A 72,089-nucleotide genomic window follows, 5' to 3' on the forward strand; every position below is an offset into this window, starting at 1 on the left:
TAAAGCACCGAAAAGAACCAATCAACCCTAAACAGCTGGGAGAAGTAAAGGGGCCTGTGGCCCCTCTCTCCACTAACGTCCCGCTTACCTAGGGTCAAAGAGTTGGTGAAAGGGAGGTAGAGGCCTAAACACCCCAAATAAAATAAAGTTTAAAAACGAGCGCAACATTCACTTATATGAACATGGCTAAATTACTCTTTCACAATTGTTCTTCTGCCATTCAAGTTCTTCACTTTTATCAGTGTTGAATGTAACAAAGGCTTTGATTTTACCGAATTAAGAAAGTGAAAACTCCTTTTTTGTTGTTGTTGTTATTGTTTTATCTCTTTATGTGTTTAGGGATGTGTTTATGTGTTTTGCCAAATTTGTCAGTTGTTCATATTTTAGTGAATTGTTTATCCTTGTTTATTTCTCTATTTCAGTTTTTTTAAAGATTTTTTTTTTCAAACATTCGTTTATTGGGTGTAGATGGATGTGTTTCTGTCGGTGAACCCATACTATGGCTCACATGTGGAGGTCAGAAGACAACCTGAAGAAGTCAATTCTCTGTCCATGTGGGCTCTGGGCATCAACTAAGGTTGCCAGGCTTGGAAGCAAGCACTTTTTCCCACTGAGCATCATGAGAGCATTAATTTTTCTATTTCTTTAGAAAGTGCATGCATACATATTTTTAACAATTCAAGGAGTAAAAATCCAGTATAAAATGAAAAATGTGTTTCACCTGTATTCTAACATTCATCAATTTCTTATGTTTTTAAGATGCAAAGTGTAAGTACATTCAGATATATATGTTTATGTATAGTTTAAAGAAATGATGGAATATAAAAACTGTTTTGTGCCAAGTATATAATGTCAGATATCTGTAATCACAGAGTTTGGAGGTGGGGGTGGGGTTGAAGTAGAAGGATCACAAATTTGAGGCTGAGAACCATGAAAAAGAAAAAAAAAGATCAATAAATGACATTTTATACCACATTTCTCCTAATATGTTGGATATCATTCCATATCAGTGCTTTCTATTATATAGTTTATAATAATCTATCATGTGTAATGTAGCATTTAAATAACTTCACACTGATGAACAATTAGGTCATAAAACTCAAGCACAGGTACACATACTTAATAGCAAAACAGGTACTTATCCACATACTAGATTGGGTTTCTTTCTATTTTAGGAAATTAGTTTCTTCGGTGCTTGGTATGGTGGTCATTTCTGCAGTGTATGTGTTTCCTGTTAGTAAAATACTAGAAAACACAATGGTGCTAAGAGTTTTTATTCAAGTGGGGTTTCAAAGCAGTTTAACCTAAATGTGTTGATATATGAATATCCAAAGCTGGGCAGACTGTCAAGAATTTGTGTCTCTCTTATTTTGCTGTGAAGAAACACCATGACCAAGGCAACTTATAAAAAGAAGCATTTAATTGAGGGCTTGCTTACAGTTTCATAGGGTAACTCCATTGTTGTAGTGGAGAATGTGGCAGCAAGTAGCCAGGCATGGCAGTGGTGCAGTGGAGCAGCTCAGATATGATTCTAAAGTCATGGGCCAAGAGATGGGCTTCATGTAGGCTTTTGAAATCTCTGAGTCAACTCACAGTGGCATGCCTCCTAGCCCTTCCCAAACAATGCCACCAACTGGAAACCAAAGATTCAAACATACAAGTCTACGGGGACCATTCTCATTCAAACCAACACAGTTTCTGAAAAGTAAAATAATTGTGGTGTGTGTGATGTGCTAATTTTAACAAAATTATAGGGCGAGTTGTTTTTTTCTGTTTGTTTGTTCTGCAGGGAAGAAGGAAAAGTGGAAGAAGCTGATATCAGGTGCCTTGTTCACTGTCATTCTCAGCCACCAACACCACAAAGTCAAATCTGGCTTATAAACAATAGCCATCGGAAAAACTGATTTTCCCACTCCCAGCAGGTATAAATGATAGTTCAGCTGTTAAGCTTTACCCTAGTGGCTAGGTTTTCATTCATTCATTGATATATATATATGTGTGTGTGTGTGTGTGTGTGTGTGTGTATATGTGTGTGTGTGTATATGTGTGTGTGTGTGTGTGTATATATATATATATGATAAAACAAAAATTAACACATCGAAGTTGGACAAGATAAACCAACAGGAAAGCCCAGAAGACACAAGAATCACAGACTCATTGAGGAATCCCATAAAAACACTAAATCAGAAGCCATAATATAAACTAAAAGGACTGTTACAGACTCATGCAGGTCCTGTGCATGCTGCTTCAGTCTGTGAGTTAACAGGAGCTTCCTCTTGTAGAGTTAGAGGGCTTTCTTGATATCCCCCAACCCCTTGTGGCTCCTACACTATTTCCTCCTTGAGTTCCCCAGGGTTCTCTGAGCTCTGAGGGAAGGGATTTGATGGAGAACTTCATTTCTAGCTGAGTGTTTCAAGATCTCTCACTCTCTTCTCTGTGTGTGTGTAATTTCTGGCTGTGGGTCTCTGTATTTATTTCTATCTGCCACTGGAGGAAACATCTCCGATGATGGCTGAATAAGGCACTGACCTATGAGTATACACAATGTCATTAGATGTCATTTTATCACTCCATTTTGTTTTGTTTTTGTTTCTTTGTGTAGCCTTGACTGTTCTGAAACTCAGTCTGTAGACTAGGCTGGCCTCAGAGATCCATCTACCCCTGCCTCCTGAGAACTGGGATTAAAGGCATTCACAACCACTGCAAGGCTGTCCTCTCTCTCTCTCTCTCTTTCTCTCTCTCTCTCTCTCTCTCTTCCTTCCTTCCTTCCTTCCTTCCTTCCTTCCTTCCTTCCTTCCTTTCTTTCTCTCTTTATTTCTTTCCTTCTTTCTTTCTTCCTTTCTTTTTTTCTTTCTTTCTTTCCTTCTTTCCTTTTTACTTTTTCTTTTGAGCAGTATTATTTGGTTTTACTCTAGGTCTCTGAGCTATGTAGTATCCGGTTGTCACGGGTATAGGTTCTATCTTGTGGTGTGGACCTTAAGTCAAATCAGTAATTGATTACTTCCACACATTTACCCCACCATTGCCCTAGCATCTTTGCAGGTAGTGCACCATTTCAGATCAAAGGTTTTGTGGCTGGGTTTGTGTTTATGTTTCTCTTTTGGTAGTGTGCAGGGTACCTTCCTATACCAAAGTCACTGGAACATAGGGGTGATGGCTCTATGCAGGCACACCAGGTCAACATGTTCATGGTCAATGAATTATGTAGGTGTTGTCTTCAATAGCTGGGGCCTGTCAGTTTGTGGAGAGCCAACCTGTAGTCTTGGCAACACCATGGGATTTTGGAATTCCTGTGGGGTCTTTTTGGGCAGCAACTCAATTAGACATAATTCAATCCAGGTAATGCAAGCTTCATTTGGCTAGATGGGACTCTTGTCTCCAAAATTTGTGAAGATTTCATTTAGATGGCCTTGATATATGTCTATATTTTGGGAAATTTCTGCTGTATTAGATTTCTATACTACCCCTTAAATGCCCCATTAGCTGTATCTAGCCTTATTTTAGTTGTCTCTTCCCTTTATTCCCTCCCACAACCCACCCCCAACTTGATCCTCCCATACCAGCCATTCCCACCCATGCATAACTATCTATTCTATTTCCCTTCACTAACAAGAGCTACCTGTTCCTTTTAGTCCCTTACTCTATATAAACCCTTTGAGGTTCAATGGATTATAGCTTGGTTATCAGTGATTTAACAGCCAATATCCACATAAAAGCAAATACCATATTTGTCTTTCTAGGTCTATCTATTTGCCTGCAAATTTCATGATGTGATTTTTTTTAACAGCTGAGTGATGCTCCATTTGTAAAATGTACCACATTTTCTTTTTCCACTCTTCTGTTGAGGGATGCTTCTACTTCTGGCTATTATGAATACAGCAGCAAAGAACATGGTTGAGCATGTGTGAGAGAATGAAGAATTTTTGGTTATATGTGCAGAGTGGTATAGTTAGATATTGAGGAAGATGGGACACCATCATCCTGAGTAACCACTGCACTGATTTTCATCCTGCTGTATACAAGAAACACACATCCAATCTCTTAGTCTGTGTCATTTTATTTGGAGAATTGAGAGTGTTTATGTTGACAGAGAGCAATAACCAATGATTGTTGTTTCCTGTCATTTTGTTGTTGGTGTGGTGTGTGTCTGTGTGTTTCTCTTCTTTTGGTTCTGCTGGTTTGAGATAATATATTTTCTGTGTTTTCTTGGATGTAGTTTACCTCATTATGTTGGAGTTTACATTTACATTATGTTGGAGTTTACCTTATGTACAGCTGTATTTGTAGATAGATGTTGCTTAGATTTAGTTTTATTGCTGAGTGCTTTATTTTCTGTTTTATTTCATCTAAGGTGATGGAATGTTTTGCTGGGTATAGTAGTTGGAGCTGGCATCTGTGGTCTCTTAAAGTCTCCAGCATGTCTTTATAGGCCCTTCTGGGTTTAATAGTCTCCGTTGAGAAGTCAAGTGTAATTCTAATATGTTTGCCTTTGTATGTTTCTTGGTCCTTTTCTCTTGAAACTTTTAGTATTCTTCCTTTGTTCAGTATGTTTAATGTTTTGAGTATTATGTGCTGAGGGGACTTTTTTTTTCTGGTCCAATCTACTTGGTGTTCTGTATGTTTCTTGTACCTTTACAGGCGTCTTTAGATTAGGACAATTTTCTCCTATGATTTTGTTGAAAACATTTTTTGTGCCTTTGATCTGTGTTTGCTCTCTTTGCTCTAGTCTTATTAGGTTTAGATTTGTTCTTTTCATAGTGCCCCAGATTTTCTGGATGTTTTGTGCCAGGAATGTTTTAGATTTGACATTTTCTTTGACTTATATATCCATTTCTTTGTTGTTGTTGTTTTGTTTTTCAAGACAAGGTTTCTCTCTGTAGCCCTGGCTGTCCTAGAACTTGCTCTGTAGACTAGGACAGCCTCAAACTCACAGTGATCCACCTGCCTCTGACTCCCAAGTGCTGGGATTAAAGATGTGTGCCATCACTGACAAGCTTATATATCCATTTCTTCTATCATGTCCAGTGCCTATAAATCTGTCTTCCATCTAGGATTCTGTTGGTCAAGCTTGTCTCTGTGGTTTCTGTTTGGGTTCCTAAATTCTGTATTTCCAGATTTCCCTGTTTGGATTTTATTTATTTATTCTGTTTTCATTTTCAGGTCTTCAATGGTTTTATTCATTTTCTTCCACTGCTTGTTTATGTTTTCATAGATTTCTTTAAGAGATTTATTTATTTCCTCTTTAAGTACCTCTATCATATACACAAAGCCAGTTTTAAGGTCTTTTTATTGTGTTTCAGTTATGTTGGAATATTCAGGGCCTGCTGTGGCAGGTTTGCTGAGCTCTATTGAAAACATTGTCCTGTTATTGATTGTGTTTTTACACTAGTGTCTGGTCATCTGTGATTAGGAAAGTTATAATTTCTAGGTGATATTTGGTCTTGTCTTTGTTGGGTGGGTGTCTTGTTCCTTGTTTTCTCTGTATTCTTTGGTTATTAGGAGACTGTGGTGGCTGTAGGTTGCCTGTAGAAAAACCTGAGGTCCTAATGGGTATGAGCACGGGGGTTTCCAGGTAAAATGTATTTCATGGTATTGTAACCTCAGACTTAGGAATGGAAATGTGCTGGGGGTGTAGGAAGAGCTTCATGTGAGTGAGGAAATAAGGATGCTCCATCAGCACCTGCTTAGTTAGTCCCATGGAATGGGGGCATTGAGTGAGGAGAGGCCACCACAGAAGGTTTGCTACAGAGCTATGTAGGAAACTGGGAACTTGGAGGAATGGAGAAGAGGTGAAGAGCTGCTGCTAATGTACCTGCTTCGTTGGCAGGGGTGGCCTGTTGGTTTCCAGGGAGAACCTGCTGGAACTGAGTGCTGGGACAAACAAGGAGTTTGGTGAAGGATGTTTGGAGGGGAAGATCTGTGTGGTCCACTGGAGATGAGTGCTCAAGGGCAAGGGAGTCTGCAGCAGTGTTCTGCAAGAGGAACTGGGGCATTGAACTTAAAGGAGCAGAGGGAATATGAGGGTTTGCAATTAGCCTACCTAATTCCATGCCCAGCATAAGTATTTTAAAGTTTGTTTCATGGATTTAATATTATTCACTGTACAGATAGCCGCTGCCTTACAATGGCTCAACTTAATGACTTACAATGTTTGTTTGTTTGTTTTGTTTTTTTTTAACCTTGTAGGTATATTGGTTTTATAAATGGTTCAAATACACTTTCATCTTACTTTATTTTGGACTTAATTTCTTACTGGAATCTAACCCATCTTAAATGTCTTTGCAGAATTTCATATCATTTTACTGTTCTTTGTTTATATCAAATAAGCAACCCTGTGGTGCATCTAATATCATATGTTTTCCATCACTAGCTTTTTCTTTTAGTTGTCCAGTTATTTCAGTAAATGTAATGAGATGTTAGATACACATAATGGCTGGTTTCACACATTTTTGTGAGTGCATCAAGAACAGCATACATTGGAAGCAACGTCACTCATCGTTTTGAAGTGTTCATAAGTGTTAAAAATCATAAAGAAGAAGAAGCAGCAGGGGACAACCAACCGATATTCTCTATGAGAGGTTTATTAGAAGGAAGGGTACGGGGGAAGGGGGTAGCGGGACATGGTAGGGAGAGAGAGAGGAAAAGGGGGGATGGGGCGCCGAGAGAGAGAGAGAGAGAGAGAGAGAGAGAGAGAGAGAGAGAATAAGAGAGGGATTACGTGTGGGTATCGGCCCTTTTAAGGGGCACGATAACACGCCTTCCAGGTGTGGCCACCTAGCTGGCGACACATGATGACGACATAGATTGCTGGGTAACCCAGGAGCAGGTTGTGTTCCAAAATACTAACAATAAGAGCACACCAATTCAAGTTGGTGGAAGACCTTTATGTTGGATGTGTTGTGTGATGAATATATTGCCTCAATATTTGTTGTTGCAACACAGTATCTAACAGAACAGTATTCGGAGGTGGAAAGTTTGAGAGGTAATTAGTGCTCCAAGAAGTCATGAATGCAGGGATATCTTTATGGGATTAGGACTCTGACAAAAGACAGTAGACAGCATATATACCAACACACACACACACTTACTTCAAAAAAGTCTTAATTGAATCCTTTTTAAAAATCCCCTGCTAAAGAAAAATAGTATTTATAAGAAAAATAGTATTCAAGAGGTATTTCATAGAAAGTCTGTGTTGGGAAGAGAAAGTACAGTTGATGTGTTCTTGTGTTTAATATGATATGACTCTCAAACTGCTTTAAAACAAAACAAAACAAAACAAAACTTAATATTACCCAGGAATGGTGGTAATTTAATTCAGGCACTTGATTTTACCACTCAGGCCTCTTGTTAGTTTGAGGCTAACCTGGTCTACACAGAGCGTTCCAGGATACCCAGGAGTACATAGTGGGACCCTGTCTCTAACTAACTAACTAACTAACTAACTAACTAACTAACTAACCAACCTTAGTATTTAAACATCAGTGCCAAAATAAGAAAACAGGGGTCAGGAAGATGCTTTGCTGACAAAGTGTTTGTCACACAGCTATGAGGATCTGAGTTTGGGTCCTCAGTATCTACATTAAAAGCTGTGTCCCAGCTGTCCTTGTTTGTGCTGCTAAGATAGCTCAGGGGCTAAAGGCACTTGTTGACAAACCTGACAACCTGCGGGTAATTTGCAGAAGTCACATGGAGGCAGGAGAGAACCAATCCCCATAGTTTGTTCTCTGACCTCCACACTTCCCCAGTGCACATAACTACACACACACACACACACACACACATACACACACACATGGATCTTGTTGAGTTCGATGCCAGCCTGGTCCAGACAGTGAGTTCCAGGACAGCCAGAGCTACACAGAGAAATTCTGTTTCAGAAAAAAAAAAAAAAAAAAAAATCTGGATTTTTTTTTGAGATTTATTTATCTATTATTTTATGTGTATGGGTGTGTTCCATTCATGTGTATCTGTGCCCAAAAAGGGAGTTGGATCCCCTGGAATTGGAGTTACAGACAATTGTGGGTGCAGAGAATGGCACCCAGATCCTTTGGAAAAACATCCAGTGCTTTTAACTGCTGAGCTCACTCTCCAATCCTGGGTGTGATTATTTTAGATAATACCAGCTATAGGGGGAAAAGGCAGATGAATCTTGGAGCTTACTAATCATTATGCATATTCCCATATCTATCTTTTCTTCTCATCAACTTTGCAGTGCACACCTAATCCGGGAACTGGAAAGTGAAGGCAAGGAGATAGCAGTTCAAGACTAGGTTACATAGCTAGCTTGAAAACAGCCTGGGTTGTGCCAGACTCCATCTCAACCAGAGAGGGGGGGGGGAAGGCCAGACACTGTGGTACATACCTATAATCCCCTCACTTGGGAAGCAGAAGTAACAGAGTCTCAAGTTTGGGGACAGCATGTGCTACATAGAGAGATCCAGGACAACCTGTACCTCATACTAATTAGTGAATCTGTCAAATCATTTGACTCCAAGAAAAACTAGGAGAAAAGGCTTTATTTATTTATTTATTTATTTTTAGGAGAGTCCTGAGGATGCTTTTGTGTCAGCTACCCTATCCCTCATTTTAAATAGTTGAGAATATATCTGTGATAATTCAAAAACAATATGTCCATTGTTTCTGGGAGAGAATGAGATATAGAAAAAGAATAAGGAGAAAGATAGAAACACTGCCAGCTTTCACATAGCCACACTCAAAATGCTGGCCTGTTTGTTGCTGGAGCTTTAAACACATAAAGGGATATAGCAAATAGAATTCTGTATCCTCCATTTCCCACTGAAATGATGTGGTACACATTTCTCCCACTATTAAAATTTCCTTGAAATTTGGACTTATGGAATTACATTTTATTGTTAGAGTTCAGGAATAGCCACACACTGACTACTCAGACCCCAGACTCAGATTGAAAGAAGTTTATTGAACACTAAACACAAAACTAACCAGCCAGGGACACAATCTGATCTCGGGAGCCACACTGTAATGCTGAGCCATTTTCAAAGTGAGTTTTTAAAGGGCAAATCCACAACCAAGCAGGAAAAAATAATTTTTTTCAGGTACAGTCTGTTCATTCAATTCAACTGAGAATAATTTTTTTTTTCTTATCTGAGTAGCTAGACAAAGCACTTTAATTTGATTGGCTGAGATTTACGAGTTAGGGACAGAGCAGGATGTTTCGGTTATAACTCTAACAGAACATATATTTATCTTTAATTCAAACAGAACATGCATTTATCATCTATTGTTTTATTCTGAGCAGAAAGTACTGAACGATTGAATTGTATCACATTCTCAGGCACACAGGGCCTGGGAACTTGAACTTAATTTCCCTTCATACTCAAGATGGGGACAGGGAGGTAAAATGGCTTCTGATATGCTAAAAGCAACAGCAGGTGTTATCAGAACAGCTACAGCTAAGAACTGAAGTAGGTCTCAATGAGAGGGGCTAAATTATGTAAAACGTTTAATTAAGCTGATTACAACATTATATTCCAGTGTAAGTATTGTATAACAATTACTTCTGTAAAAGCTGCCCAGCAATGAATTTCAGATAATGTCCACAGTGTTTTGTTTGTTTGTTTGTTGAGACAAGGTATCGCTGTAGCTCTGGCTGTTTTGGAACTACCTAGAACTCAGGGATCTGCTTGCCTCTGCCCTCCTGAGTGGCAGGATGAAGGGCGTGGGCCACCATTCCCCATCAAGGTAATGTCCGCCTGTACTCAGCATCTTCTAGCCAACAAATTCTTTCCTATAAGAATATGCACATCTACAAGATAACACTTTAGGAATGTTACTTCCTCTCACAGATTCGCTGTACGGTTTTATCTAAGATGTCTTCCTACAAAGACCCAGGAAGGTCACTTTGACTTTGGACTAAGTAATTAACATCTTTGTGTTAATTTATGACAAAGGGCCAACATCACAAGCGACAGGGACAGGAATCTCGGAGGAGAAACCACCACCAACACCCCAAAATGAGGTCAGTTATCTATGACGATCAAGCTGCTTCCTGGTGCAGGTGTAAACATCTTACAGGAAACATATAAAATTTGTTTTAAATATCCTTTTAGGAGAGATAAATATTCTAAGAGTGAATAAAAGAAAGACCATTACATTCGGACATTTTCGTGGATGTAGAAGAGCTAGGGAATGTAGTTCAGTAGTACAGTCCCTGTCTAGCATGTACAATTAATTGTTCAACCGATGATGATGATGACGATGATGGTACCACTTAGGAGGTAAGAGAATCAGTTATTCAAGGCTATAGTTGTGTACCTAGTAGCCAGCCTGGGCTATAAAAGAACGCCTTTAAAAGCAAAAAAGGGATGTAGAATTCATAACGGCCAAGAGCAACAATTACGGGTCCCTTTTACATCTCACCAGTAAAACTTCTCCCTCTCTCCCTTGTACCCTCTGAGGGTTTGCACACACCCAAGATGGTGATGGATGCAGCCGGTGATGGGTGATGGATGCAGCCAGTGGAACAGATCCGCGCTCCTTCCCAGAATGGGCGCAGGCGCCGCCTGCGCAGGCGCATTCCGGTTCCTCTCGCCGACCTTGGCGGAGCGCGCCTGCGCAGTGGGGAGCAGTTCGCGCTAGGTTTTGGGCTGGCTGTAGTGTCTGAGGGCGGCCAGAGCGGCTGTCTCAATTAAGATGAGGCTTCTGCTGCTTCTCCTGGTGGCGGCGTCGGCGGTGGTCCGCAGCGAGGCCTCTGCCAACCTAGGCGGCGTGCCCAGCAAGAGATTAAAGATGCAGTACGCCACGGGGCCGCTGCTCAAGTTCCAGATTTGGTGAGTAGGTGCGCCGACCCCCGGCCGTCCTGCCCCGGCTGCGCGCTACCCGAGGCCCCGGCTTCGCGGCCTAGCTGCCCGGAGAGCGCGGCGCCGGCGCTCTTCCGCATGGGCGGTCTCGGGTCGGGACACTTCGGGAGGCCGCCGCTGCCCTCGGGGCGCTGGCCCTGGCCCTCGGCTCTCCCCGGAGTGCCGGGGTAGGGCTGCGGGCCTTTCCGAGGCGGTCGCCTGCGAGGGTGGCCGAGCGCAGCGGCTCCGCGTCACTGAACGCCGGGGCCGGGCCGGGCCGGGCCGTGCGGCCGCGCTGCGAGGACGCGAGGTGGAGCCCGCCGCTCCTGGAAACCGCGGCTCGGCTCGGTTGTCTCCCGGGCGTCTCTCCACTTTAAAAGGTCTGGTGCATTCATAGGAAAAAGAAAGAGAGCCTGTCAGTTTTCGACGCCGCTTGGTAATGGACTTTGTTGTTGAATAGATGAGCCTTAGAAGCAGGACAGAGATCCGCTTTACTGAGGCGATAGGGGTTGGGGAAGATTTGAAAGGCTCCGGTTTAAAACAAAAAACAAACAGAATCAAAAGGCCTGAGAAAATGAAACCTCAGAAGATGATGTTCTCTTAGGATGAGATGTCAGATTAGTAATTCTTTTCAGAATCTGGATGCTTTGCAGTGTTGTTTATTGGCCAGAATTCATTTAAAGCCGACTTTTTCACAACATGGACCAGTTAATCTTAAATTTGGATTTTTACTGAATCATTTTGCTTAATTACAGAAGACGGAGCAAAAGTCTAAAAACAAAACAACAACAACAAAACCAGTTTGTGGCATTTAAACCAGAGAATCAGAAAGTAAGCCGGCGAGGCTTTAATTTTTGGTGACTTCTTTCTGGTTACAAATAAAACTCGCTGCGACCTTTACTATCTGCCTGGCATTTAGGACCGCACAGATCGCTGCTGTTCCACTGACCTACACCCACAGCCCTTCAGACATTTTTTTAAAGAAAGCAGTAGCTCTGTTACCAGCTGACAAAAGTAGTTAATGATTTTAAGTGTGATCGTTGGGATTTAACTAGGTTTTAAAAGGCTGGTTTTCAACCCATGTAATATTTCTGTATCTACTGTCCTAGCTGCTTTTTCTAAGTGCCTTTACTTGTGTTGGAATTCTTTAATGTATACATTATGTATACATACATATGTACATACACACACATGTATATACATGTATATGCATACACACACACGTTTTTTGCTTGTGCACCTGTGACAGTGGCCATGGAGAAATCACAGGCCAACTCGTTGGATGGAGTTGGTTCTCCTTCCACCAGTTTCTAGATCTCTTTGATGTGGTATTTGGACTCTTGTTACAGTTTTACTACTTTCATTTTCCTTAAGGTTTCCAAAAGAATAAACATAGCCTGGTGACACCTGTCATCTTAATGGGGTTAGGAGGCCCAAATATTCAAGATCATTCCTGGCTACCTAAGTCAAAGCTAGCCTGAGCTACCTCAGTCTTTGTCTCAAAAGGCAAAACAACAAAAACCACCCCAGACTACAACAACAAATGGAAGGAATGGGAAGCAGTCATTAATATTATTAAGCTTTTAAAAAACTTCATAATTGCTTTAATTGAACTTTTGATGCTCACTATTTCTTTGTACGGTAGGTACAGACTGTTTAAAAAATATCAAGTAAGTGTGTTTTGCAGTTATTCCAAGCCCTTTGCTGTTTTAGAATATATACATCAGAAATAGCTTTATTATAATACCCTGCCAAGTTGTTAAATTTAGCTTGTTGCTGTTCCCCTAGAGGTTAATCTATTCACAGTAAAGTGAACGTTAGGCTTCTGGTTTTGTCAGTTTTAAACGCTTGCAGGTTTGGGAAGGGAGAAGAAATGAATACAATTGAAAATGTGTACACATGAAAAAAACCCGTAAGTTTCATTTGAAATTTCAGTGCCTTAAAACTCAGTTTGTTTTTTTCTTTATCAACTTAACAGTGCTGAGGAAGTTCATTTTAGTTGATTTTGCGTTTTATATTTATTGTAAGTACTTTTTCTTAAATAATTATAGTTTAGTACACTTACCTTTGATGTGTTACCACTTTTGCAGTTACAACACAATGCATAATGGAATGAAATTTAAAAAGAGATGAAGCTTATGACCAAGTTCTGTGTCCTTGTGCCTTTCCAACAACTGTTCATTCAGTATCTGCTATGTCAGTAGCTAGAGATTTCACAGTGCATGAAACAGGGCCACCCAGGAAACTTCCAAAAAAAGTTACCATTTGTTCTCTATCTGAGTCCTTGGTTTATGATGTTAGTTGACTGAGCAGTAGAATTAGATACTTTTGGTGTCATTATTTCATACTGAGTATTTTGGTGATTTGAATGTCCTAAAGTTCTGTCTTGCTTTCCTTCCTCTGACTTAAATAGTCAGTGTATTCTGGGAGCTGCCCATGGGCATGATGGGTTTTATTTTCTCTTACATGTGGTGTAATGTCTACTTAGATCTACAGTTGCTAGAGTTTAAAGAGGTTATTAGCTGTTAACTCTTTTTACTTCCTTGACCATTAGACAATTGAATTATGAAGTTAAGGTTTCAGAACCTTAACTTTGCTGAATTTTGAAATTAGCAATTTAAGTATCCACTGCAGTAATTCTAGGATAGCTAGCCCCTGCCTGCAGTTTTTTGTGATAAATGAAGCATATATTATGAAAATAGATTTTTATTTAAATGTATGCTGTCTCAGCCTTTGCTTTCATAGTATAGTAGAAGGAAACTGAGCAAATACTGAGCTTGCTGCTCAAGTTCACAGCACCCATGTCAGGCAGTTTATACCTCCAGTAACTCCACCTCCAGGGTTGTCTGATGCCTCTTACTTCTACAGGCAACTGCATCTACCCTCTCTTCTCCGCAAATAGACAGAATTTTAAAATCTTTTAAAAAGACCAAAACTGATTTATATGTTTACTGATTAGTAAAATGCAGAATTAGAGGCATTGTGGATCATATTGGCTAATCAACACTTGATATTTGCGCACCTTAAGTATTTATGTACCTACTCTTTGTAGGTATGTTACATAGTGTGCACAATTAAATTCTGTGTTCTTGTGGTTTTAATTTGGCAAGAATAAATTAGCACATAAAATTGCAGTTTTGCTAAGTGCTGTAAGGGAAACTGTTGATGATAGGAGAGTCCCAGTCTGGAATCAGGACAGTTACCTTGAAGAAGTGAACTCGGACTTGAGGGTTTGGGGAGAAGAGGAGGGGCTTGTCGTTTCTCCTCAGGACCTCAGGAGCCCCATCGAATTTTGAGATAGGTATCATACTTGGGATCTGGCACAAACCATCACTCCTGACTTTTTCACTGTTGTTGGTAGCAGGGATTGAACTCAGGTCCTTTTGCTTGCTTGACAAACCCTTTCAAAACTGAGTCATCTCCTCTGCCCTTGAACAGAGATCTAATAATGAGTTTTGTTCTGTAGGGCTTCATAGACAGTGGCCTTATTGAAGGAACTAGACTTCAGTTGAGAAGGCTGAGGCTGTTATACTAAATGATGAGCAGCATAGACCAGTAAGGTTTCAGCATCAGAAAAGCCAGTAGAGTTACTGTAGAAAAGGTATTCCAGAGGACAGAATGGAAGGGAGTATAGGAAGGAAGGGGCGTTTTAGAGTTCAACTGAGAGGTGATAGAACTTGGAACAAAAGGTAGTAATGGAAGTACAAAGAGGTTTGAGGGATCTTTAAGAGGTTGATAATTTAGCTGCTTAAGATGGTGAATTAGAGTTGGCCCTCTGTTTTTGTGAGACCCACATCTATGGATTTAGCCAATCTCAGATTCAAAATATCTGTGATGTGGCAGGTGTGTGTGTTGGCAGTGGTGGAGGTGGTGAGCTGTGTGTGTTGCACTGTACTGGCATTCTCCAAACAGTAGAATACACAGCTAACTATTTCATTGTGTTGAGTGTTAAAAGTAATCTACAGATGCTTTCATGTACATGGGAAGGTATGTGTAGTGCCTATGCAGATGCTGAGGCATTTTTGTATTAGCTCTAGCCAAGCACCTGCCACCAAGCTCCCCAGTGTCCTTCACAGATACAGTGGAGGAAAGACCAGGCATGAGGTGAGAGCTGTCAAGATGCTGAGTTGTGGAATGTTTGGCACTGTCTGTGCTCTGTGAGCTGTCTCCCCAGCCCTGCCAGTCAGCTTTTAGTGTAGACTTATTTTCAGTCTTGTGGTTACTCTGCTTTCATTTTATGACCCCCCCCACTGTAGTCCTTGAGGTCTGTTTTTTTATTTTTTTTATTTTTTATTGTTTTGTTTTTGTTTTTTAAGACGTGGTCTCAGTCTATCCCTGGCTGTCCTGGAACTTAGTATGTAGATCAGACTGGCCTTGACCTCACAGAGACCCACTTGCCTCTGCTTCTGCTTTTGCTCTGAAGTGTTGGAATCAAAGTTACCACATCAGACACATTTTCTTTTCATCCCATTTATCTATCTATCCATCCATCCATCTATCCATCCTTCCATCTTTTTAAAAAGAAACTCTTTTGGCCTTCATTATGAAATCTTACCTGTTAGAAAGCTGTTAAAGTGTTGCTGATAATAGACTTGTCTGTTCAAAATTGAAATGCATGGAGCTTCTTCTGGTCTGCCATAGTTGGTCCTGTGGCTTCTGTCCTCCCCAACCTTTTCCCCAACTCTTTGCATGTAGATGATGGTTTTAGTCTAGAAGGCTAACCTGGCTGGCCTCTGCTTAGCTTAGAAGTGGCTGTATGGGGGTTATGCTGTGTTCTTGGCCTCCATGCCACTGAACCAAGCTTCCAGATTTCACTGGAATGGACTACTATTCTTCCTGTTCCCCTTATGCCTTAATTAAGGCCTGTGCTGCTTAAATCTCAACAGTGTTTCTCTTTTTTAATATCTGGGGCTGGAGAGATGGCTCAGTGGTTAAGAGCACTGGTTGCTCTTCCAGAGGTCCTGAGTTCAATTCCCAGCAGTAATGTGATGGCCCATAGCCATCTTATTTATAATGGCATCTGATGCCCCCTTCTGGCATGCAGACAGGGCACTCATCTATAATTAAGTAATTAATTTGTTTGTTTATTGTTTTTCAAGACAGGGTTTTTCTATAGCTCTTGCTGTCCTGGACTCACTTTGTAGACCAGGCAGGCATTGAACTCACAGAGATCCACCTGCCTCTGCCTCCCGAGTGCTGGGAGTAAAGGTGTGTGCTACTATGCCTGACTTAAATCTTTTAAAAAAATTTTCTGCTGGGATATAGAGACCTGGGGATGGGGCACTTTGTGATGGGTGGTTCTTTTCCCACTTTGCAATGGTGAAGGCTAGCTACTCAGTCTCTCTGAAGTCTTAGCTCTGAATTTTCAAATGAGAATTTTTCAAAAGCAAAGTTTAAGAATTTAGTTTAGTTTTTTTTTTTTTTAAATTTTGGTATTTCCGTTTACTTCAGTTTTCTTCTAGATCTTGCATTTAGTCACAGTCATTGTTAGTCTCCAGAGAGAAAAAGATGGGGTGAAATTACAGCTACATTTTCACTTTAATATGTTTGGTTTATGTACTGTGTTGTGAGCTTGCTTGTGTGTTATCTTATAATTGTTCCCCAGTTTGTTGTGTGTTTCTTTCAAATTAGATTGTGAATTTCTTCGGTAGACTGAAAAATGTAATCATTTAAAGTACTGTTGATATTTTTCTAGTAATGATGTAATTATTTGTACATACCCTGTGTCACTTTTATATGGTTATCTTCAGAACACAGGGAGAGTTGGATAGCACACGTATTCTCATTAGACCAGATTGAGTGCTGTGTCAAAGGAGGCTAATGGACTTGATAGTTGGAGACAGTATTTCCTGATTCCATCCATCGATCCATATTTAGCAACCTTCCCGTAGTACTGCTGCACTAAAACACTTTTCGGTTTTTACTTTATTGATGGGGGAGCATGCATGGGGCTATGATATGTGTATGGAGGGTAAGAGAACAACCTTAGAGGGTTGGTTATCTTCAGCAGGGGCTGTAGGGATTGAACACAGGTCATCAGGCTTTCATGACAAACGTTTTACCTGCTGAGCCATCTCACTGGCCCATGATATTTTTTATGTCCATCAGTCTTCCTATCTGAAAATCCTTGGCTTTATTGTTCTTTGAGGCTCGTGACATTTTTTTAATGTCCATGTTCTATCTGAAAATTCTTTACTTTATTGACCTTTGAGGAAATTGGACTGTGTAATCAGATGGGCTCACATAATTTGTTTTCTTGTCTGGTTCTGACCAATTCTGCCTTGTATATTAGTCTTATGTCCATGAACAAGTCAACCCACACTTTCTGAGACTGCTCAAGTCTTTAGTCACAGGCTTGCCTTGTTTATGGCCTGCTTCTTTGATCGGTTTTCATGGAAAGTCAAAAGAGAAATAAGTGAAAAGTGGTGGCTGCATTTTGTCCCTGCCAACCCCCTCCCCTTTTTTTGTCTTGCTTGTTGTTAATTAAAAAGCCATTTTTGTTACATTCTGCATTTACCCCAATGTGGTTTTATCGTAAAGTTTTTAAAAATCTAATTATTGCTCGTGTGTGTGTGTGTGTGTGTGTGTGTGTGTGTGCATGTGCATGTATGTGTGCGCGCATTTGTTTATGTGTATGTTCGCATGTTTGCGCTTGCATAGGCACCTGTGCCATGTGGGTCAGGTTGACAGCAAACACTTTTGCCTGCTGACTCATCTTGACCAAGTTGTGTTTTGACCCAGTTCAGGTCCTGTACTTTGGAAATAGTCCAATTCAAAAAGTCCTGTATTTACAAAGTAGTGAGTTCATAGGAGCTAATGTAACGATCAGTATAAATGAGATGCTAAGGACAAAGCAAGCATGTGACATCAGGGTCAGCTGCTGCTGTGCTAGCGACTCCTCAACTCCTCCTTGGAGCTGTGTGTGGGGTGGTGAGAAGTAGTGAAGAGGAGACAAGTCAGGCACGCCTCCCTGCTGGCTGTTTTTAGACAGCTTAGACTAGACTTTAACCAACCTGTTGGGAGGCTTAGCTTGCACCAAAGGGAATAACCAGAACATTTAATAGTTGGCATGGGGCTGGGGGTCGGGTGGGAGTGGACCAGCATGGAATTGTGTGAGAAAGGTCTTTTGTGTGTGACAGTTGATGATTTAGGGAACAGAGGTAAGTAAATCAAGGGTTTGTTTCTTGAAAACACGAGACATGACAGGAAATGGAGCATGCGTTGGCTATAGTAGAGTGGTTTTGGGGAAAGAGTGTAGAGTTTAGGATTAGGAAAGAGTTTTATTGGAACTTGAAAAGTTCTCTAACATTTCACAGTTATTTATGTAGACTAAATAGTTTTATTTGCAAAACATTAAAACTGATCATCAAATTCATGGTCCTTAAAGTAAATCGAACCATGCTCATGAAATGTTATGTCAGTGTGCACTAGGCTCTGGGAGCTCCAAAGAGCGGCAAAAGATGGGTCTAGACTTAAGTGATAGTATATTTGGGGAAAATGCATTAACACGATGGAATTGGAAACAGGAATTCTAGAAAAGTCTCTTAACCATGCTATCTCAAAAAGACCCTGGGCTTTTTCAACTCCACCAGTTTAGTTACCTAACCAGGTACCAACCATTTCACTTCTCTTTTCTCTACCATATCTGCTAATTTTAACCAAACATCTACTTATACTAAACTCAGACCTGTTCACAAGTCCTTTCTTTTTCTGTCCTCCAAACGGAAGGTTAAAACTTGGGCAGGATAAGGGGTATGGCTCAGTGGAGTGGTCTGGGGAGGAAAAACAAGAAAGAAAGGGAAGAAAAAGAAGAAGGGAGGGAGGAGAGGGACAGAGAGGTGGTGGATGACAAAATCTCAGATGTTTACAGTTAGGAAAAAATAGTCTAACTTCTCCCACTCTTTTCTACACACTCTGTTCCCGTTTTTATAGTCCACATGGCAGAGAGTTAGGTCTTCCTGGCCATCATTGTATATGTTCCAGAATGCATGCCTACCAGAGGATAGTTTGGCATTTCTTTTGAAATGAATGTGGGTTTTAAAAAATGTTAACTCTCTATTAAATAACATTCAATACCAGAATCTTTGAAAGAGGTACAGCCAAAATCTATCAATAAGACAGGGAAGAGGATTTCCTGTCTTATTGCTCTCACAGGCCCCGCTGCTTATCTGGGTCCAAGTCTCTTTCAGAAATCTTCACATATACTTCCAGGGCTCTGTGTAAGCAGTTTGAAAGGGTTTCTGCCACTTGCATTTCAGTCAATATTTTCTGTACTCTTTACAAAGGATCAATTGATATGAGTGTTTGATATTTGATATTAATGTTTGCTGTTGTCTAAAAGCTATGAAGTGTTGTGTTATAACTGGCTGGTTATTTGCTGGGAACGTAAATATATGAAATTTATAAAATGGAAGAAAAAGAAACCTCTTCCCTATATCTGTTGTCTGGGTTTAGTATTAGTTGTGATGAATTATAAGAAAATATTTTTATCTGATAGTAATTTCTAGACTTTCTTTGACTTTAAGGCTAGATACAGTCAGAACACTTAATGCCAACTTTTTTTTTTTTTTTTTTGGCAGCGTATCCTGAGGGTACAGGCGGGTGTTTGAGGAGTACATGCGGGTTATTAGCCAGCGGTATCCAGACATCCGCATTGAAGGAGAGAATTATCTCCCTCAACCAATTTATAGGTGAGTGAATTTCAGTGATTTGAATACAACCTTTGAACTAATAAGCTTTGTAAATAAGTTCAATCACCTTTGCTGGGTTCTTGTAATTTATTTGCTTATACTAATATACAGAGAATACTATTTTATAAATAACAATGAGATCTGTTTGCTTATGTAATTTATGTTGGGAAATTAGGCTAAGATTGAATGTAAGATTGTAATTTTTAAAAAAAGATTTATTATATATATATATAATATTCTGCCTGTTTGTATGCCTGTACACCAGAAGAGGGCACCAGATCTCATTACAGATGATTGGGAGCCACCATGTGGTTGCCGGGAATTGAACTAAAGACTTCAACAAGAACAGTCAGTTCTTAGCCAGTTACTCTTAACCTCTGAGCTATCTCCCCTGCAAGATTGTAATTTATGTTGGGAAATTAGGCTAAGATTGAATGAAAGATTAATTGAAAGAAGGGTATGACCTGAGTATGCTTTTTTATCATTGAAACACACCTTGTGTCTTCCAAAGTTCCTGGAAAATCACTGACACTAAATTTGATTTTAAAAATGTCTTCCTGGGCTGGAGAGGTGGCTCAGTGGGTGAGAGTACTGTGTGCTCTTCCAGAGATCCAGAGTTCAATTCTCAACAAGCACATGGTGGCTCACACCCATCTATACTAGAATCTGATGCCCTCTTCTGGCATGAGGGTGTATATACAGATAGAGCACTCACATATTAAATAAACAAGCAAACAACATCTTTTTTAAAAGTTCTCATAAACTTTAACAATTAAAATTCAAAATAGATAAGAAATTGTATTTTTGATTAACTTGTTTATTTTCTTTCAATAGACACATAGCATCTTTCCTGTCGATCTTCAAACTAGTATTAATAGGCTTAATAATTGTTGGCAAGGATCCTTTTGCATTTTTCGGCATGCAAGCTCCTAGCATCTGGCAGTGGGGCCAAGAAAATAAGGTATGTGGCTTTGGTGACTATGGGCTTTTAGGTTGTAATAACTGTGACTTTGTGAGAGAGAGAAAGAGAGCCACACACATACACAGAGACAGAGTGTGTGTTGTGTGTGCTTGGGAGAGTATGTGTGTGTGTATCTGTGTGTGTGGTTGTTGAGATTGTTTTGTCACTGTTAGTGATTGACCTTCCCATGTGATCTGTTTCAGCTTGTACCATTTTCTGTCTTTGGGAAAGCCTTTAACTGTTCTTTGCTTCAGTTTGCATAGAGAATACTGAATACCTTTCATACCCTTTTTGTTTAGGGGATTGGTGCTAGTAAATCCTAGGGACACAATAATTTATTAGCTGATTTTGATTATAACTTAGATCAAATCATATCTAGCAGAGCTTTTATATATAATGTCAGGTTTTTATACCAAATAATACAGTATGAGTGAGTATGAGCTGCCGTTAATTTGTTTTATCAAAACTGTTTTCTTAGTACTTATCCTTTGACTTTTCTGTTTGTGGAGGTCTGTTGACAAATTGCAGTCAGTCAAAGAATCATTACAAAGAATTAGGTCGCTGCAGGTGACACTTGAATACCACCTGAGTGAGGGCTGGAGGGAAAAGAGCAGGGAGACACAAGGAGGACACCAAATCAAGACTGATCAAGGTTTTGTTTAATAATCGTAAAATCAGCACTTATATAGCAGAAATTTACAAGCAGTTTCTCATGGTAGCAGTTTACTTGGCAGAGTGTCCGAGGATTCACTCAAGGTTACACAGAATTTGCTATCTGGTTCCCATGGTTGCAAGGAGTTTTATTATCTAGTTCTCAGGGACAAAACTCCTGCTGCAAGTATTGCCAAGGTCAGTCTCTGAGACACTGAGCTTTAGATTAGACCCATGTCTGTCAGGGCCAGGAGGCAAAATTCCACTGCTCAGACTCAGCAACAAACAGCAATATGCACTCCAATTCGGCTACCAACTCCATTTTGACTGCCGCAGAATTAGTATGAATACAGTTGGAAATAGTGCTATTTTTTCATCTATAGAATTTTGTAGTCCACATTTTAGATCATTATATATCTATCTATCTGTCTTTTCTACCTTCCCATCTTCCTTCCTATCTATCCATGTCATTTTAAGCTGGTGTACAAGTCAGATCTATGGTTGGTGAACAGCAATATGGTAAAGGAGTAAGGAAGCCCCAAATGTCCGGGAAGGGGGGATATCCAAAGTGTTAAGGAGAACATGCTTAGGATAGAGTAGGAAGTAAGAGGAGGTCACACCTTTCTCAGTGTTAGTGTTTCTTAGTTCCTCAGCTGGTGGCAGGCTTATTGCCTGCATGGCTGCAGCCTGTAACCTTCTGCTAATTCGTCTTATTTTTATCTTTTTACTTAAAATCTGTCGCCCTCCGTGCCCGAGTTACTTACCGTCATTGGAATGGTTCTAATTTTATTTTTCTCCCGAAAGCAAGTGTTTTAGATGCTTCCTTTATGAAACAAAGTTCCTTGGGGAGCCCTCTAGCTTTGCCCTTTAGTTCTAGTCTCAGTATCTTTAACAGACCCCTATATGGTTCTTCTAGAACAGCGTTGTTAACATGAGCATCCTTAGGTGCTTTTAGGAGAATGTGTGTCTACCTCATTGCTAACTAGGTGCGGGTTTGAAGTTCTGTGCTTACTGTATTCTGTGCTGTGCTTACTTGTATGTATATAGCACACTAGGTCTATTGCATTGGCTTCTATAGGGATAGTTGCCATTTTTGTTGGCATGGAAGAGCCAAGAGAGTTAAAGATAGAGCTTTGTGACAGTGCATTCTGTGTCCCTATAGAAAGCTGTTATATCAAATGCCACCTGGCTCACATAGCTTAGGCAGACAAGCCCTTTCTCTTATGGATGTTTACTTTCTGAAACAATGTGTTAAGAATTTACATCTTCAACATCTTCAACTTTTACTAAATTACAACAGAGTTCTTCTATTCTCTTTTTGAAAAGGGTAGATTTGCCTTTGAAGGGTGAATATATGTGCTGGGGCACTCTAAACCTACAGATGGTTTTAAAATGATTAAAAAAACTTAAGTAAGTTGTATGTAATAGACAAAGTTGCTGGTGATTGCATCACTATTCTCTTAGGAGTGCAGACATTTTACATTATCAGATTGGTAAAGTGAACCATTAAGTTGGCATTTTTACTTCAGTTATTGAGATGCTTTACGAATTCTGTATATAATATGAATGCTATATGTATGTTCTTTCACATGTAAAGAATTGTGAATTTTTCTTGATGTGTAGATGATATTTGAACCTGTGAAATAGGATTTTATATAGACATTTTTAAAGTATATTAAAAGAAAGAACTATCAAATTAAGGTTGAAACTGTATGTCAAAGCAAATGAATATGTGGTATGCTTACGCTTTGTGCTATTTGACTTTTAGGTTTATGCATGTATGATGGTTTTCTTCTTGAGCAACATGATCGAGAACCAGTGTATGTCAACAGGTGCATTTGAGATAACTTTAAATGGTAGGTTCTGAGTAGTGTGCATTTGTGATGGGCTTTTCATGCTTAATAACAAATATTAAGCTTTTTATTTTTATGAGAGAATTTGTTGATGTTCATATAAAAGAGCTTATTTGATAGAAATTGAAATTTCAGAAGAATCTTCACTGCTCCTTGAGATTTCAGTATTCCTGGAGGAGTTGCCCACGTGTTAACTATGTGACTAATACTTTATACTCCAAGACTTTAAAATAAAACCTCTATGATGATTCTTTGGTGTATAGCTTTAGGGTACTCTAGACCCATTCCGATTGCTTTACCTGGGAATCTTAAACAACTTGCTTCAAAATAAGCTCTTAGCTACCTCCTTATGTGCTGCTTTGGTTCTCCTCTGGGATTCTTTGTTCATTTAATTGTTCCATAATTTGTCTACCTAATTTCCCAGAAACCTAGTATAGTTCTCCACTGTATAGTTAAGGGATTATCAGATCCTCTAAATTCTGCTTCCCACATTGCATTACAAATCTGCTTCTACTGATCTTCACTGTTGGCATCCTAGTCTGTGTTACATGATCCTCACTCTTTTTCTGCACAGTAGGTTGGCAAATGGGACTTTAATGATGATTTTTACTTTTTTGTTGTTGTTTTTTTAGGACAGAGTTTCTTTGTATAACAGCCCTGGCTGTCTTGGAAATTGCTTTGTAGATCAGGCTGGCCTCAAACTCACAGAGATCCACCTGTCTCTGCCTTCTGTGTGCTGGGATTAAAGGTGTGCACTATTATGCCTGGCAATTTTTACATTTTTAAATGGAAAAATAATTCATGAAATTCAGACTTCTGTATGTATAACAAAACTTTGGAGTTTTTATCAAGGAGAATTTCAAAGAAATTTGTTCTTTAGTTATATAAATAATACCTTAATACCATCCTTGTTTTTGCCTTTCGGTCCATATAGCCTAAACTATTTGCTGTCTGGCTTCTTAGAGAAAATTTTCCAGTATCTGCTTTATCCCAAAGATAAAGCATTTTTGTTGTTTTCCTGGTGTCTCGAGGCAGGATCTTAGTGTCAAAGCCCTGACTGACCTAAAACTCCCAGTTCTCCTCCCAGTCCTTTTATGTGCTGGGCTTACATGAGAGCCTCCATGCTGGCTGCAGCGACTTGCTTAATGAAGAGTTCCTTGTTTCACTTGACTGCCTACCACTCCTAAAGCAAGTGTTTTTTGTTTTGTTTTTTCAAGATAAATGCCAGTATGTTCAGTGTGAGCAACGGTCCTGCAAAATCTGATTTGGGGTCAGCTGATCATATCCTGTTGCCTGTCTGATAGTTTTATTTGACTATAACTATGCCCAATTAAAAATTGCTTTGCTGCCTTCAGGTGCTGTATGAGTTGTGACGGACACTCTTGTTTACTTCCTGGTTTATTGCAGTTGTTTTACCCCAATCTAAATTTCTGTGCTTCTTTTGTCTCTCTTGTAAAAACTCCCTTGTACCTCTGTGCAGGCCTGCACTCTTTTCCACTCCGCAAGCCTTAACTCTAGTTTAGTGACTTCTCTTATTCTTTCTAGATCTAGTTCAACTGATGTCCTTTCCTGACCAGTCAGCAGGAGAAGCTAGTATTTGTGCTCCTCGTAGCACTGTAGCAGTCTGACTGTAATCCCAAGTGGTGACTTCTGTAATGTCCTTGTTTCTTTGCCACAGCAAAAACCCCTAAGAGGAAGAAGTTGTACCGTTGTGTCCCTACCTATTTATGACACTCGGTAAATATTTGTGAGGTCACTGTCTATTGTGGAATCATCTTTAATGTGTTTTTGGGGTGGGGGTTCTGTCTACTTTTGTAGATGTGCCGGTGTGGTCTAAGCTGGAATCTGGTCATCTTCCATCCATGCAACAACTTGTTCAAATTCTTGACAATGAAATGAAACTCAATGTGCATATGGATTCAATCCCACATCATCGATCATAGCCCTACCTATCAGCACTGAAAACTTTTGTAAGTAGTGTAAAAGTACAGTAGCTGTTTATAGGTTTCTGTTAACTTTTACCACAAATGCTAGTATATGCTACATAAATGAAACAGATGGCTGGCTCTGTCTTTCAAACTTTGAACTCCTAGAAGCCAGACTAATGTGTTTTATTATGGTTTATGGATACACAGCCTCTCCTTACTTTCAAATAATTAGTTCCTAAACATGTGCACCATTTTTAACATACTTAAGATAGAAAATTTATGAGCAAAAATGTATAAATGAAGAGGCTCTGTTAGCTTTTGCTTAGTAGTGGCATTCTCTGTTCCTTTCTTATTTGTGGGTTAGCTTCCCAAGAGTTTGTACAAGAGAGACTACTGAAATACAATATTTTTCCTTTCCATTTGTTTCAGGCACTAAGGGATTTTTGCAAGAGCAGCGTGACTGACAATATGAAGGCCTGTACTGAAGACAGCAAGCTGTTAGTACAGACCGGATGTTCTTGGCAGGCTCGTTGTACCTCTTGGAAAACCTCAGTGCAAGACAGTTTTCCATGCTGGCACATGCTGAATTCTGCACATGAAGGAGTGCAGTGATACTGTGTAGCTTCCCCGAGCCCACTGTTAATAGTTTCTTCTTCTGGACATAGCATTACTACTTGTAACTCTTTTTTTGGTCATGTTTGAGAAAGTACAGAATTGAGTTACAGCATAAGTTTTTTTCAAGATGTGTGTTAAGCCTGTTGTGTTTTATATGAATTTTCATTTTTAAAAGCATCAGTTTTCTTGGGGAAACACCCGAAATTCCAAAATAATTTTTTAAGACTTTATCAGATAGCTCTAATTTGGCCATGTTTAATATATAGTTTCCAAAACACTGCAGGTTGTGAACAGTAAATTATACAGGATTATGGGAGGAAATCCAGTATCCAGAGTACTCAACCACATGTGTGATCTGTGTGTGTGCTTGTATGTGTGGCGTATAGTGTATAGTGTGTGTATGTGTGTGTGTGTGTGTGTGTGTGAAAGAGAGAGAAACAGAGAGAAGAGAGGGATTATTAGGAACAACAAAACCAACTGCTTTTAAAATCTTACTGTGTAGTTCAGATGTCTTGCCTTGACCAATCTAATGAATTTGATTAATGGGCCTTTATACTAAACTAATAAACTGAGCAGATGTAAGTTAATGAAAAAGTTTACTGCTCAGTGTATTTGTTAACATTAATTACCATCTAATTTTTTGTTTTTGACTTACAGGAAATTTTGTAAAGGACATATTTGAGAATCACACACAAGTAATGAGCTAATTTACTGTTTTTAGAACAGTTGAAACCCACCTCACTAAAGGAAAAGTCAGTGAAACCTTTACAAAGTGTGTGTTATGTAAAGGAGCTCACTTGTCTAGTAATCGAATTATCTTAACATATATTAGAAATTTATTGTATTAGATAAAATTTAAAATATTTTAACGTTTTCATACTGTTCCAGAGTTCTAAAAAGAAACTTAGAGTTGGTAAAGACAATAAGAATGATTTAGCAGAAGTAGAACCATAATGTTGAGTAGCGGTTACATAGTAGCTGTGGTAACAGACAGGGATTAAGTGGAAAAGCCAAATGTTACCCTGGATTTATGAGTGGAAGTTAAGAGCTTAAGGCAAGGAATGCCATGGGTGACTCGATGTTGATGCCACCTGACTCTTAGATGTTAAGAGCAGCTTGACTACTAGACGTACATTGAGTGCATTCGGGCAATGCGTCTTAGCGTGACAGCCTCAAGTGGAATCTACTGTGATCTTCAAACAACAGGAAGATAGTCTAGTGATTAACTGAAGAAAAATGATGCAATGTTACCGTCTTGATTAGGGTTATAGCACTGCTAGCCCAGGTTCTTCTGGTGATAGACATCATAATTTTAGCTGAAAGCTCAGTATATATGTATATGTTGACTAGGTCTTAAAACCTTACTAATATGGTTGCCTACCGCTTCAGGCTCCACATCCCACAAAGTTTATCATCAGAGGGGCCTTTCTTCAAGTAATGGACATTCCATTTGTGACACAGTTAGCTTTATGGCACATAGACATTCAAAATTTGGGCCATGGATGTTCATGTGTACTTGACAGGTCAAACTATGAAGAATCTAATGTCAAATCTCACTATCTCCATGTTTGCCTTAGGTTAAATAATTTGTCTCTTAGTTAATAGCTTTTACTGGTTTAGACATCAAGTAAAATTCAGCTGTTTTATCCACACTCATCTCTGTTTTATTTTATGCTTAGTCATATTTAAATCCAGAATTTAATAGTCTACTAGACAAATAAATGAGATGCATGAATATAAAAATATATAAGGAAAAGGAGAAAGTAAACTATTTATAGCTATTATATTACTAACAATTCAAAATTTATTAGTTGCTTATAAATTGTATAGTAACAAAATGTGCTCTATTAATCAGAAGATCGTGGACTTGTCAACAGGCTGGCTAATTTTATTGGAGTTTTCAACACAGTTGCCAATGTGGAAGGTTTTCACATTAATAAAAAAGTTGGTAAAACATGGCTTTAAACCTCTGTAAGGTGTACAGGAACACATGCTTTCAGAACGTGAGTGGCAATGGTTATGGCACTAGCATCAGGGATAGTTGTTCAGCTTGAACAGCTGTGAAATGTGATGACATCTGGCGGTGGTTCATTCTTTAAAGGTTTGTTAGTATGGAAGTTTGATTGACTGGCACATCCTATCATTGTCATAACGTAAAATAATTCAGTTAAATTTTTTTAAACATGATTTGATATTCTAGGGCTTTTCTTTTTTTAAAAAATGAGAAGCAGGTAAAGAGTTGTAAAGATTTGGGACTTCTTTGTGGCATTGTGAAAATAAATAAGCCAATGTGAAAGGAACCCTGTTTTGTGCAATTAATTTTGGACTAGTGCATTTTTACAGGGAATTCTGTATTTTAAAAGTTGTATTTTAAAACATCCAATAATGTTTACTTTCCAAGGGCTTCTTAAGCTAGCCAGTTTTTTTTGCCCCCACCCCTGACTGACACTAAATCCTGCTAGTGTTAGGCCCTAAAATTGTTTCCTTGAGCCTTCTAATTTGCAGGTGCACTACTGAACCGTGTTTGTGATTTATTTGGGGCCAGAGCATAAAGAAATAGCATACGTTGTCCACTTCAGTTTTCCTGAGAAATTTATGTAGTAGCATCCCCAAATCTAAAGAGAAAACACCCCCTTTCCTTTCGTGACAAGCAAGTAAATTAAACAGTCTTACGAGAAAATAAAGATCACTTTGCTATTAAGCCTAACTTTCCCAGAAATGAAAAATCCCTGATGTTCCCCACCTCCTTCAGAAAAGCAGAAATCAGTAAGTATTTATTTATAGAATGAATAATCAGACTCAACTTTAAAACTGTATCTCAGAGAAAAACACACAGTGGTTTCAGTTGCATTTTGAAAACTGGAAGCCTTGTGCGCTCTACCAAAGCTAGCAGGGCGAATTTCTACTTTGCTCTAGTTAAGACTGAGCAGGTGAAAAGCTGCAACCCCACACTGCCCTTTCGGTTTCTGCCTAACCATTGTCACGACAGATAGCTGGCTGCTTATCTCTGGAGATTCTGATTCCCCTGCTCTGAAATGGAGCCACTAATTTGCATTTCTTAATAAGATTGAAGATAATGTTCATAATCAGTCTGTGTACTCCAGGCTCATGATTCAGCTCAGAAGAAAAACTGGAAAAATTCCTTATTTTTCTTCAAAAGCCCTTAAATCATTTGGTAAAATGGTCACTTAGATAAAAGAATGGCATGAAAGGAGGTTGAAAAGTTATCCCAATTAATACTTTGTGCCTGTTGCATATCCTTTCCTATTTGAAAGCTTCCTGGATAGAAAGGATGCAAGTCATTTTGGATGGATACATTTTAGAAGTATAAACTGACAGCATGACTGCTCCTTGTATAGTTAAGGGGAAGGTTTTTATTGTAGATGTAAGAGGGAGAACAGCCAGAGGCATCTGCAGGAGTCCAGAGCAGAAAGAAAAGTAGACTGACCATGGCCAGTTCTAGCTTCCGGAGAGGGGGGACTAGCAGAGACTAGAGAAAATGTAAGAAAAGCAGAGTCGGGGAGGGGAAGAGAAGGGCTGGGTCCTAAGAATGGGTAGCTGGGGAGAGAAGCTTTGGAGCTGGAGGGAGTTCAGCATAGGGGAGGAGGGGAGAAATGCTAGGAAGGTAGCATAGATTTTGAAATGTGTAACAGGTACTTAGGGATGCCTGCATGGGCTTTGATGTACTGATGATGCCACGGGTAGGCATGTATTCCTTCTGCCAAAGGTAAGAGAAATGACTCCTTTTGGTACAGGGGATCTGCCTTCTGAGTTCCTGAGGAATGCTGTCTTTTACTGTAAGGATTCTGTAGCCCAGCTTGAGCTTATTCCTGGCTATTTGGACAGTCTTTTGGAGTTTGGGGAGTTGGAGTCTCCTTTGGACCTAATAAAAATGAAATGGTCATTGACTATAACTTAACTGGTTTGAATTACTAGCTTTTCTCAGAAGACTAGGCAGCAACATGCCTACTCTATACTAGTGGCCTTGATTTTTTTTTAATGTTGAAAATCTTTAAATTTCACGGTGCTGAGTACAGAAAATTAAACACATCTGCTTTTATTTATATAATTAACGATAATAGAACTCTGAATTGCTAGGGAACCGTAATCTGAACTATTTTATACCCATCAGAAGGAAAAGGATTCATTTTCATGTAACTAAAAAGTCTTGTAGGACTATCTTGGACTTAGATGCCTTGATCAGGACTCCTCACTATGCTGGCCCAGACCTCTCTACAAACCCCCACCTTGGCCCTGCAGAGGGGTGGGTAAGGAGCGCATGGCCAGGCTCTCATGTGTAGTTCCTACCTTCATTAATTTGTTGGGCTTTTAAATTGATTTGTATTTTGATGGTGGAGAGTAAATCTAGCTTTGTGTATGCCAAGCATACACATCACCAACCAAACTACGCCATATGCATTTCCTGTTTATTTCTTATTGGCTATCTACTCACCTCATTCATTCATTCATTCATTCATTCATTCATTCATGGTGTTCTACTCCCCTTAACCCTTTACGTTTTTTTCCTTTTCTTTTTTTTTTTTAAGACAGTTTTATTTTATATCCTGTGGGGCAGGCCTTGAACTCCGATCTGCCTGTCTCTGTCTTCCTTCCAAGTACTGGGATTAAAGAAGTGTGCCACCGTGCCTAGCCTAGCTTCATTTCTGACTCTGCCTCCCTCCACCTAGCCACATTCCTAGATGAGATTACATTTCTTTAAGAAAGTATGATTTTTCTAGTTAGGAGCTGCTCAAATCAAACACTCAGCTGTTTACCTAATCCAGCTGGCAGGTTATCTAGCACTTAGTGGAGTCAGCACTGGGGTGCTTGCTTAGGAAAGGATTGGAGCCTCAAGGGCCTGTTGCCGTTTTACTCCCTTAGGCCGTCATCTGCTGGACTCTGCTCTGTGTCCTAGCAACTCTTAAGACTATAAAAAAACAATCGCAGGTTCTTTATCTTTCCTAAGTTGCTAAGGCCAGACTGCGGGAGATTGCACTAACTTTACCTTCCTCTCAATGCCTAGACAGTATTGGCAAGTGCTCCTAAATTTTATCTTTCAGTGGCTCATAAAAGGTAGAGCTAAGAGATTGTTTTAAAGATACTAAATTACAGGCTGGGGAGATAGGTGACTCATCTAACTGCTCTTGCAGAAGACCCAGGTTCATTGCCTGGGACCCACATGGTGATTCATAGCTGGCTGTAACTCCAGTCCCAGCTCATCCAAAGACACCGTAAACTTCACGTGGCTCACTGACATGCATGCTGGCAAAACATGTACACATAAAAATCATATGAATATATGTGTGTAAATAATACTCTAGCCCTAATCCTAACTAGTTGAAGATTGAGTCCTAACCTTTGGCCTAGTCCTAACTCTTTACTCGAATTTTAACCCTAGGAATAAAGTTAACCGTAACTTAGCCTATAACCCTGACCATAACACCAGCCCTAACCCTATCCCTGAATCTAACAAGACCAGTGTAGTTGATTCTAATATTAACACTAAGCCCTAGCACAAGCCTAAAACCCTAATCCTAGTCTCAGCTCACACTGTAACCAGGCCTTATCCATATTTCTAGTCTTCTCTGACTTAAGTCATAAGCTTAGCCTTGTCCCTAATATTTTTTTATTATTAATTTATTTTTTTATTAATTATAATTTATTCTTTTTTTATCCCAGCTGTAGTCCCCTCCCTCGTCTCCCAATCCCACCCTTCCTCCCTCTTATCCCATGCCCCTCCCCAAGTCCACTGATAGGGGCAATCCTCCTCCCCTTCCATGTGACCCTAGCCTATCAGGTCTCATCAGGAATGGCTGCATTGTCTTCCTCTGTGGCCTGGTAAGGCTGCTCTTCCCTCAGGGGGAGGTGATCAAAGAGCCAGCCCCTGTTCCCATTATTAGGGAAACCACTTGGAAACTAAACTGCCATGGGCTATATCTGTGCAGGTATTCTAGGTTATCTCCATACACGGTCCTTGTTTGGAGTATCAGTCTCAGAAAAGACTCCTGGGCTGAGATTTTTTGGTTCTGCTACTCCTTGTGGAGCTCCTGTCCCCTCTAGGTCTTTCTATCTCCCCCTTTCATAAGATTCCCTGCACTCTGCCCAAAGTTTGGCTATGAGTCTCAGCATCTGCTTTGATACCCTGCTGGGTAGTCTTTCAGAGGCCCTCTGTGTTAGGCTCCTGTCCTGTTCCCTGTTTTCTCCCTCTTCTGACGTCAATCCTATTTGCCTTTCTGAATGAGGAGTGATCATCTTACCCAGGGTCCTCCTTCTTGCTTAGTTTCTTTAGGTGTACGCATTTTAGTATGTTTATCCTATATTATATGTCGAATATCCACTTTTAAGTGAGTATATACCATGTGTGTGTTTCTGCTTTTGGGATGCCTCACTCAGGATGATATTTTCTAACTCCCACCATTTGCCTGCAAACTTCATGATTTCCTTGTTTTTAATTGCTGAGTAGTATTCCATTGTGTAAATGTACCACAGTCTCTGCATCCCTCTGTTGAGGGAAAACTGGGTGGTGTCCAGGTTCTGGCTATTACTAATAAAGCTGCTAGGAACATGGTTGAGCAAATGTCCTTGTTGTATACTTGAGCATCTTTTGGATATATGCCTAGGAGTGGTAAAGCTGGATCTTGAGAAAGCACTATTCCTAATTGTCTGAGAAAGCACCAGATTGATTTCCAAAGTGGTTGTACAAGTTTACATTTGCACCAGCAATGGAGGAGGGTTCCCCTTTATCCACATCCTCTCCAGCATGTATTGTCACTTGTATTTTTGATCTTAGTCATTCTGATGGGTGTAAGGTGTCGTCCCTAATTTTAACTCTAGTCATAACACCAGCTACAGTCTTAAACATGGACAGGTCTGCCTTGCATAATCCTAATCCCTGAATTTAACCAAAACCTAGCCGTAACCTAACTTTTCTTTTGGAACCCCGATCCTAACAGTAGTCCTGGCCTTTACCATCATCCTAACCTAAATCCAGACCCTACCAGAACTTTAATCCTACACCTACACCTTGTTCCAGCCCTAAAAAATAATCCTAACCCTTTCCCTAGCATATGCCTAACCCTAACTGTATCCAGTCTAACCCCAGCCTTGGCCACAGTCCCTTATTGATACATAAGATCTTTACCCTTGGTAAAAGAAAACAGTAAAAACCTAAAACTTTGTCAGGAATTTTCCAGTTGAGGGATGTGTAAGTTACTTTTCTTATTCCTGTAACAAATAGCTGACAAAAGCAACTTAAAGAACAAAAGGTTTATTTTGGGGCGATGGTTAAAGCATATAGACAACCATAGTGAGGAAGTCCTGGCAGCAGCTGGGAAGCCAAGAGCAAAGATGCTGGTGTCATCTCTCCTTCTATTCAGTCTAAGACCCATATCACCACCTACAATTAAACTGAATCTTCCCAATTTAGTTAACTTAGTCTTGACCTTGTTAATGCTGAGACCATTTACTAGTTTCTCATGTTATAGTGACCCACAGCCATAAAATAATTTTTATTGCTACTTCATAACTGTAATTTTGCTACTGTTACGAATTGCAATGCAAATATTTGTGTTTTCCAGTGGATGGTCTTAGGCGACCCCTGTAAAAGGGTCATTCAGCCCCCAAAGAGATCTCAACCCAGAGGTTGAGAACTGCTGATCTAGACTATCCGTCATGTACATTCCTAAGGCTTGTGATCTAGGCAGTTCTAAGTCCTGTAAGGCGACAGTATTAATCAACACAACTCCACTCCTTGTCAGCCTAACATCCTAACATAACCTTTAAGCTCCTTCTTCCGTTAATTCATGGCCATCTCATAATGCAAAATGCGTTAGGCCCAACTTCAAAAGCCTTTGAGAGTCTCAGCACTGTTTAAAAGTTTAAGGGCACAAGAGATGCTGCAGCACTAGAGAGTGCGTGTTGCTCCTGTAGACCACCCAGGTTCAGTCCCAACACCCGCCTGGCAGCTCACAACCATCTGTAAACTCCTGTTCCAGGGCATCTGGCACCAGGCATGTATATGGTACAGAAATATGCATGCATGCAAATAATGCATGAACATGTATAAACAAAACAAATATTTTGTTTGTGTTTTTGTTTGTCTTTGTTTTTTGAGAAAAGGTTTCTTTGTGTAGCCTGGCTGTTCTGGAACTCATTCTTTAGACCAGGCTGGCCTCAAACTCACAGAGATCCCCCTGTCTCTGCCTCCCAAGTGCTGGGATTAAAGCTTTGTGCCACTACTGCTCTGCAAAATCTTTTTTTTTTTTTTTGGCAGTTTTTGTTTGTTTGCTTTTTTTTTTTTTTGAGACAGGGTTTCTCTGTGAATCCTTGGCTGTCCTGGGTTCACTTTTGTAGACTAGGCTGGCCTTGAACTTGCAGATGTCCACTTGCATCAGCCTCCCTGAGTGCTTCTTTTTTTGCATTTTTATTGAAAAAAAATTTTGCAATATATTCTGATCATGCCTTTTCCCTCCCCCAACTCCTCCCAGGTCTTTCCCACCTGCCTAACTCCATGTCTTTTCTTTCTTTAAAAAAAAAAAAAAAAAACAACTCGTACCTTGACTGGGCAGCACAGTAGAGCTGGCTCTGCAGGTATGGTGCAGTTGAGCAGGCCCTGAAGGCATGAGAACCTTAGCGCTCACACTGACCCCTGCTAGCAGAGGCATTGGGTATGCTAGCCAGGCCGTGCTGGAGAGCTCACCCAAGCGGTAGGGATGGATGCAGGAGAGCCTGCAGGCCAAGCCGCTCGGCTACCACCCAGGCCCGATCCAGGATGAATTCACCATCTGCGAACTGTTGGCATTCGTGAAAAGTCGGTCCTGTTGGTTCAAAGGTGCAGGATCTCCATGACACAGGGCAACAACAGGATAAGTGAAGATCTAATATTGACGGTGTTACAGAAGCCAGAGGCATCCAACCGACCACTGACTCATCCATTGCAAACGCAAGTGAAGATGTGTGGACAGAGCCGTGACGTGCCGTGACGCGCCGTGACGCACCGTGACGCACTGCAGCTTCCGTGCTGAGAGATTATCTATGCTCTGTTTGGTTTAGTTTTTATTTTCTTTTTCGGGTGGAGGTTGCAAGGGGGTGGGAAGAGGAGTGGGTCTGGGGTGCATGGTGTGAAATTCACAAAAAAAGATCAATAAAAAATTTGGGGAAAAAAAGAATGTTAAAGAGAAAATACGCAGTCCCCCAACACCCCCAAAACCAAAAGCACCATCACCGTCAACAAAAAAAACCTTACAAGAAAGACACACATACACCCCACTAAATGGAAACCATAATATATAAGCCAAAGACCAGTAAGGTTAAAAAAAAAGAAAAAAAAAAAAGCCTAAAGAAAGCAGTATGAGATCAAAAGTTAAAAAAAAAACCGAAAAACATTGTATTTGCTTTAGGTCGGCCATCTCCTGTTGGGTATGGGGTCTGCACAAACCGAGAAGGCATCTGTAAACGGCACTTGATTACAAAGGAAAAACTAGTTTTCTCTAATGGAGTCTCACTGGGTGTACACACCAGTTAAGGGCATCCGCTGTCCCCGTTCAGTACTGGGACCGCATCTGGCTTAAACCTGCGCAGACCCTGTGCGAGCTGTCACGGTGTCTGTGATTTCATCTGTGCTTCGTTCCTGTTGGGTCAGGAGGGCACTGTTTTCCTCGAGTCTTCTATCCCCTTTTGGCTCTTAAAAGTTTTGGGCCTCCTCTTTCACACATTTCCCTGAACTTTGGGATGAGAGGTTGGTGAAGACATCCCCTTTAGGGATATTTAGAGATAATTCTGCACTCAAACAATCTGGTCCCGGGCTTTTTTGTTTGGGAGACTTTCATGAGTGCTTCTGTTTCCTTAGGGTTACAGGTCTATTTAAATTGTGTGATCTTGGTTTAACTTTAGTAAGTGTTATATATCGAGAAAATTGTCCATTTCTTTTAGATTTTTCCAATTTTGTGGAGTACAGTTTTTTAAAGTATGACCTAGTGATTCTTTGGTTTTCTGTGTATCTGTTGTTATGTCGCCCTTTTTGTTCCTGATTTTGTTAATTTGGATATTCTCTCTGTGTCTTTTAGTTAGCTTGCATAAGGTTTTGTCTATCTTGTTGATTTTCTCAAAGAACCAACTCTGTGTTTCATTTATTCTTTGTATTATTTTGTTTCTTTGTTACTGATTTCAATACTCAGTGTGATTATGTCCTGCTATTGCTTCTTATTGTTCTAGAGCTCTCAGGTGTGCTGTTAAGTTGGTAGTATGAGAGATCTTTTCAATTTCTTTATGTAGGCACTTACAGCAAGTCTCAAAGATACAAGCAATGTGAAATAATCCTTGCATCCTACCAGACAACCAAGGATTAAAGGTAGATTTCAATAACAACCAAAACAACAGAAAGCCTATAAACTCATGGAAAACTGAACAACTCTCTACTGGATGACTACTGAGTTAAGCAGAGGTAAAGAAATTAAAGACTCCCTAGACTTCAGTAAAAATGAATGTACAACATACTAAGACATATGGGACACAATGAAAGAGTTGCTGAGAAGAAAGTTCATAGCAATAAATACCTTTAAGTAAGTTGGCATAAACCAATTTATTTATCTATCTATCTATCTATTTATTTATGTATTGACCACAATGACAAGCCCAGAGCTACATCACATCCAATGATGGAAAGCTGGAAAGATTTTCCTCTCAATTTCAGGAGCAAGACACAGTCTTATACTCTTATTCCGTCCAATCAACAAAGTTGTCCCATCCAAAGCAGTAAGGGGGGAAAAAAGCAAAGACAGAAGGAAGAAGACATGGCTTATAGATAGATTATGGATGGTATGTTCCTATAAATAGAAAACTTCACCCAAAAGCTGTCGGAACCAATTAATTCAGTGAAGTTGAAGGATAAAAAAATCAGCATGCAAAAATCTACATGATGTAACTATTTGAAAAATGAGTTAAGAAATTAATCACATAGAATTCATCAAAATCCACGAAATAGAATACATTAACATAAGTGAGAAAATTTGAAAAACAATATGGGAAACAGATAAATGGGATGGCACCTTATTTTCATGAATGGGAATTAATAGTCTCAATGTCAAAGAGATCTATTGATTCAATATCATAAATACTCCACACCAAAATCTCAAGGAGAGTCTTCACAAAAATAGAAAAACAGTTATAAATTTTATATGATATTACAGAAGACACTAGATATCTTGAGAAACAAAAATGTTTGATTCATCACATTTCAGATTTAAAATTCTATTTCAAGGCTTTTATAGTCAAAACAGTATGGTACTAGTACAAAACAGATATGTAGACCAATGGAACATCGAGAGCTAAAAATAAACACTGTGTGTGTTAGGGTGTGTGTATGTATGTATGTAATGTGTTCAGTTACTATTTGATAACACCATCAAGAATAAACAATGGGGAAAATAGGCATTAATTGGTACTGGACAATTGCATATCTACATGTAAATAATGAAGTTGGACCTTATACTGCTCATAAAAGTTAACATTAAGTGCATGAAAGATGTTACTATAAATCCTAGAATTGGCTGGGTGTGGTAATGCACACCTTTAATCTAAGCACTCAGGAGGCAGAGGCAGGCAGACCACTGTGAGTTTGAGGTCATCCTGGTCTACATTGCAAGTTCTTATGAAAGAAGTGGGAGGTAGTAAGACTTGGAGAGGACAGGAGCTCCACAAGAAGGGCAACAGATCCAAAAAGTTTGGGCACAGGGGTCTTTTCTGAGACTGATACTCCAGCCAAGGACCATTCATGGAGATGGCCTGGAACCCCTGCACAGAGGTAGCCCATGGTAGTTCAGTGGGTTCATAGTAATGGGGACAGGGACTGTCTCTGACAGGAACTGATTGGCCTGCTCTTTGATCACCTCCCTCTGAGGGGGGAGCAGCCTTACCAGGCTACAGAGGAAGACAATGCAGCCACTGCTGATGAGACCTGATAGGCTAGAATCAGAGGGAAGGAGAGGAGGACCTCCCTTATCAGTGGGCTGGTGTAGGGGCGGTGGAGAAGAGAGAGGGAGGGTGGAATTGGGAGGGGAGGAGAGAGGGATACAAAGTGAATAAACTGTAAATAAATAAATAAATAAATAAATAAAACAAGCAAACTTTTTAAAAAGGCAAAAAGGCACAAAACAAAGCCAAAACCCACAAACAAACAAACAAACCAAAAACCAAACAAAAACCCCTGAAGCTGGATTTGTGTTTTGATTTTTTGGCCAGCTACTCTGGAGCATGAGGCCTGCTCTGGAGTGTCGTTAACACTGAAGTGCTCCTCTCACAGCACTTATCAAATACAAGTAGCGTCTTGGTTAAGAGTGGGACTTTGTGCCCACTTCTTTACTGTGCTGGGATTTGGTGTCTTGAGATTGTGCAGGTCTTGTGCATACGTCACAGTCTCCATAAGTTCTTATGTACATCAGTCTGGTTGTGTCTGGAAAATGTGCTTCCTGGAAGTCATCCACCACCTCTGGCTCTTACAATCTTTCTGCCTCCTCTTTTGCAGAGTTTCTGAGCCTTGAGGGGAAGAGTGTGATGATAACATCCCAGTTAGGACCGAGTGCTCCAAAGTCTATCATATCTGTAGGGCTAGCTGTGCTCTCCATATTAATTAGACTCTTCTGCAAGAAGCAGCTTCTCCTATGAAGACCGGCTGATGCAATGATCTATGGGTATAGTATCAGCCCACGGAGCAGCCTTTAAATTCAGCTTTAAACGTGGTTTGTTAACAACCATAACGTTTGTACTGCTGCTGCACCAGTATATTTTGCAGACAGCTCACTATTGTAGCTTACGGGGTTTACAGCTGGTTGAGATTAATGATTTCTTTTTTCCTCCGATTGTGTGTATAGAACTTTTCAACAGCATGAACACTATTTAGTAGGCGTGAAACTCCCATTTGAGCACCAGCTTGAATTCTCCATGTTCTCTGCCGTAACTATGAACTATCTTTAGCAACAGGGTTTTATTGTCAGGTGGTGGCTATGGCAATAGCTCATAATGCTTGCTGAGGGGGAGACTATGGGACCTCATTGGCCAATGACTCAAAAAGATGTAGCCCATACCTAGTACTGGAGTTCTGTTTAGTAGCATATGAAGTCAAGGTGGGGCATTGTCTTCCCCCATTATATAGTAAATAAATTTAACGTCTTTTTCTGTAAGTACATATTTTGGAAACTTTTTTAGTAGAATGTTTCCATCTGGCTTTTCAAAAAGCCCTGAGTATTTGTTCTTCCTCCTCATAGTCCAATCTCTACCTCACCCCCCCATCCCCACTCCATTTAATCCTATTCTCATTCTCCTTTACCCATTGTAATACTGTATTATATTTCCTGAGGAATAATGTTTTTGTAGGAAATATTTTTTTTATTGAAAAATAGATCTTTCTTACATAATACATCCTGATTGCTGTTTCTCTCCCCTCCACTCCTTCCATTTTTCTTCCTACTTCCCCTCCCATCTGGATCTGCTTTCTTTCTGTCTCTCCTTAGAAAACAAACAGGCTTCTGGGGGAATAATAATAACATATAACAATAAAATATAGTAACATAAAACAAAGACAATCACGTCAGAGTTGGACAAGACCAATAATATTTATATTACATATGTACATTTTTAAAACTTTTTATTGACTCTTTGTGAATTTTACCTCGTGTGCCACAATCCCACTCATCTCCCAGTCCCTTCATATTTGCCCTCAGCCCTTGCAAAAGAAAACAAAAAATAAAAATGAAAAGAAAATAAAACAACTAGGCACTCCCTCTAGAGGTCCCGGGTTCAGTTCCTAGCACCCACATGGCAGCTCACAACTGTCTGTGACTCCAGTTCCAGGGGATCCTTGGCACCAGGCATGCACGTGTTCACATCACATGTTGCATGCAGGCAAAATACCCGCAAAATAAAATAAATAAATCATGAAAAAAATAATAACAACTAAACCCACCAAAACAAAACAAAACAAAACAAAAACCCCAACCAAACCAAACCCCATCTCCCTGGGGACGCTGTGGTGTGTCATGCTGTATCACATAGTATACTCTTTGCACATTCATTGCAACTTTAAGTCATTGGTCTGGCTTGAGGCCCCTAGTTTCTTCTACACTATCAATACTGGGTTCCCACTGGGACTCCTGTCACATATCCTGTTGTTGCCCTGTGTCATGGAGGTCCTGCAGCTTTGGATCTGCAGGACCAACCCCTTTACATGCCCGAGCAGGTCATAGATGGGGTAGATGTTGGCGTGGGCCAGCTCAGAGCCCTGGATCTGGGCCTGGGTGGAAGTGAAGTTGGGGAGCCCGCCAGCACTCCAGTGCCCAGTCACTAGGGCCAGCTCTCCTCCCATGTCACCAGGGACAGCTCTACTTTGCTGCCCAGGCAAGGTGCAGAACCCACTCTACAGTGTTGCAGCCAGTGAAGGGTGGGGCCAGCTCTTTCACTCTCACACCCTGTGGTCAGCTTGCCTGCCTGCTGCAGGTGGCTGTGGTAGAAACATGTACATTCTTAAAGGTAACTCTAATGATGGAGTTGCTTGTGTTAAGTGGTTGACAGGTCTTCGCTTTTAATCTTAAGGAGAATGAACCATATACATCGTCACTAACATTTTACTTTGATTTTGTCAAAATTTATCTTTTAAAAAAATATCTGTACTTATTTATTTTGTGTCTGTATGCCTGTGTGTGTATGTCTGTGTATGTCGCTGTGTGTATGCATGTGTACATGTGGAGAGCAGAGGGAAATGTGCAGGGATCAGTTCTTTGCCTCTGCTTTCCGGGTTCTGGGGATTGAAGTTAGGTCAGCTCATCAGACATGGCAGAAAATGCTTTTACTAGCTATGCCATCTTGCAGGCCCATGTCATGTTGTTTTAATCAGGTATTTGCTACTAATAATGTTAACTCAAAATAGTTGTTTCCTTTCTTCTAAAATACACAGAACTTTAAGGTCATAGGAAATGAAGTAATAGATTTTTCAGGCACAAAACATATCACAGCCCAATAAACCTGGAGGAAGAAAGATGGAAGCTTATGTTAAAAAAAAAAAAAAGAAAAGAAATATTGCAATGTTTTCAATTTAAAGCAGAGTCAGGACTAGAAAAATGCCTCAGTGCATGAACTCAGTGGCCTGCTCTTTGATCACCTCCTCCTGAGTGGGGAGCAGCCTTACCAGTCCACAGAGGAAGACAATGCAGCCAGTCCTGATGAGGCCTGATAGGCTAGGGTCAGATGGAAAGGGAGGAGGACCTCCCCTATTATGGATTGGGGAAGGGGCATAGAAGGAGATGAATGAGGGAGGGTAGAATAAGGAGGGAATGAGGGAGGGGGCTACAGCTGGGACACTAAGTGAATAAACTGTTATTAATATAAAAATTAAAATTAAAATTAAAAAAAGAAAAAAAGTCTCAGTGGTAAAAAGTGCTTACTGCAAAGGTTTGGTGACCTGAGTTCAATCCTTGAATTCAACCCCACAATGTTGTCTGAGACTTCATAGGCATGCCATAACACTGGCACCCACATACATGAATACATCATGCACACACAATAATAAATAAAAATAAAGCAGAGCTATTATCTATTTTAAACAAGTAAAAGATGTCATATAATGTATTTATGTTCCAATGGATTCACTTTAAAATCAATGCTTTATTTTAAAATATAAAGATTTACAGTGCATTAGAAATCAACTTTTTATGGTTGCTGAAGCTGAAGATGAATCATGGTTATCAACTGAAAGCATACATAAACATTTCCAAGGGCAGAAAAAGGAAAGTTTGAAGTTAACTGGTTTGGACAAACTGCTCTTGTTTCTCTCTGGAGGTCGAAGAGTCACTAAAATGCAATTTGTTTTCAGCTGAGTCTTTGTTTTCTTAGGCTATTGTAATGAGAAGGGACAATGAGGCAGAAACTGATCCATACTTCATAATTTCATGTAAGAGTGACAAACCTTGCAAACGCATAACTGTGTGCTTATGGATATTGAATGGATGTCTGTAGCCCTGGCTAGCATCGGTTGGTAGAGGGGGAAAAAGAATTAAAGTTGTTACTTTTACTATTACATTACTTATTAATATACTTTTAATACTAATAGTTAAATATTCCATTCGGCTCATTCCATTTGCCTCTTATTAATATTTCCACCTAATTATTTACCCCAGCTCAATAATTTACACTTAAATTTCTGTCGATCCTCAGAAGAGAGGTGAGTTCATTTCTTGATATGTTTAGGACTGTCTTATGCTCCCAACACTGGGCACAGTCTGCATCCAAGAAGGAACTGTTCTATAGTCTCTCATGGTTTCTGTTTGTTCAGTTAGAGTTTCATACAATAAAGTTCTAACTCGGGTTGTGTGGGGTACCAACCAGAGAAGACTGCTTAGAACATGGCGTTAAGCCAATAGAAAGTTTTTATTAGAGGACTGGCAAGTAAACTGGCTGTTTGGATCACAGTGTACTTAAAGGTTCTGTGTGAGCCTTTAAGCACAAAAAAAAAAAAAAAAAAAAAAATCCTGGGTTGACATTCTTCGATTTAAAAGAACAGGTAGCCAGAAGCAGAACTACAGAAGCCAAAAGCAAGGTTAGTAAATTGATGGGCCTTGCCAGAACTATGGATTTTGATGGATTAGATCTTTGTTTTTGTTTTGTCAGGTAATGTTGTATATGAGCTGAATTCTGTGGCCTGAAAGATAATTCCACCATGGTGTCAGTTCTGATGAGGTCTGGGAGCCTGTTACAGGGTAGTTGAGAATGGAGCCAATTGGAGGTGGTTAGATCATGAAGGTCCTCTATGAATGAATTTAGTGTCTATTTCTTTGAGAAGGCTTGGATCTCACTATGTTGCCTAGGGTAGTCTTGAACTTGTAGGCATCTTTGTGCTTCATCTTCCTTGGTTCTGGGTCACAGGTGTTCACCACTAACCCAGGCATTTGTTGCGTTTACAGGAAACTATCAAGGTCTCAAGTTATCTTTCCACCATAGGAAAACATATGACAAGCTGACAGTCTACATCCCAGAAGAGGGCCTTTACCAGAGCCTGACTCCTCTGGATCTCTAATTTCAGATTTCAGAATACAAAAGGGTAAGGGATGTTTGCTGTTTTGTGCCACTGTCTGTGGTAAGTGAGCTTATCTCTTGAGATAGTGATCTTATCTCTCTCAGCTTATAGCTGAAAGAACCAAGACTAAGCTCCTTGCCAGAGGTCACACAGCTAGAGCTAGCTGTGGAGAACTAGGACATGCCCAAGGACACGAATGATGTGAGCACAACGTCTTTGTGAACTGGATAAGGACCCTTGAGTGGGAGGGAAGATGGGAGTCAAAGGCTCAATTTCTGACTCTGCCTCCTAGTTACCTGGGTGCTAGAAAGTCACTAAAACATCTTATAGTGGTCTTTTTTTTTTTTTTTTTTTTTTTTTTTAAATTTTTTCAGTCCATGGGATTGAACCCAGAGCCTCCCATGTGCTGGGCAAGTGCTCTGCCACTGACCTATATCCCCAGCCTGCCAACTTTCAGTCTTAGTGTCACTGTTAGAAATGAGCAGGATTGCTGTCAGTGTCAAACTGTAAGTTCTAGAGGATGCTAGGCAGGAGGAAAAGGAATGAAAGGATCCTCCTGCCCCAACTGCTTCTTAGGCACCAAGTAATATACACACGAATGCCAATATATTAGTTTCCTCTAGCAGAAATAGTGTGATTTGTGTCAGTAATATCCTAGTAGAGATTTAAAAAAAATATTAAGGCAGATTTTAAGCACTCTAATGGAAAATCTCCAAGCGGCTTTTAGCTTAAGCACTTCTATGGCTTAATGAAAAATAAACCAGAAGGGCTGGAGAGACACGTCAGCGGTTAAGAGCATTGGCTGTTTACAACCATATAGCCATCTGTAACTCCAGTTCTAGGAAATCCAACACCCTCTTCTGGCCTTCTGAGGCACCAGGCATGCATGTTGCAAGCAAAATACCCATACACTTCAAATTATTAAAAACCAAAACCCACAACACCAGCCTTTGAGGGAATAAAAAAAAGACAGCCGCTTGTAATTAATTGCCAGCTTTAATGTGATTCAGTAGATGTTTTCATCAAGAATACCTATGTTAAGTCCATGCCGACAACCCGATGTAATCTTAGCTGACTACACGGTCAAACCATGAAAATTAAGGCTGGACTTCTTTCACACTCCAAGCCATTGCACCCTAGGGCTATTTTAGTGCCCTTTGCTATTGTTGTTACTGTTCTTCTTTTCCTCCTCCTCTGCCTCCTTCTCCTCCTCCTTCTTCTGCTTTTGTTTTTTGGGACAGGTTTCTCTTGTAGTTCTGGCTGTCCTGGACTTGCTTTGTAGACAAGGCTGGCCTTGAACACAGAGATTCTCCTGCCTTTGTCTCCCAAGTGCCAGCACTCGGGATTAAAGGTGTGCACCACTGCCCCTGCTTTGGTGCCCTTTCAATAAAAGCTGACAGGGACGAAGGACATGGACATCTCCTGCCACCCCCTTCTCCCAGTGTGCCTTTTTGGTGTCCACTGTATCTTTTTTTCTTTTTTTGTATCTTTATCTATGATGGCTCTGTCAAAGTGTCACTCTCCTTACCCCTCTACTTCCTACCACTCCCCACACAGTTGCTGAGCTCTCCAGCTTGATGGCCCTTTTGTTCTCTCTTGGACTCCAGTAAATTGTTTAAATTTCTTTCTGAGCCCATTTTTAGGTTATTTTATTAATAGGACCAAGACATGAAAAGGAGATTGTGACCCAGAAGAGGATCATTTTGTCCTATCTCTTTGCTCTTGTTTTATTATAAAATAGGCAAACACACACACACCACCACCACCACCAACACCAACAGCCACAGAAATATATACACAAAGAAAAATTCCATCCTTTCCCCCAAAAAACCCCAGTGTAACCATGATCCGACATTTTGGTGACGGCATCTCTCAGGAACTGGATTATGCTTCTTTCTCTGCTGAATGTTATAGAGTGGGTTGCCAGCATAAAGTGGTGTGTGGAACTGAATAGTACTCTTGTCTGATTTATGCTTGGGAAAAAAAGTCTGTAGGCCTACTTTCTTTTAGCTATTTTATTTGGATTCTTATATCTACCACTCTTCTTCATCTCAATCTCTTCCAACCTCTCAACGCTAGGTAGGCAGGAAAGAAGGTTAGAGGGAAAAAGGAACGTAGACCTCTTTAAACTACTTCCTGCTGATTAGAGGCATTGGGTTCCTTGGGCAAAGTCCAATCTTTGTCATCAGGGTATCTCCAACTTCTTGTTGTTATCAAATCGAAACAACAGCAACCATGAGCTACAGGGGGAGCAGCAGCCTCCACAGGCCATTTCAGGGTTCTCTCATTTATACCCTCTCAAGAGTTCCCAAAATTAAACTATCTGCAGCTGGCAAAAATTATGTCCCTGCCTGAGCATGAGACACATTATAGTTAGCTCCTGTAGACAATATGAAGCAGCCCCATATCCCAGACCTCGGATTAAAACAAAAACATATTCCCATAACATAACTGGGTTTTTTAAGAAACCAAAATTCTCACTACAATAGCTTTTTCTCTAACATTAATATATTATATACAATAAGAAAAATTATGCTAACTATCAGGTGAGAATTACATTCACAATGTCCAGTCCATTTATATTTGGCAAACTTGGAGAAACTATTCTACTATGTATTCTATCTTGGTGAGTTCAAAGTTCTGCACCTAAATAACTTTATCATAACTTACATTTGCTAACCTAAAAATATCTTTTTAGATGCTAAAACATTTTCTTAGGTCCCAAATGACTTAAGCTTTTTTTTGTCTTTAATCTTAATAAAGAAAAACTGTAAGATGATAGCTCTATAGTCTTTAACCCCATTAGAGACCTGAGAAGGGTAAATAGTACCCGAGTAAACAGGAAGTGCAAAGCATCCAGGTTCCAAAACTGTAGAAATGACAGAGACTGATGGCTTCCTAGATAGTCACCCGAGATTCCTTTGTAATGTTAGGGCATCATATCTTTAGCCTTCAGGCCCAGAATATCCCACAGACTTATCTGTGAAGCAGGAATTTTGAAGAACTGGTCTACCTTGTCTCTGGAAAGTGGGTCAGTCAACTTTCCAGTGTCCTGCTTGTCCATAGTTTGGATAGCCTGCTGTCAGTAGTTGAAGTAAGGGCAGTTTTTTTTGGCTAGTGGCTAACTTTGCCACATTTGAAAGAAACTCAATGTGGATGTTCTTCAGTGCCCATCATCTTCTTTGAAGTAGATTGGGGATGTTGCCAGGAGCAGATGTATCTCTCTCTTAGAAAAGCTTTTTTATTACTAAAACATCCTAAATACCATATTCTGTAGATTCTGGAAAGTTTGAAGACCATATATTTATTTATATTATATTTGAACAGACAAACATTGTTTGTTTCCAGCTACTTACTATCTGCTTAACTTTGAAAACATACACAGGAGGCTAAATAAAGCTTATTTCTGTGATTGACTAGTACCTAATAAGACTACAAGATTATTTATAGGTCACTAACTAATTTGCCTTTCTAATGATCCTAAATAGTTTATACTAGCAGCTTTCAAGATATAGAACTTTACATCAAAATTTTAAATGAGTTGCATATGTACAATACTTTAAACAAGAGTTTTGTGTACAAAATAACCTTACATTTCTATCAATATGCAATAATCCATACCAATGTAAAATTATTTGAGATTTGTTGCTTTCCTAGTCTTACAAAAGATATAATAATTCACCTTTTATTCTATCATTCTGTATCCCCCCTCCTTTTTTTTTTAACTTTTCAAGGATGTACAATAATCCATGCTTTTTTGTCCTTATCTCTCTCTTGTCCCTGAAGGCAAAGGACCTGTGGTTATGTTGTCAGTAATACTTAGTTGCATCTTTTTCTCTGTGCTTGTTAGAGACATTACCAATGAGCCAAGTAATTTTTGGATCAGCAGTTTTTTATTTGTTTGTTTTTTCTTTTTTCTATAACCTGCTGCTCTTGCCTGTAACAGTTTGTATTTTTGAGCCTTGAGCTAGGGCTCCCAAAGCCACTTCCTGACTGCAAGAATTACCGTGATGAATGGTCCTCTTGGACCTGCATTCACTTGTCCAATGACCCTTCACCATAGTATCTACAAACCTTGAGAAGCCTAAGTATTCTTACTGAGAACCCCTTTCCAACAAAAGCAAGTAAATGAATAAATATGTTATACTTCCCTTCCCTATGCCCACACTACTTGTCTTAGTTAGGGTTTTTATTGCTGTGAAGGGACACCATGATTCTAGTAACTCTTACTAAGGAGACAGGCTGCCTCTCAGTTTGCTCAAGATTAACCCTTCTCTCAAAATGGGCAGTCTTGGCAGTTTAGAATAAACTTTTTTTCCTTTTCACCCAAGGAATGGCTGTTTTGGTCTGTTTACTGTTTATCCATTTTCAGGATCAGTAAAGTTGGCACTCTTCCTATGGACCCTATTTATAATTAAAAGCTTTATTTTGAACTAGGCATGGTGACTCACACCTTTAATCCCAGCATTCAGGAGGCAAAGGTAGTGGATATCTGTGAGTTCAAGGCCAGCTGGTCTACAAAGCAAGTTCCAGGATAGCCAGGGTCATTACGCAGAGAAACCCTGTGTCCAAAAATAAAACATACCAAAAGAGCTTAAATTCAAAATTGTCATTTTAACAGGGCTAAACCTAAAGTCCTAATCTTATGAAAGCTACTAAATAATTGTAAATTGTTAATGACAATTAAGAAATGCAAGTTGATAGTCACCTTAAAAATGATCAAATACTAATGTGTTCAAAACTATATTTCTAGCTATGCCAAATACTAGTGTAATTAATTGGGACTAAGCTTTATTCCTCCTGTACATGTTTTCAAAGTTAATCAGAAAATAAATAACTAGAAGCAGGTAAAGTTTGTTTATTTAAAATATAATTTCAAAAGACATGTGGTCCCCAAACACTTCAGAGATCTGCAGAATTTTGCATTTAAAATGTTTAATGATGATGATGATGATGATGATGATGATAATGATAATAAAAGCTTTTCATGATACACATGCCAGCTCCTGAAAGCACCCTAATCTCCTCCAAAGAAGATGGGCATAGAAGAACCTCTACCTGAAACTTGCCTCAAATGTGGCAAAGCTGTCCATTGGGCTGTAGGCTGTTCAACTGTGGACCAACAGAATACTGGGAAGTTGACTGCCCAACTCTGCTGAGACAAGGTAGGCCGGTCCTTCAAAATTTCTGCTTCACAGAAGAACCTTCCAAATCAAAGAAAGATGTCCTATGGACCATGGAGAAACTTCAGTGACTAACCGGATAGGCAGTAAGCCTCTGTCATTTCTAAGACTTGGAAGCTGAAATTTATCCTTCTCACGTCTCTGATGGGTTGGAAGCTAAGCTAGTGAAAAGAGTTAGCAGTTTAAGGCAGCAATCAAATCTTCAGCTGCCTTTTCAGTTCTCACGTGTAAAAACCAGGCCATAGGCCTTGCTCCCCTAGAGCTGTTGCTAGTAGATGTAGACAGAGTTTACCTCGTTACCAGACTCAGGTTTCAAAATAACATTTTACTATTCCTTTATCTAGAGAAGCTCGCCTTGCAGTGACTGCTGCCAGCAATCAAGCATCTGTATTTGACGATGAACAAGGAGCTGGGAAACAGGGTCTGAGGGCACAGAAGTGTAAATAGGAGTGTCCAAGAAAGCATTTCGGGGTCTCAGAAGATGTTTTTAAGGCTGGTGAATGTAACTTATGAAGGTTAGAGGATGTGAAAAGATTAAAATGGTGATAAGAAAATTATTTAAGATATACATAAGAAAAATAAAATATGCTTCAGATTCCTTTCCCTTGCTATGCTATTGTTGTATTAAGATTTCAGTGGAGTTCTGATATCATAGTCATTGGCTCAGGATTTTAACTTTTCTTTGATTGTCTTTTAAGTACAGACTTAAAAATGCTTCTCGTTGTGCTAAATTTAAATACATCCAGTCTTCTGGATAGAGAAAAGGAGCCCCTCTTTTATGGCTTGTAGTCACACTGAAAATCAAGATCAAACGAACTTTTGCCCCTTCTGCTCACCAGAAAGCTTCTATCTGAGCTCATCTTAAAGAGTATTAACACTTTTAACCCCAAACGGTTTTCCAAGCTTTTATTATGACACAAAGGTGTGAGTTTGTTGCCTTGACTACTTATGTGGGTGATGCTAACATTTCTAAAACTTATCTCTTTTTGTGAACTTGAAAAGATTCTTATTCTTTTAAGCTTCAAGGAATGGAATTCAATCAAACTCTCACGGGTCAAATGGACTCCAGATAAGTACCCCTGTCAATCAATAGCCTAATGTTCCCCACCTATTGCCTATTTCAGAAGGTGAGATTCCTTCTCCTTTTCTGGTTTTGGGACTCCCTTCCCCCAGCTATAAAGACCATGGGCCTAAAAGTTTCAAATGTATACCCCCCCAAAATTTTCCCCTAAACTCAACCTTATCTTCTGCCCCTAATATATAAATATATGTGTATTTATATGCATATAATATATATATTTATATATGTAACATATGTTTTATCTTAACTCAGCTTCATGTCCCTATCCCAAATGCTCATGCAGAGACTAGACACCAAATGAAACAGCCTGCTCTTCCCAGATTTGGCTAACATTCCAGCTTTTTAGACCCCCCCCCCAATAACAATACCCCAATGTCAGCAAGAAGTAGTCACAGATGATTAGATTATATCACTCCCTCATTCATTTATTATCAACAAAAGGATGTTGGGTTTAGACCCGGGACAAGTGGCTGAGGTGCCTATTTAACAAATCAAAGTGGAGCTGCTTCCAGGTTCACCCAGCATCCCTCAATTTCTACCTGTTTTAGGCGTGGCTGGCACACCCTGCCCTCTACCCTGAACTTTCTAGTCCAGTGGCTGGGCTTTCCTTCCTCTGGAGGCTCTTCCCTATATAATCCAGATATTTTGGTTTTTCTTTCTCTCTGCATTTTTCTCTCCCTGTGTATGCATGCTCTTTTTCTCTGCCTTCCCTCCCCCATCTGCATGGTGATTTTCCTGATCTCAGTTTTTGAGGACAGTGACATTGCCCTGGAGCAGCCCCCCAAAAAACTACTTTTTTTTTTTTAATCCTTAATTTGTCTTGAATTGGTTTATTTCTTTGGTAGCAAAAACCTCTGTCTTAGTTAGGATTTCTATTGCTTTGAAGAGATACAATGACCATGACAACTCTTTGTTTGTTTGTTTCTTTTTGTTTTGTTTTGTTTTTTCTAGACAAGGTTTCTCTATATCACAGAGCTCTAGCTGTACTGGACTCAGTTTGTAGACCAGGCTGGCCCGAAACTCACAGAAATCTGACTGCCTCTGCCTTCCAAGTTCTGGGAATAAAGGCATGCACCACCATTCCTGCAACTCTTGCAAAGGAAAACATTTAATTGGGGCTGGCTTACAGTTTCAGAGGTTTAGATCCTTATCATCATGGCAGGAAACACAGTGGCACACAGGCAGACAGGGTGCTGGAGAGGTAGCTAAAGGTTCTACATCTGGATCTGCAGACAGCAGGAAGCTCAAATGAGCCACACTGGGCCTAGCTGGAGACCTCAAAGCCCACCCCCAGTAATATACTTCCTCTGACAAACCACACCTACTCCAACAAGACCACATGTCCTAACAGTGCCTCTATGGGCCAGTCATTCAAACATCTCTGTCTATTAGGGACCTTCCTATCCAAACCACCGTACCTCTCCTGGTTGGAGAGGTACCCACTAACATGTGTCTCTTTATGCCATGCTTATTTTCTGGTGTCAAGGAAGCTAGTTCAATTCCCACCTGGGAATATAAACCAGCAAGACTCACAGTGTTTACATGAAGTATCTCTTGATATTTCCTGGTCATTTGGTCTACTCCTTGAAACCTCATGTGTAAGTGTTGCAGCTCTGAAGGGAAAGGTATCCTGGAAGTCAAGAGGCAAAAGAAATACCGCAAAGTCACACTGCACAACAAATCTCACACTAGAGAGTTATTGTTTGTGTGTGGGAAGAACCCAGGAGGTGGCCGACTCTGTTTTGATGAGAAGCAGTAGAGAGCTGAGCAGAAGACAAAATTTATATAGAATATCTTGTGTGTGTGTGTGTGTGTGTGTGTGTGTGTGTAGCTTTATAGGGTGGGGACTGGTGGGATTTCAAATCCAGAGCTTGGGCTTTCTACTTCGTCAGGTGGGTTAATGTGTTCTGTGGGTGGAACCTTGTGGTTGGAGGTCCTCTGGGAGGGGTCTGGCCACTCGTGTGCCTCAAATGGCTTACATCATGTCCCCCAAAAGAACCTTAACAAAACGAATAAACAGCCATATATGACCCTTAAAAGAACCTTAACAAAATGAACAAACAAACAGCCATATGACAGTTCTTTAATATTTTTCAATTACTAGCTTTGTAATTGTTGCCAATATGTCTTCCTTTATTCCAGAATTATGACAGAGGGCAAGCAGTTTTACAGAGATTGAAGAAAGGTAGGGAGGTTGCTTAAATTTTTCCCAAGCATGACTTGAGGGGAAATTCAAACAACCTTCCATCTTATGGAACAGCCGCCGGATTTTTATCAAGTTGGCAAACAGCAGAAGGTCCTCTCCACTCAGGAACCTCAGGGCCGGAATCTCCTCTGGGTTGTGGAGCTTGTCAGTAAAAGAGAGAGAGAGAGAGAGAGAGAGAAAGGGGGCAAGATGAGTGAGTGCCCAGGAGTGGACGTGGGCAGGTAGGAGGACCTTAGCAGTAATCAGTGAGGAAGGAGATTGTCATGTGTGGAGACCTGAGAGACCAAATGGACTTTAGACATGTTCAAATCTTTATTCAGGAAATTTAACCAACATCTATTGAAGGAAGCTTGAAGCTACCTTAAGTAGTCTCTTCCTTGGAAAGTATCTAGTAGGGTGGGGGGGGGGTCATGAGGATGCTGTGAAGGCCCAGGGGACATCTTCCTAAAGAAGATAGCATGGGAGTGACTAACACTCCTTTTGTTCTCTTCAGTGTGTCCATTCCAAATTGCCTCTTCATTTGGCTCACTTGCCCTCTCCACTTCCTCACTTCCTCAACTACTGAAGGGACCTGTCAGGACAGCCTTCAGCTTCAGGGCCACCTAGGGGGGTGAGGGCAATCTAAAGAGCAGCAGAAGCATAACCTTCTGCAAGCAGGCAACTCCCTCACCTGTGAGGGATGCAGGCGCACAAAGAGCACATTATCTCCAAACTGAAGGAGTAACTGAAAACAATGAGAAAAGTAAAAAAAAACAAAAAACAAAAACAAAAAAACCCAAAAAATCCTTTTTTTTTTTGCATATTTGCATCAAAATATCTTTTCCATACTAAAATTCATTTCCAATAGAGGAGGAGAGAAGCAGTGTGGATGGGTGGGGGTGGCAGGGGAGTGAAGGTACCCAAGAGTGGACGTTTTTGTGTTTTGGAGAGGAATGTGCTTACCACAAGTGCAGTGTACCAAAAGGAGGGTATACATTACTGTATGTGCTGGGAGTAGTTGATCACACTGTGCATTTATAACCAAGGAAAAAGTTTTGTCAGAGCTGAATCCAGGTAGATGGCCAGAGTTACTAACAGGGCCTAGGATCATGCTGAGCACAGTTGAGGTTGGATCTGAGTCTCCCTTTGTTCGCCTGTGCTGAATATTGAGATCCCCCTTCTATATGAAACGCATGAATTTTGGCAGTTGAAGGCACTTGGGAAGTTTGAAGCAACCTCCTCTAAACGCAGACTAAATGAAGCTTCTCAGAGCTGAAGAGGTGTGCTCCCAGTGATTTTTGCATATGGAAGCAAACCAACTTCTGCGCATGTCTCTCTGCATCTCTGTGGCAGTTTTGTTTGCTCAGTGCATAGTCAGTGCCCAGTACATTACATTTTCAGACTCCTCACAGCTACTGCTGGGCAGGAATCAACTCATAGATGAGAAACTGAAGCTGAAGTTCCCTCACACAGCCAAGCAGCAGAGCTGCTTGTAACTTGATGTCTGTGTTCCTAACCACTGCCTTAGGGTCATCATGGAGCATGTGCTTTGACCAAGCCAGGACACAGCACTGGGATAAAGGAAGTGGAGAGAGCCTGTCCTATCCTTCTGGAGTGGGAAAGGCAGCCATCATATCAAGAGAGGTAGCCTGCCTTGGCCAGTGTAGGGCAAGGACAAGTCCAGGGGAAGCTCAGAACATGGTCAGTGGTGACATGGTGAGGTCCTAGACAGTTTAGCTGTGTCTCCAAGAGTCAGAGCTTGTATTTATATATTCTCTTGACATGATTGGAACCCAGGTTTCCTGGCCCAGCTTAGGGCTTTTGGCCGTAGTGGGGAGGAAACAGGAACCTCATAACACAGACCCTAAAACAAAACTGACAGGGCAGCTGATTGCAGCCGTACAATGAACACCAGAGATGCCACTTGGAATTGAGGCTGAACTGAAAGGAATTTTAAGAGTGAAGAAAATGTAACATTGCTTCAATTACACAGGAAACCTTCATTGTGGACTCCAAAAATTCTCAGTGGACAGACTATGCAAAAATGTATGCAATCAGTAATAATATCAACAAAATTATTTTACTCTTAAAAGCTAAATGATTTTAACTGTTTTTGATATGCATACCATTACTTTGGTTCCCACACTGATTCTGGCCTGTTGGCCCATTGCTAGAAAATTAATGAAGACCTTGTCTTGTTCTATGATGCGAATTCCAATGTAACGGTTCAAAGCAAGAAAGACAGGTTTAAATGAAACATAGGATGAGGTAGGCATGGAACTTGCCCAGTTCCAAGTTCGGATTCTATTGCCATCTTGGTCTGAGTATTGGCCTCCCAAGAGGTTAATGTATACCCTGGAAAGAAATGAGAATGATTAATAACAGAGCATTCAGGGAGGATTGCCAGACTGAGGCCTTTGCTCAAAGAACAGAAACAGCCCCACCAACAGTAGCACTATAACGCAAGGCTGAATTAACTCTGTCCCTTCCTCTAAAGATGCGTGAGTGCTGGAATCCTTCTGTAACTTTAGAAGTAACAGTAGTCACTTCTCGCTATTTGAAATACTAGGTAGAAATGGAAGCATACTCATAAAATTAAGTGGATCCGAAAAAGGCCAGGAGGTGGAGAGGAGGCCCTGGAAGTTTCATCCAGGAGAGAAAGGATATAGAGGGGAGGCTGTTCCTGACAGAGGGAGGGACCAATGGTGAGATTTTCATCAGGCAGAAATGCAGGACCATCCATGTAAAGTTGGGGGGTGGCCAGATTAGTCCTTGTTCAAGAGAGCTGACACAGCTACAAGTCAAGTGTCCTTCTTTCTCTCTCTCTCTCTCTCTTTTTTTTTTTTTTTTTGGAAGGTATGGTGAGTGAGTGCTGGTGTTTGAGGCCAGGATCTGGGATTCATTGCATGAGCTGGACTGTACCACCAACCATTGAGGATGAGGCTTTTGGGGGGCTGGGTGTGGAAAATGGGGTTTCGGGAGGGACTTCTGTGTTCACTACAATGGCGAAAAGTTCTAGAACAGAGCAAAAATGTGACTTGAATCCAGTGGGCCTCTCCAATCGTGTGGCATTGCCAATGCCACACCTTCAGGACATTGCAAACAGTCAGGCCTTTTCTGAGGTTTTGTGGCACTAATCACCATGACATTCTACTGGGCAGTTTCACTGCCATACTCCCTCACCTTCCACAGCCGAGGAGAGTTCTGTATACTTAGAAGGTTGGCTTTCCTTTCTAACTCTGTGACATGCCCACGAAAGCCCCCATGAGTAAAGATAACTAATTTCTCCAGTAGCAGTGACTGGCTACTACTGATACTAACCTGAGAGCAAAAGAAATGAAAAAACCAAGAGGATATCTGTCTTACTGGATAAAGGAGTGATTTCTCTGTCTTTCAACTAAATAGTATTTGGCTAAATGGATCTGAATCAGATCTTTAATTATTCTTGGAGTTTATATCATAGATTTTGCTGAATATTGGTAAAGATTCAGGATATACTGCTCAAAGAACTTCAGTCCACAGAGAACACAGATGTACCTCACAGAGGCAGAGAGAAGGGCCTTTGGGAATGTCAGGGCCAGTCAGAATATTAAAGAGTTCAGCTCATGGAGTTTGGGATCCCTGAAACCAACTGGTCTCTACAGCCTGTTGAATTAATATAGGTGACAATTATAACACCCCCCCAAAAAAATGTAACACAGACTTACTATTGAATCCTGAAGGATAAGCAGAAATTTCTCATTATACAGGGTGTTAATGGATTGGTTACTATCATGGGCTAGAAATACACACACTTCACTGTGTTGCAATCTTATCAGCACTGGCAAGGTTCAAGCTTTGCCAGTTATCGGCAGGTTTCCCAAGTGAGATTGTACCTACAGATAATTTGAAAAGCCAACCGTGGTGTCTTACACCTGTAATCTAGCACTTTGGAAGATGAGGGTCACAAATTTGAAGCCAGCCTGTTCTTCAAAGGGAATCCCGGTCTGGCCAGAGCTACAGAGTGAGACCATGTCTCAAAACAGTATATACCTTTCTGAAAGGCTTAAGTTGTATCTGAAGTTGGAACCCAGATTTTTCTTTCAGGTTAAATAAAATAATGTAAAGTTATGGAGCACCTATATCGGTAAATTGAAGGGGAGTCAGGATCTTTCTATAGAGATTTCAATCTTTCTCTATTATTACTGTGTTTGTATGCATGAGCTGCATGGTTGTGGGGGTTGTCTGGGAGCTGCAGATGTGTGTGGAGTCAGAGGAGACCTGAGGCAGTCAGTTCTCTTCTTCCGCCTGCATCGTGGATGACCCTGGGCTGCCAGGCATGCACGGAAAATGCTTTCACAGTCTTTGTGGCTCTAGGGGGTTAATTCGTATGCTCTTGTCTGACACAGCTCCAGGAGGATCACTAGAAAATATCTCAAGCAGCGAGCACCACAGTGTAGCGTGCCTCTGAGTTCTATCGCTCTCTTGAGACCACTACACCACTAACTCCAACATGTCTTTCTAAAGCCACTCCTATCGAAGAGGAAAAAGTGCACAGTTAAGCAACAACAGTGCAAAAGCCGTCAAAGCATCAACAGCATAACAGCAAGGACCTGAGAAACCTACCAGACATTTCCATTGGGGTGATAGCAGGAGCTTTTGCCGGAGGAGTCGAGCAGTGCCAGGATAGCGGGGCTGGTGGGTGAGTCTTCTTGGACAATACAAGTAAAACCATCTACCTTGTTGGGCACTTGGATAATGGCTAGATTTCCAGATGGATATCTGGGATCAGATAAGGTCCTGTGAGTGACCTAGTGATCCTGGACTATGTATGGAATAAAGTTAATTTATGAGGAACCTTTCGGAGCCTTATGAGAACCTTTCAGAGAAAAGATCTCTATTACTTTTAATATAAAAGAATTGTATGCTTTTATAGAAATTGAAATATATGCATGAAATGCAAAAATCCCCAACGAAGTAGTGAGAAATAGAATTTAGAAATATTTAAGAGGATTGTACATCATGATAAAATTAAATTTATCCCATGAATGTAAGGTTAGTTCAACATTTGAAAAATCAACTAATGTAATATACCACATTAACAGAACCAGATGCAAAATGAAATATACGCTTGAGTTGGTTTCAAAGAACTATACATGTAAGCTTATGACTGGGAGGGCAAGGTGAGGTGTATTTTAAAATGTCATCAGCTTTTCTCTGGGTGGTAGAATTCTGGGAGTATATTTTTCTGTATTTTCCTCCTCCTTCCCCTGTTCTCTTTTCTGTCTTGTCTTTACTTTCTTTCTTTTTTCCTTCCCTACTCTTTCTTCCCTTTCCTTCCCTCCCCCTCCTTCTTCCCCTTCCCTTCCCCCTCTCTTCCCCTTTCCCTTCCCTTTTCCCTCCCTCTTCCCTTCCCCTTCCCTTCCTTCTTCCTTCCCCTCCTCCCCTTCCCCTTCTTCTCCTTCCTCTTTGCCTTCTTTCCTTTCCCTTTCCCTTCTTCTTCCTTCCCCTTCTCCCTTTCCTCCTTCTCCCTTCCCCATTCCCTCTTCTTCCCCTTCTTTCTTCTCCTTCTTCCCCTTCTTCTCCTTCCCCTTTCCCTTCTTTCCCTCCCCTTCCTCTTTCCTTTCCCTTCTCTTCCCTTTCCCTCCTCTCCCCTCTGTTTCCCTCCCCTCCCTCTCTTCTACCCTCCCTCCCTTCTTCCCTTCCTCCCTCCCTCCCTTCCTTTTCTATTGGGATTGACACTAAAGCCCCTGTACCTGTGAGGTACTCTACCACATACCTCCTCTCTTTCTTTGATTTTGGGAGAGCCTCAAGCTGAGTTTTCTGGGCAGGCTGTGGACTTGCTGTCTTCCTGCTTCAGCCTCCCCCACCTCAGCCTCTCAAGTAGCTGGGTCTACAAGCCTGTGCTATCAGGCCCTGCCTGTTTTTCTTTTTGTGAAGTAAAGCCAATAAGACAATAACGTACAGAAAGAAAGGATACAATATTTGTGTTGTCCCATCTGGAAAGGAAGTGAGAAACTTGCTTCCGTGCTTGTAGCACTTCTCCAGGAACTCTTTCTTCATCTCCTACAAGCACAACAAAAAAGCACTGACTGAGGGTTGATGACCTAATGCCCAGAGCACAGTGGCACACGCCATTTTTTAATGTGCTTGGCTTTGCGTCCACAACATGGGATGGTCAGAAGCCACCATTTACAGATCCCTGCGGTATGACTTAACAAACCCCTTCTGTTATCACTTACCTATCTAAAATTTTCATTTGTTAGATCATATATAGTACCACAAAGAGAGAAAAAAAAAAAAAAACCCAGTCACATCACAATGCTAACGTTCATATCCTAACAGTAATGGTTTTTACATATCTGTGGAAGTGCTTAGCTGAACAACGAAAGGGTAAATATTATCACATGAACATTACTACTTCATTCACTCGTATTGTTTGTTTTTGCTTTTCCGTGCTGAGGATTGGACCTAGGGCCCTCCACATACTAGACAAGCTATACCCCCAGCAGTAAGCCTGCTTTAGAATGGAAAAATATTCCAGACTGATATACCGCAGCAGGGTTGTTCTGTTCATTTGAGCATATGTCTGGCAGTGGCTGTGAGGTGGTGAAGACAGACATACAGGAGCGCAACTCTTTATCATGGCTCCAAGCTCAACCACTTTCCTATGGAAGTTCAGGGTGAAATTGAATTGGTATCTGATAATAAGTATGATAAACTGTAGAGTTGGTTTAATTTGATGTATTCCTAACCTTGAATTGTACTGAAATGGACACAAGAATTCCTAGGATGATATGATCTAAAGTTTTGTATAAACGCTGTCATTTACTTTGGAAAACTATTGTTCCATCTGGAAATGATGGCCTTCCTCCCACCCACCCCGCCTGCCCGCTTTTGAAGCTGTGAAATATGGAATACTTCCAGATAGTGTGAGCGCTATACCCTAGTGTGCGCATCCCAGGGTGCCTAGCCCCATGTGGTGAGTCCAGTATCAACACTCTGCCAAGATGCAGCTGACAGGATGATTTTGGCAACTTCTGTTTGCTTTTTGTGTGTTCATCATTTAATGTCCCATACGCGGGCTCATCCATTGAACAGTATACTGTCTGCTCTTTGTCAAAGAAAGATCCCTCCTGCTCCCAGTGAGGAGCTGTTGTGCAGTAACTCTCAGTGCTCAGTTTTCTATTTGCCATCCTGGGTGAGAGAATCTGGGTTTCTCCTGGTTTTGACCGTTAGAAGCCCTCATGAATAGAAATTTGTACATGTGCATGCTGGCATTAAGCTCCTGTAGGATACTGTCTACAGTTCTGTGCCACATTGCCTGTCACAGGCAAATGCTGCTCAGCTACTGTTCGGTCCTCATCCCAAAGCTCAGCACTATCAGAGTTTACATTTTTGCCAGTATGGTTAGTATGGAATGAGTTTTCATTTCTAGGGTGATTAAGGTGTTTAAGCGGGCTCTTATATGCTTTTAGTCATCTGCATTTTCTCTTGTGAAAAGTTTCTGTTCAAGTTTTGAGAAAGGGCTCACTTTTTCTGTAAGATTCACTTACTTCATTTGTTTGTTTATTGGTTGGTGTTTTGGACAAACGGTCTCATGCTTTACCCCTGGCTAAGCTGGAACTTGATATGTAAACCATGCTGATCTTGAACTCAGATTTGCTTACCTCTGCCTCATGCACTACTACACCTGAAAAATTAATTTTTATTTTGCTTAATAAAAATTCTTTATAAATGTGGGATATAAGACCTTTATATTCCGTGTGTAATTTAAATGATTTTTCAGTTTTGGCTTGCTTTCAGTTTTTAAATTGTAATTAATCAAAACCTTAGCAAATACTGCTTCTAGGTCTAAATCTACTCTATGATGTTAAAATAATACTTTGTGGCACCACAAATTGGACTTAGTTATAAAGTAAAAAAGATACGAAGTGGGGTGGGATTGGGGGATGAAAATTAGATTTGGGAGGAGTTAAGAGGAGGAGCTGGGGGTGAATATGATCAAAAGACATGTATGTATAAAATACATGTATATATAAAATACCCTAATATTGCACATTTTAAAAATGAAAAGAAAATCCTTATAGTTTATATGTGTTGTGTTTAGGTTTTTACTCAATTTTACATGTAAAGTAAAATCAATTTTACTTTACATGTAAAATTGATTTCTACATGTGGTATGATGGTAGAAGGTGGCCTTTCCAATTACATTAATAAGACATATGGCTTCCCAGCTGAGGCTGACACAGAACTACACAGCAGAGAGACTTTTCTTTGCCACTGCTGTGCAGCAGCACCCCTGTCCTTAGTTAGGGAGACACACTGGCTTCTGATTATAGACTGTTTTGCGGCTCTGCTTATCCCTCCCCACCCTCACTCCAGCTCAATCACCATATTCTGTAGAGGTCTACATCTCCATTTGTTTTTTTGTTTTTTTTTTTTTTCCAGAGTGTCTTGGTAATCATAGGTTCTTTATACTTCCACGTGAATTTTTAAATCAACTTTAAAAATTGGAGATTTCCCTCAATATACATAAAATACACTCTTTTTAGAGCTAATGGAGACCGCATTGGGTCGTTTACGGGAGGAACGTTCCCTTTAAAATTCTTTGTCTCTAACTTCAGGAGAGCGGAGGTACAGAGAACACTTCAAATGCTAACACAGTTCCAAAGAAGTGGTTAGGGTTTTGGTGATTTCTCTCCCTTTCTTTTAACTTTCTAAGAGTTCCAGATGGTCTTTAATGTGTAACCGTGACATTTTACGGCCAAAAGGCTTTGGCTAAGAACACCAATAAGACAAAAGGTTTAGAAGCAGTTGCAATCTCAAGTCTGCGCTAATTCTTTTTGAGAGGTAGCTAATGGGCCACCAGTGAAGCTCCACGAGAACTGTTGTATGTTTTAAGTAAAAATGATTTTTAAAAAAAAAAAAGAAAGAAAGAAATCACGAACAACAAACTGTAAAAGAATTACCTTTCCACCTGTTTTCCTGGAATCACAGCAAGTGATGGAGAAGTTGCTGATCTGAATATCAGTTGAGTGTTTAATGCTCACCTTCTTCTGCAAAGCAGAAAGCAGGTAAGAAATTGTCCTCACGTGCTTTGGTTCTAATGGGAGAAGAACAGCATGAAAGTACATATGTGTTTTGAATTAAAAAAGAAAAGCATCTTTATAATAAAATAATAAACCTGTTTTAAATTAACCTTATTGCAAATGTATTGATTTATCAAACTGTTTTAAAGGAAGAAAAATAAGGACTTCTATTAAATTAAAACTAGGAGGGAGTTTGTTTGATTAAAAAAATGAAAATTTTCTATTAAATAAAAAAAAAAGAACATCCCACTGAGAGAGTTTTCATTATGTGGAATTCCTGGGCTTTTAGTTCCTTCCTTCTTTCTTTCCTCCCTCCCTTCCTCCTTTCCTCCTTTCCTGCCTCCCTCCCTCTCTCTCTTTCTTTCATCCTCACCCCCCCCTTTTTTTTTGGAGACAGGGTCTCAAATATATAATCCCAACTAGCTTAGAACTCACTATGTAGATAAAGCTGGTCTCAAACTCCCAGAGAGCTGCCTAGCTGAAGTTTAAAAGTGTATGTGCCACCATGCCTGGCTTTTAGTTTCAATAAGAAACAGTGAAATTCCCTACAATATTAGATATTTAGTTGCAAAACTACAAAGTGAATTGACTACCTTAAGTACCTTTTCAAACTTGATGCTGACTGTAAAATTAAATTGTTTCTTCTAAATCAGATGGCCTGTGAGGAGGTCATCAAATGTTAAAGCTAGGATTTCTGGTGCTAACTTCAGTGCTCCTTCAAGTGCCCCACACTGACCAGCCCTGGTGAGTACCGGAAGTATTCAGGTGTCTATTGACAGAATATCCGCATTCAAGTTTGAGAACAGAGTGCAACATATGCTTCCTGACACAAGAAACGCAAACCTGACAGTGCTCAGCCACTTCTAAGGGGTGTTCTGAAGATGTTAGTAATTTATTTCAACCAATAACAATGAGACAGAGACCAAGATCTCTAAAAGAGGGCCTTTAGATTTCTTAACCCTGGATTTCTCGATCCATTCCACCAGATACAGGCTTCATGATACTTACAAATGAACATTTTTAATGTTATTTTAAAATATGCCAGCTTTATGCCTTGGCTCGACATCTGAGCTTTCTGAAGCTGCACAGCATTCATGACAATAGTCTTACCCTCTTCAAAGACCGGGATGATTGGCTCAACAGGCATCATTGCCAACTGTCTGGCCATTTCACGTTCTTGTTTTCTACAAAATCAAAACCATCAAGCATAGGTCTGAATTGTGGTTGAAAGTGGAAATAGTGTGCTACAAATTTCAACTGCTTAAGTGCCATCCTTTGTTATCTTAATGTTATCACTTATGAATTCAGTTTATGGATCAGAGCATGCAAGTGGGCTTTTTGGGCAAATTTCTCCAGCATAGGTATTCCGAAGTGCCCTGATAATTTATGCTAGACAATTTCTACTTTAAATCAGTGAGCTCACTAGGTTTCTGTCTCTAATATCATTATTATTGAGTATCTGTATATGTATATATGTGGTGATAGGGATTTAATTCAGGGCTTTGGGTACAAAAGGAAAGCATTCTACTATTGAGCTGTATCTCTGGCTCTTCTGGGAATTTTTGAATCTCTTGTTGTCAACCAGGAATTATAATGAGTAGCTTATCTCATTTCTATGTCTTTAAAACAAACACATTCTCATAACTATATATTTTGAGAAACCAAGGTTCATTTTATGAGATATTCTTCAGTTAGCACATGCTGTCTGGCACTGCTCCAGTGCCCTTGCATTACCTCTGCAAAGCTCTTTCCTTTGCCTTCATTCTTTCAGCTTCACTGGCTTGGGATACATGAGGCGAAATACTGATTAATTCCATTTCAGGGCTTTGGATGTGTTGCCATTCCTCGTTGATATAGTCAATAAGATTTTGTAACTGAAGACAACAGCATCCCTGAAAAACAAAGAGGCTATGATCTTGTCATGGGCACTAGGTAAAGAAGATCAAAGGGGATAAAATCCCAAAACCACCAATGAGGTGTGGATAACCACCCCTCTTTCTTCTACTAGTAGCTTTGGTGAGATAAAGTTCACACATCACACATCACACAATTCACCTGCTTTAAGAATCATTTCAGAGGCTAGTGAGATGATTCAGAGGTTAAGAGCATTGGTTGCTCTTCCAGGTCCTGTGTTCAATTCCCAGCAACCGTATGGTGGCTCCCAACCATCTATAATGGGATCTGATGCCCTCTTCTGGCATGCAAGCGTACATGCAGACAGAACATTGTATACATAATAAATAAATCTTAAAAAAATATTAATTTCAGCTGTTTTTTCAGTATTTTCAGAGCAACCATCACCAGTCATTTCAGATGAAACTTGTACCCATGAACCTCTCCTCAGAGCTCCCACAACTTATTAATCTGCTTCTTTCTTTTTCTTTGAGACAGCAACTCATTTATTCCTGTCTACTCTCTATGTAGCCAAGGATGGCCTTGAACTTGTGATCAACCTGTCTTCACCTCCTAAGCACTGGGAATACAGCGTGTGCCAGCATGTGAAGAACCAGCCTGCCTCCACTGTAGGCTTAAAAGACAATCATGGTAAAGACAAACTAGGTTCATTCCTGTTTATGATTAAACTTCTGTTTTGCATGGATTGTGCTATGCCCCACCTGTAACCTTAACTACAAATGGTTCTGTACCGCCTGCTCCAGGGATGGCAATCATATCTTTGTATAAGAAAGTTAATAATTATGTTGCAACCCTACCTTTCTTTCAAAAGGGTTATTATGGTCTTAACCTATTGTTAAGACCACCTTGCAACCATGTCCCAATTTAGGATTAACATGTTATGATGATCTGCTCCTGTAACCCCTCCTATTTTGCCCATCAAATTCCCCATTTAGGAATCCCCTATTGTGAGCTATAAAACCCTTGTCTTCTTCACATCCAATGCTGACCTCTCAAACCCCACCTGAGGTGGCCTGTGTACATGAGTGAAAAAGCTTAGTTTAATTAACTTGGCCATAGTGATGTGGGTTGGTGGTCTTTCTGCTTTTATCTTTAGGATTTACACATGCCTCCCGTAAGCAATAGCAGAGATAAAGCCCAGGGCTTTGTGCATGATAGGCAAGTACTACCAGCTAAGCTCACTCTCAGCCCTAGCTTCTAACCTGCTTTCTGTCTTTCCAAACTTGCCTGCTTTTCACAGATTATGGTCCTGAAACCACAAAACACATATTAATTTGAGACTGGCCTTTCACTTAGCATAGTGTTTTTAGGCCTAATCCACTTTGTAGTATGTTTCAAGATGTCTATCTTGTTTAGCTGAATAATAACAGATTGTACTGATGTGTGTTTCCACTTGTGTGGATTAAGAATTAAGAGTGTTGGTTTACAAGTTTTGTGTACACATGTGTTTTCCATTTTCTTGGGTATAATATCTATACCCAAGGAAAAAAACCTGATGATATGATAGAAGAGATAGATACATCAGTCAAAGAAAATGTTAAATCTAAAAAATTCCTTACACAAAACATCCAAAAATCTGGGACACTACATGTAAGTGTTGCTTCTATTTCCTCAGATGAGGGGATGAGATGAGAGCCATGCCCAAGCTTTACAAATCCATGGCTTGGTCCAAGCCCAGAGAATTTCTGTCTGTTCTATTTATCCCTAGGCCTAGGCCTGGACACTTCTAGCTTCCATATATCTAATTTTCTGTAAGTCCAGACCTTGAAGGCTTCAGCTTCCAGCTCTGTCTGCTAACTCAGACCTAAAATGTTTTCAGACTCCAGAACTTACTGCTGAATAAGCTCACCCTTTCTTAACTCCTTTCGAACTCTGGCTGACTGATTCAACTCAGCTGTTCTGGCTCAAGCTCCTCTCCAAGCTGGCTGATTCAATCCCGCTTCCGTTAGCACCTGACTGAATTGCTCAGCTTAGAAAAATTGTCCCTGAACTCCAAAAACTGAACAGAACTGCAGGAACTGAACTAAATTCAACTGACCTTCTCTGAACTCAACTCTATTTTCTCTCCCTGCACTGCTCCTAAGTAGCTTCTCCTTCCCATTTGTTTTTGTGAGAGTTAGTCATATCCTGTCTCCGACTCATTCTATCAAATCAATTAGACAACATTGTTTGGGATTAAAGGTATGCACTAAGGGTATGTCTGTATTCCAGTCAGAGGAATTAAAGGTGTATGGAGCGTCTGCACTTCGGCCAGGCCTGGAAGGACATAGAAGGTCTTTGGATGTGATCCCTTGCCAGAGCAGTCATGTTGCTGGATTAAAATTCCTCTACAACCATGAAAAGACCAAACCTAATAGAAATAGAAGAAGAAGAATACCAGCTCAAAACCCCAGAAAATATTTTAACAAATTCATAGAAAAAAATTTCTAACCTAAAGGACATGTCTATAAAGGTATAAGAAGCCCATATAATACCGAATAGACTGAACCAGAAAAGAAAGTACCCCTTGCAGCATAATAATCAAGACATTAAAAACAAAGAACAAAGAAAAAAATATTAAAACCTACAATGAGGAAAAGGCCAAAGGCCAAGTAACAGATAATGGCAGACCTATTAGACTTTTCAGTGGAGACTGTAAAATCCAGAAGGGCCCGAGAAGATGTCTTTCAGGCTCTAAGAGACCACAGATGCCCGCCCAGATTATAATATCAGCAAAGTTTTCACTCACCACAGATGGAAAAAAACAATATATTCCATGACAAAGTCAAATTTAAACAACATCTATCCACAAATCCAGCCCTACAGAAGGTACTAGAAGGAAAACCCCAACTCAAGGAGGTGAATTACACCCATGAAAACACAAGAAATCAATAATCTCACACCAGCAAAACCAAAAGAAGATAAACACACACACACACACACACACACACACACACACACACGCACTATCACCACTACTACCACAACTACCAAAATAACAGGAATTAACAATAATTGGTCATTAATATCTCTCAATATCAATGGATTCAATTCACAGCAAAAAAAAAAAAAAAAAAAAAAAAAACAAAAAAACAGGCTAACAGAATGGATGTACAAGAAACACAGCTCAGCAACAAAAATAGACATTACCTCAGAGTAAAGGGCTAGAAAAAGGCCTTCTAACAAATGGATAGAAGAAGCAAGCTGGTGTAGTTATTCTAATATTTAACAGAATAAACTTCCAACCAAAATTAACCAAAAGAGATGGGGAAGGACACTACAGTTCATAAAATGAAAAATCCACCAAGATGATATTTCAGTTCTTATACCTATGCCTCAAATGCAAGGGCATGCACACTTATAAAAGAAACATTACTAAAGCTTAAATTACACACATCAAATACCACACATTAATAATGGGAAACTTTAAAACCCTACTCTCACCAATAGACAGGTCATCCAGACAAAAACTAAACAGAGAAATAACAAAGCTAACAGACATTATGAACCAAACGGATTGAACAGATATCTATAGAACATTTCACCCAAACACAAAGAATGTACTTTCTTCTCTGCACCTCATGGAACCTTCTCCAAAATCAACCATATGCTAGTTCACAAAGCAAGTCTAAACAGATACAAGGAAATTGAAACACTCCCCTACATACCTATCAGACCACCATGGACTAAAGCTGGATTTCAACAACAATAGAAACAACAGAAAGCTTATATACTTATGGAAAGTGAACAACTCTCTGCTTAATGACCACTGAGTCAAGACAGAAATAAGGGAAGAAATTAAAGACTGCCTAGACTTCAATGAAAATGAATGCACAATATACCCAAACGTATGGGACACAATGAAAGCAGTTGTACTAAGAGGAAAGTTCACAGCACAAAGTGTCTACATAAAAAATTTACATAAAAAATACTAACAATTTAACAGTACATTTGAAATATCTATAACAAAAAGAAGCAAATACACCCAAGAGGAATAGACAGCAGGAAATAATCAAACTAAAGGCTGAATCAATAAAATAGAAACAAGGATAACAATACAAAGAATCAATAAGGCAAACAGTTGGTTCTTTGAGAAAAACCAGTAAGACAGACACTCTTATCAAAACTAACTAAAAGGATGAGAGAATGTCCAAATCAATAAATTCAGAAACAAGAAGGGAGACATAACAACAGACACAGGAAATCTAAAGAATCATTAGGTCACACTTTAAAATCCTATACTTCACAAAATTGGAAACTCTAAAAGAAATGGACAATTTTCTTAATAGATACTATATACCAAAGTTAAATCAAAGCCAGATAAATAATTTAAATAAGTCTATAACCCCTAAGGAAATAGACATTCATTAAAAGTCCTCTGCAACCCACCCCCAAAAAAGTCCATGGCTAGCTAAATGGTTTTAGTGAAGAATTCTACCAGACTTTCAAAGAAGAGTTAATATCAAATTATTCCACAAGATAGAAACAGAAGGAACATTGCCAAATTCATTTTATGAGGCCACAGTCACCCTGATACCTAACCCATACAAAGACTCAATGAAGAGACTTACAGACCAATTTCTCTCATGAACATTGATGCAAAGATACTCAGTAAAATACAAACAGAATCCAAAAATATATCAAAAAGATCATTCACGATCATCAAGTAGGCTACATCTCAGTGATGCAGGGATGATTCAACATATAAAAACCTGAAAATGTAATTCACCATATAAACAAACTAAAAGAAAAAAACCCCCACATGATCATCTATCTCAGCAGATACTGAAAAAGCCTTTGACAAAATTTGACACTCCTTCATGATAAAAGTCTTGAAGAGACCAAAACTACAAGGTACATACCTCAATAGAGTAAAACATGCCTATAGTTAAAAATCAAACCAAATGGAGAGAAACTCAAAGCAATTATATTAAAACTAGGAACAAAACAAAGCTGTCCACTTCCTTCATATTAATTTAATATAGATAGTACTTGAAGTTTTAACTAGAGCAGCAAGACAACTAAAAGAGATCAAGGAGATACAAATTGGAAAGGAAAAAGGCAAAGTATCTTTATTTTCAGATAATGTGATAATATATAAGTGATCCCAAAAATTCTACCAGGGAACTCCTACACTTGATAAATACCTTCAGTGATGTGGCTGAATACACAACTAAAACCAACAACAACAACAAACCAGTAGCCCTCCTACATACAAATGGCAAATGGGCTGAGAAGGAAATCAGGGAAACAACACCCTTCACGATAGCCACATATATCTTGGAGTAACTCTAATCAAGCAAGTGAAAGACTTTTCCAAGTCTTTGAAGAGAGAAACTAAAGAAGGTATCAAAAGGGGGAATGATCTCTCATGCTCATGGATCAATTCATTCAAGAGGTAAAAATGGCCACCTTACCAACAGCAAGCTACAGATTGCTACAGGAGCAGATGCAGAACCATAGCCAAGCAGAACAGGGTAATCCTGGGAAGACAGGGAGGAAGAATTGTAGGAGCTACTAGGGTCAAGAACAGCAGGAGAACATGACCCACAGAATCGACTATCCAGAGGCTCAAAGAGGCTCACAGAGACTGAAGTGACAATCAGGGAGCCTGTATGTGTCTGACCTAGATCCTGTGTATATGTTATGGTATGTAGTTTGGCGTTCTTGTGGGACTCCTAAGAGTGAGGGTGGGGGCTGTCTCTCATTCTTTTGACTGCTTTTGAGACCCTTTTCCTCCTACTGGGTTGCCTTGTCCCGCCTTGATATGAGGATAGGTGCCTAGTTTTACTGTAACTTGCTATGCCATGTTTAGTTGGTATCCCTGGGAGGCCTGCCTTTTTTTCTACAGGGAAATGGGGAAGGAGTGGATCTTATGGAGAGAGAAGGCAGAGGATGAGAGACTGAGAGGAGATGAAGGAGGGGAAGCTGCAGTTGGGAAGTAATCTATGAGAGAAGAATAGATAAAATTTAAAAATTCACGCTCAACAAACTCTTAGAAAGCATATTAAGGTTCAAAATGGTATGCTTTTCTTTCTCTTTTTTTTCCTCCAGTTTTTTCATAAGGCATCTATTTATCAAGCTTTTTCACTTTTCCATTTTATTTCAAATGTGGAATGAACTGATGACCTTCGAATGGTCTGTGCTGAGTTCTTTGGCAGCTTCTCTTGTAGCTGTAAGATGATCAGCTTTGATGATTGCTCTTATGTGATCACTTTCAACTTCAGATGCCCAGCCATTACACCCTTTGTATTCAAGACTCTGTTCTCCTTTGTGAAATCTCTTGAATGACACAGGACTGAAAGTTTGTTAGCAGTTCCACTTTTCTTCCCTCCCTCTCTTTTCCAGGCCCAACCCCGATCCCTGGGCCTTATGTATACCAAGCTGGCCTTCAACCTTCTTGTTTCTACCTCCTGAATTCTGGGATGACATGTGTGTGTCACAACACTGGGCTAGCTATACTATTTCTCCACAGCTTTGTCAATACCTTATTACTATTGGTCTTTTAAATTATAGCTGTGAATGTGATGGGGTTGTTATTGGTATTTCCTTGACATAGCTGTCAAGGAAAAACAGAACTCTTAATGTAAGAGAAAGAAGAAGAAGAAGAAGAAGAAGAAGAAGAAGAAGAAGAAGAAGAAGAAGAAGAAGAAGAAGAAGAAGAAGAAGGAGAAAATTAACAAATGTTCAAAAATAACACAAGTCACTCAGTCAAATCTTATTTAGAACTAACTTACGTGTACATTTGGTTTAGCCCGAAAGTTGCCAGAGTAAATATCCATACTAGAAAGAAATGATGGCAGATCATTTCCACAAAATTCACACTTGGGTACCAGATCGTCTTCATCCTTCAGAGAAAGGGAAAGAGAAAGAAAGTGAAGAAATGTCTTAAGGTCGAGCAGCCTTAGCAATAATAGGAATAGGGTTGTGGGCAATGAATGTCCAGCAGGGCCACAAAGGCAATGGGGGATGTGCCAATTTATTTGAGAACACTTGTCATAGAAATAATTGATGGAGAACTTTTAAGGGTCTGAGATCTTGTAGCTGAAGGGGCCAACCCAGCAAGATCTGTGTGGTCTAGCATAAGACAGCCTATTCACTCAAAGGATAGTGGAGAAGAAGGAGCCCGAGGTGCATTTTGAATGCTGCTCTCTGGTACGGTTCTACAGAGCAGAGTCAAGAGTGTTGGAGCTGTGTAAGTACAATGATGACTTCATTGCAAAAAGGATGACCTCAGAGACCTCTGGAAGGGGTAGAAGTATGTATGTATGTATGTAACTACAGGCAGCTACAAAACAGTCTTGGGCGTTTAGATATAAAACTTTTCCTGTAATTGCTAGTAGGAAAAAGCCTTGCCATTACTGCATAAGTGCTTGCGACTTTTATTTCTCTGTGACTGAGTACCTAACAGAAACCACTTAAATAAAGAAGGGTTTTTTCTGGTTCATGGCTTACAAGATACAGTCTATTGTGGCAGCGAAGGCATGGTGACAGTAGTAGCTTGTGGCTGTGGCAGCAGGAATGTGAAATGGCCAGGTACATGACCTCTGGTGTTAGGAAGCAGAGAGCTAGGGCCTGGATGGGACAGCCTGGAGAGGTAAGTAGCTGGGCCTCAGAAAAAATCCTTTAGAAAAATATTCAGATATGCCTTTCATGAACAGCACTAGCACATCTGTATTTCCCATCAAAATCACCCTCTAAGACAGGGTATCCAATGATAAAGATGACTGGGTTAGCTAGGGCAGCTAGGGAGAGGCCACTCAAGTAAAGACATCTATAGTCTGTCAAACCATCCTGCAATAAACTTGATGCACTGCTAAAAACACAGTGCTTAGTAGGCAAAGTCTTGCAGTGGAGAGATGATGGTGGAAAATACAAAACCACTATGAAATGAGGACTATTTCTATACAAGAGATTTGGTTGTTCATTCTTTGGCTCATGAGTTCTCTGTTCCTGCACCTAAGAATGAAGCAAAATGGAGATTTTTTCGAAAGACCATGGGTGGCATTGGAATCTTCATGTGAAGAGGGTATGGAGAAGAAGTCTAGGTGAGCCAGCTGCTGCCATTCCTGAACTCAACTAATGTTAATGCTCCTCTGCCTCTAGAGCCAGAGGTGCCAGCTTTGTCCAAGTCAGGACATCTGCCTAAAGAAGAAGCCAAAGGCCTTCCTTATGGTCCAGGCCATCTTTGGGAGCCAGAGGAACAGCTCTGGCTCAAGAGATTTCTCTGAATGTAAGCCTTTCTGGCTTGGAGGAAGGAGAGTGCTTTGTTCAGGTAAAATTTCCAGTCTGAAGAGTCCATAGACTGAGTATCAAGTTTCCAAACCTGGATAAACAGCTCATCCAATAGCTGGTGGTATTATGCTGTGTGGTATTTAATGTGCTACCCATTGTTAGTACCACACAGCCCCACTGATGTGCATGATGGCAATGAGCTGCACATCAGTGCATTCACACAGAGCCTCATCAGTCCTGCATATGTGCTGTGGTGCTGGGGCAAAACTGGGGTCTTCTTACCATGACAAGATATCACCTGGTATATCCTAGAAGTCATCCAGGGAATGCAGAGCTGTGAATGTATATTCTCTTCATGTGGTTAATAGCCAGACCTCTACCTCCAGAATCATAGAGCAGGGGTTCCTTTGTTTTACAGCATTTAGTTAGTAGGACTTAGGAAAGTCCTGTGCTGTTCCAAGTAAAGGAACCCTTTGCTTTGATTCTTTTAAAGTGTATTCAGCTCTATTGTACACATCACTTTGTGGCCCCATATAGCCCATTACAGAAACGATAAAGCATATGAATTGAATTACCTTCAAGCTAATGTCCAAAAAGGAATGGTCTTTTCTATATGCCAGAATAGTCGGTGGCCCAATACTGGGTAATGTCCTTAGAGGAGATTCAAACAAATTTACAAAGTCTTCATTAAACTAAATTTTAAGGAGAGAGAGAGAGAGAGAGAGAGAGAGAGAGAGAGAGAGCAAAAACAATTGAGAACTGAAGTCACTTTACAGGAACAATGCATTAGTTATTATGACAAATAGCTCTTACCTCCATCTCATATAAAACACTTAGTTTGGGCTCTTCAGGATTAACTACCCATTTTGCTGAAGAGAAAGGATAGATTTAGATGGAAAATTGCAAACCGTTGTGCAGTGTGTTTTATTTTTCTCTATTTTAGAGATTCTCTCCCATCCTAATCTACTAGGACATTATACTCGAACATAAACAAGTGTACATGTGTATGAGAGTGGTGCGCGCACACACACACTCACTCTCACACACACCAAGCCCATCGTTTGTATTACTTGCTTGTAGGCATTCTCAGCACTGTGCAAATCAGGTTTGATCCTTACTGACAGTTTGTCTTTTCCAGCAAAAGGGGATGAAAACAAACACCCATTTACCTCTTATCTTAGAAGCTAGATTATCTGGTTGTTTTTCCTTTAATTCAAGAGATGGCGATTTTCCTAACAACAACAAAAAAGTATATATGTATTATCAATCTTCAAACAGGAGAAATAAGTTGAATATGAAATAAAATATATCCCAGAAAAGTAAGTGCCTGTGCTTGCTTTATTTTGAACCCCCTCTCCTCTTAAATAGTGACTGAGTGATAGGAGCAGCTGTCAACCAGTCTGCATAAATTCCTAGATTGAAAGCAGCTAAAGTTGGAAAGATGAATCCAGAGACAAAGAAGATGGCTGCTGAGATGTAACAGCCCTTTCTCCCAGAGGAATCGGACAGTAAGAGTCATTAGAGACAGGACTAGAAGGTCATTGTCAGGGGGATGTGTGGTGTCTGAAAAAAACATCAAATAAGTTTTAAGGAGTCACGTTCAGCAGAAATGCTAACACAGGCATAAAAACCAATGCACCAAGATTACAATTAAGGCCTTCTCTGGGCTTAATACAACAACCAGCCTGGGAATGCCCAATGACCCTATGAGGGAGTACTGAGTAGTCATGTCAGAGGAACAGCCCCTCGAGACATGGAGAAGTGGCCACACTGTCTTAGTTCATTTGGGACTGCTGCCACAAAGCACCAGGAGGTGCCCACGGGTTTGCTGTTGCTTTGAGGGCCTGTTTCTTGGCTAATGGTTGTT

The 72,089-nt window shown here is 40.2% G+C and overlaps 2 protein-coding genes across 2 annotated transcripts in view; one reads left to right on the forward strand and one right to left on the reverse strand.

Annotated features, from left to right (window-relative positions):
• Positions 1–10,583: 10,583 nt before the first annotated feature.
• Positions 10,584–27,815, forward strand: Selenot (selenoprotein T). Its single transcript, XM_021647635.2, has 6 exons — positions 10,584–10,808; positions 19,397–19,507; positions 20,342–20,468; positions 22,888–22,975; positions 24,791–24,942; positions 25,330–27,815. Exons 1-5 carry the CDS (start codon positions 10,672–10,674, stop codon positions 24,913–24,915), a joined length of 588 nt encoding a protein of 195 aa, XP_021503310.1. The 5' UTR covers positions 10,584–10,671; the 3' UTR covers positions 24,916–24,942; positions 25,330–27,815.
• Positions 27,816–50,921: 23,106 nt separating this feature from the next.
• Positions 50,922–72,089, reverse strand: part of Erich6 (glutamate rich 6) — a 31,028-nt gene continuing 9,860 nt past the window's right edge. The window contains exons 4-14 of the mRNA XM_060378631.1: positions 71,392–71,454; positions 71,036–71,091; positions 70,798–70,914; positions 68,725–68,835; positions 61,829–61,986; positions 61,205–61,278; positions 59,975–60,108; positions 56,983–57,068; positions 55,629–55,784; positions 53,150–53,378; positions 50,922–51,185 (exon numbers count right to left, since the gene is read on the reverse strand). Coding sequence (XP_060234614.1) covers positions 50,922–51,185; positions 53,150–53,378; positions 55,629–55,784; positions 56,983–57,068; positions 59,975–60,108; positions 61,205–61,278; positions 61,829–61,986; positions 68,725–68,835; positions 70,798–70,914; positions 71,036–71,091; positions 71,392–71,454 — 1,448 coding nt within the window. The remainder of the gene's footprint in view (positions 51,186–53,149; positions 53,379–55,628; positions 55,785–56,982; positions 57,069–59,974; positions 60,109–61,204; positions 61,279–61,828; positions 61,987–68,724; positions 68,836–70,797; positions 70,915–71,035; positions 71,092–71,391; positions 71,455–72,089) is intronic.

Source organism: Meriones unguiculatus, chromosome 2 (assembly GCF_030254825.1).
Source record: "Meriones unguiculatus strain TT.TT164.6M chromosome 2, Bangor_MerUng_6.1, whole genome shotgun sequence".
Lineage (NCBI taxonomy): Eukaryota > Metazoa > Chordata > Mammalia > Rodentia > Muridae > Meriones > Meriones unguiculatus.